The sequence below is a fragment of the Eleutherodactylus coqui genome, chromosome 4, assembly GCF_035609145.1.
Source record: "Eleutherodactylus coqui strain aEleCoq1 chromosome 4, aEleCoq1.hap1, whole genome shotgun sequence".
Lineage (NCBI taxonomy): Eukaryota > Metazoa > Chordata > Amphibia > Anura > Eleutherodactylidae > Eleutherodactylus > Eleutherodactylus coqui.
This window is the reverse complement of record NC_089840.1, coordinates 275,306,053-275,374,600: the sequence shown is the minus strand read 5'-3', so window position 1 is coordinate 275,374,600 and position 68,548 is coordinate 275,306,053. Positions and strand designations below refer to the sequence as shown.

The 68,548-nt window shown below is 45.3% G+C and overlaps 2 protein-coding genes across 2 annotated transcripts; one reads left to right on the top strand and one right to left on the bottom strand.

Moving 5' to 3' along the window:
* Nucleotides 1-27,299: 27,299 nt before the first annotated feature.
* Nucleotides 27,300-32,732, bottom strand: LOC136626709 (oocyte zinc finger protein XlCOF22-like). Its single transcript, XM_066601720.1, has 3 exons — nt 32,728-32,732; nt 31,544-31,668; nt 27,300-28,928 (listed from the first exon to the last, which is right to left on the bottom strand). The coding sequence occupies exons 1-3, from the start codon at nt 32,730-32,732 to the stop codon at nt 27,676-27,678; spliced, it is 1,383 nt and encodes a 460-aa protein (XP_066457817.1). The 3' UTR covers nt 27,300-27,675.
* Nucleotides 32,733-57,052: 24,320 nt separating this feature from the next.
* LOC136624431 (uncharacterized) lies at nt 57,053-61,402 on the top strand. Its single transcript, XM_066598410.1, has 2 exons — nt 57,053-57,125; nt 60,250-61,402. Coding segments are annotated over exons 1-2 (1,119 nt in total). The 5' UTR covers nt 57,053-57,123; the 3' UTR covers nt 61,367-61,402.
* The last annotated feature ends 7,146 nt before the right edge of the window (nt 61,403-68,548 follow it).

Sequence of the window (68,548 nt, the reverse complement as noted above, 5' to 3'; positions counted from 1 at the left end):
AACAAGTGGGGAGGAACTAGAGTTGAGCCTGCACAGGTGGGGAGGAGAACAGAGGGAGGAAGTTTAGCAGCCACGCTGCTAAACTCCCTCCCACCTACGGCTGCTGCCATCAGCTGCCAAAGGAGCCCATGCAGCGGCCAACATATTCCACCCCAAAAGATAGTTCCAGGACTATCTTTTGGGCCCGACGTAAAAACGCCAGCGCTATATTGGCTTGGCCGGGTGTTTTTACTTCTCAGAAACACTCCCATGTGATCTAATGCACTGGAATCCAACGCATCAGATCACAGCGCATATCGGTTGGCCATGAAAACAGCCAGCCAATATGCGCTCATGTGAAAGACGCCTAAAACTGAACCTCTCAAAAAACTGACCTACTGGTGTTTCCGCCTTCTGCTAACCGACCTCATCCTCATGTCTCATTCTCAGTGTGTGGCACCATAACTCCCCACACGCCTGCTGTCTTGGGGTTATATTCGACTTGATTTCTGCTTTACACCCCGTATCTAATCTGGGGTCCGAACATGTCAGCTGCACCTCAAGAACATCACAAGAATCCGCTCTCTTCTCACCATGCACATGCTAAACACGCTCACTGTTGCCCTCAACCACTCTCAGCTCAATTATTGCAACTCATTGCTGATCGGCCTCCCCTGCACCAGACTCTCCCCTATCCGATCCATCCTGAATACGGCAGTCAGTCTCATCTTCCTGTCCAACCGCCAATCTGACGCCTCTGCCCTGTGACAGTCACTGCACTGGCTGCCTGTTAAATACAGAATTCTATTCAAACTCACTACCTTCATCCACAAAGCCCTCCACAGCACCACGCCACCCTATATGGCATTGCTCACCTCAATCCACCATCCAGTCCATGGCATCCGCTCCGCTAATGAAACCAGACTGAGTGCACCTCTAACCCAAACCTCTCTCTCCTGCCTCCAAGACTTCTCTAGAGCAGCACCGGTCCTCTGGAACGCACTACCAAAAGCTATCCGGGCAATCCCAGACACACAAAACGTCAGGCGTGCTCTAAAAATGCACCTCTTCAGGGAGGCATACCAAATACCCTAAACCAAACCCCTCTGTACTCGCCTGATAACATGCTTCCTGACCTACTGACTGCAATCCCTGCAAGCTGCAGTCAACCGCCCCCTGCAGTCACTATACGGCTTATGTCTGACCATTGTCTATGTGTATAGTATCCCACACTCTCCACCTCGCCACACCGTGCAGATCTCCAGCCCCTCTACCTTCTGTATCGTCCCATTGTCTGTAGTATGTAAGCTCCTTGGAGCCCCTCACCCCCACTGTCTCCATCAGCTGATTACTATGTAACCGTGGTTTTAGTATCCTTGTCTTTGGTATCTGTACTGCTCTGTTTTCGGACTAAGTTGGAGTTATATAAAGATTATTATTATTACCTGCAGCCGGACAGGAGCCGTGGGGTTGGTCTGTGCTTACAGGACCTGTGATGATGTCATCGTCATGTGATCAGTGTGTGGGAGGAGACAAGGGGTCACATGACCAGGTCTCTGCGCTCAGTGGATGCAGGACTCTGCTGTGTGACCTGCAGTTTATGTGTCCCATCAGGATGTATTCAGAGAGTGGATGGAGCAGAGCCGAGCGTGTGCGAGACGGAGGAGCAGAGCCGAGCGTGTGCGAGACGGAGGAGCAGAGCCGAGCGTGTGTGTGAGATGCAAGAGCAGAGCCGAGCGTGTGTGAGACGGAGGAGCAGAGCTGAGTGTGTGCGAGATGGAGGAGCGGAGCCGAGCGTGTGTGAGATGGAGGAGCAGAGCCGAGCGTGTCTGAGACGGAGGAGCAGAGCCGAGCGTGTGTGAGACGGAGGAGCAGAGCCGAGTGTGTGCGAGATGGAGGAGCGGAGCCGAGCGTGTGTGAGACGGAGGAGCAAAGCCGAGTATGTGCAAGATGGAGGAGCAGAGCCGAGCGTGTGTGAGACGCAGGAGCAGAGCCGAGTGTGTGCGAGACGGAGGAGCAGAGCCGAGTGTGTGTGAGACAGAGGAGCGGAGCCAAGCGTGTACAAGATGGAGGAGCGGAGCCGAGCGTGTGTGAGACGGAGGAGCAGAGCTGAGTGTGTGTGAGACGGAGGAGCAGAGCCGAATGTGTGTGAGACGGAGGAGCAGAGCCGAATGTGTGTGAGACGGAGGAGCAGAGCCGTGTGTGTGTGAGACGGAGGAGCAGAGCCGTGTGTGTGCGAGACGGAGGAGCAGAGCCGTGTGTGTGTGAGACGGAGGAGCAGAGCCGTGTGTGTGTGAGACGGAGGAGCAGAGCCGTGTGTGTGTGAGACGGAGGAGCAGAGCTGAGCATGTGCGAGACGGAGGAGCAGAGTCGTGTGTGAGGGATACTATACACATGGACAATGCTCAGACATAAGCCGTATAGTGGCCGAATCGATATGACTGCAGGGGGCGGTTAATTACAGCTAGGGATTGCAGTCAGTAGGTCAGGAAGCATGTTATCAGGCGAGTACAAAGGGGTTTGGTTTAGGGGATATGGTATGCCCCCCTGTAGAGGTGCGTTTTTAGAGCACGCCTGAAATTATGTATCAGAGTTGGCACAGATAGTTTTCGGTAGCGCCTTCCAGAGGACTGGTGCTGCTCTGCAGAAGTCTTGGAGGCAAGAATTAAAGGTTCAAATTAAAGGGGAGCTTAATCTGATCTTGTTAGCGGAGTGCAGCGCTGTGGCTGGGTGGTGGATTGAGATGAGGGAGGCAAGGTAGGGCAGCGCGGTGCTGTGGAGAGCTTTGTGGATGAGGGTATAGGTGTCAGATTAGCGGCTGGACAGGAAGATGAGCCTGGCTGCCGTATTTAGGATGGATCGGAGAGGGGAGAGTCTGGCGGAGGGGAGGCCAATCACAAGCGATAATGGAGCCGAGACTGGATGAGGGCAACAGTGAGCGGTTTTAGTGTGTGCACGGTGAGAAAGCGACGGATATATGTGTGTAATGTCCATGTGTGGCGCTATATATGTGTGATCTACTATATATAGGTGTATGCCTCATTGCTGTGAATATTAATAGTTCTTTTTTAAAGTGCCATTGACTCCATAAACAGGAACCCCAGAGTCATCTTTAGAAAGAACAAAACCATAGAAACTATCGTAGCCCCTTCTCATCCGGAGACTAAAAGAACTAAAAATGAAAAGACCAATCTATTAAAGACCTACAGCCTAGGAGCATACAGATGTGGCAAGAAGTGGGGATGCTGTCAACATATAATGCACGGAAGAAAGGAGATTAATAGGGGAGAGAAAGGAGAATCAATTAAAGTAAAATGTAAAATAAATTGTGAAGCTAAATTAGTTATCTATCTGTTAGAATTTACTTGTGGCATAAAATATGTAGGGAGAACAAAAAATGCTTTGAGAACACACATTGCGAAACACAGGTTTAATATAAAAATACATTTCTGAAACATAGTGAATCCCGACACTTTGCAGAAACCCATGGCTGTCACCCACTACAACATATCCCATCCAAATCATTAAACAGTTACGAAGGAAGGAAATGTTCTGGAGTCACCAGTTAAAGACATTGGCCGCACACAGTCTAAATGAAACTCTGGAAAAAGTATTAGAAGAAGAAGAATAAAGACACAACTCCGTATATGAAGTATAACTAAAAGTTGTACATTAGAGAAGCATTGTTAGCTACTTGTCTGTATAATAAAAGTAATCTATTGCATTTTTTTAATTCATGTTCTTAAGAAATGATTTTAATAGAAGAAAATTGTAGAATTTATGTATTCTAATGTTTTAGTATGATGTTTCTTCAGATGAAATTATTTTATTTGAATTCCTATGTAAAATTATCCTTTCAGATTTATATATATAGTAACAATGTTCTCCAAGGGGTGGGGGCAGTAATGACACACTGGACTCAAAAGTGCATAAAAACTTACTTCAGTCTTTATTTTTATAGTATGCTCCAGGCAACAAGACAGCAACACAAAAGTCCATGCAGTAGAACAGATGAAAATGCTGCCCCACGCAGGGTGCTCAGAGGGTTTCCTCCTCAGGCTGTCAGACACTGACTCCTTGGGAGCTGCAGCCTGTTATGCCCCAGTAACGGGGTCAGTGCCTACAGCTGAGTTTCCTAAGGACTAAGAGCCTGGGAGGGAGATATACTCCATCCACAATATCACCCTTTAACTGCCTAATATATATATATATATGAAGCCAGATCATTAGACATTGTATAAGGTGTTTTTATACAGATTTTAATTACTTGTTTGGGAATGAGAAGTCCACAGGTACCTTTATTCATAGTAATTTCCTTGCAGAACCGATGTGGTTAGTACGATGACGCCAATGTGTTTAATAACAGAGACGTACGTTACGTTTCAATAATTTTATGAATGAGAGAGGAGGGTGGAATACACGTTGTGCTTTACAGCATTGATCACATGATCGACGCTGGCCCAAAGCAAAAGACCTTCCCACAAAGTGACATCATGGTCACCACACTAGCATCTGAGATGGACATCATGAGTTATCTTTGTTTCTGTGTATGTGCGTATATATATATATAGACAGAGCTACTACTTATATTGGAGTAGTTGATTTCTGGGTATCCAGGTGGCTCTGGTGATTTGGTCATCAACTGAGGTGGGATGGTAGCCCTGATTTAAAAATGTCTTTTTGAGATTGTGTAAATGTTCCTCTCTGTCTGTTGGGTTGGAAGAGATCCGGTTGTATCTGATGGCCTGGTTGTAGATGATGGACTTTTTGATGTGCTTAGGAAGGGAACTGTCCCATCTGAGGTATTTGGGCCCATCAATCGGTTTCTGGTATAGGGATGTATGTATAGAGTTGTTCTAGATTTTTATGGTGGTGTCCAAAAAGTTGATTTTCGTATACGAGTAGCTTAATGTCAGGTTTATGGTGGGGTGAAATGCATTGAATCTCTCATGAAATTTTATTAGTTCTTGTTCGGTGTTGGTCCAGATGATTATGATGTCATCAATGTACCGGAAGTAGGCCAATGGTTTGTTGGGGCAAGATGCCAAAATGTCATTCTTCAGTTTTGCCATGAAAAGGTTGGCATATTGTGGTGCCATTTTACTGCCCATGGCGGTCCCAGTTAGTTGCAGGAATATCTCTTTCTCAAAGGAGAAATAATTGTGTGTGAATATGAATCTTGTGAGTTGTAACAATGACTCAGAGGTCACCCCATTGGCCTCAACGTGTGCTTGGCAGGCAGGTAGTCAGTCCATCTTTGTCTGTGATATTGGAGTATAAGGACACAAAATCTATAGTGGCCAGGATGGCACCATCTTTGAGTGGACTTATGGTTGAGACTTTGTTCAGTAGGTCCATGGTGTCCTGAAAGTAAATGAGAGTGGAGGGAGAGACGGGGAATATAATAATATCTCTTTATAGAAAACCCAATTCAGGTAATACCATATTACGTGCCAATAGTTGCCATCCCATGCAAACAATCAAAGCAATACTAGTGGGGAAGCTAGCGAGAGCCAAACTTTTCTGCACTAAGAGAAAAGATTATACAGTCTCAGAAAGTGAAATATGTGAAAGATTGGAGGAAAAAGGGTACAAAAATGGATGCTGGAAAGGTCAAGGAAAAGGGTTCAATCGGTGGATAGAACCGATCTGTTAAGGGACAAGCAGGTTAATAAACAATTGCAGATTCATAGACTAGTTCAGTTAAATTAAAAAATATATTTTTTGCATACCTTCCCATCTTAAAACAGGATATGACATTAAAATCTATTTTGGAAGGGGGTGTACAACGTGTGCCAGGGCGTAACAAAAATGTAGCAAATAAACTATCACAGTCATTTAGAAAAGACCAGTCACTCACGATGCTTGCTGTCGCAAAACGGCTTCTTCTGATGTTGGGAAGTCAGGTGCGGAGCATGTAAGTTTGCCATCAAAACAAAATGCAATTTTGGAACAGATAGAAAAACGGAATATAAAATTAATTCTTTAATTAACTCTGATACTATTTATGTTGCGCCAAAGTTTATGCAGGCTGTACCACGAAGAAATAAAAAACCAGGATCATGGAACATTGTAGAGATATCAATAATAAAGTTCTGTGCAGTCAAACACCTTTTGGTTTGCCATAATGGTAATCTTGATTCAATCATGTTCTAAAGCATAGAAGCAGTGACAGGTATAAACAGAGGAGGCAATATGAAGAAGAAAGTTCTAAAAAGAGAGGCATTCTGAATCCTCAAATTAGACAAAAGGTATCCTACAGGAATGAACTATAGAACTGATCTATTGTATATGTATATTAAAGAAGTAAAGGGAAGTAGAAGGAAAGGGGAAAGAAAAGGAAGGAGAAAGAAATGAAGGAGAAGGAAGAAAAAGGGAGAGGGGAAGAAAGGAAAGGAATATATATATTGTTTTTGCTGTCTTTTTGTTGTGTTTTTGCAGTGATATTATGATCTCATTTTCTGCTTATGGAGGTAGGATGCTGTGGACTAGCCTATTACACCGATGATGTCTTATATTGTTCCAAATAGGTTGAATAATAGAGATGAGCGAGCACCAAAATGCTTTCTGCGATGCTCGAGGGTTCATTTCGAGTAACAAACCCCAATGAAGTCAATGGGCGACTTGAGCATTTTTGTATATCTCTGATGCTCGCTAAGGTTTTCATTTATGCAACGCACACCTTAGCTAAGCACCACACTACCTCCAACCAAGTGCAAGCACAGCCTGCGGGACACACCGCTGCCTCTTCTCCTGGGTTACATGCTGCCCAACCCCCCCCCCCCCCCCCCCCGCACGACCCTGCGTCCGCAGCGCACGCAAAAGTGTCCCTGCGCAGCCTTTAGCTGCCCTCATGCCACACGCTGGCTGCATAGCCACACCACCCTCATGTCTATTTATAAGTGCGTCTGCCATGAGGAGGAACCGGAGGCACACACTGCAGAGGGTTGGCAGGGCCAGGCAGCAACCCTCTTTAAAAGGGGCGGGGCGATAGCCCACAATGCTGTAGAGAATCAATGAGAAATTGACGTTTGATCTTCATTCCAATCTTGTGCCACCTCCATCAGGAGCTGCAAACGTGGGTATGAGTTACATAGCTATGGGGAATCCATATGCCCACACAGTATTCATTCTGTCTAGGTGTCGCATAGCTCAATCGACACCGCAAGGGGAAAGCCATCTGCACTCTGCCCCCTACCCAAGTCAGTCAGTGACTTTGTGCAAGACAGGTCAAACACTGCGATAGGAACTAAGTGTGCACTAACAGCAAAGGTGGGTCCTAGGCAACCCAAGACATGAACAATAAATCAGAGCGGCCAAACATGGCAGACTTGCACCGCACCGACAACATAGGCCTCGGCCCACAGCTTCAGCCATCTTAGGCATGAAGCGGACTTCGATGCTAGTTCATCTGCGACGGGCTCAGTAAATCAGTTAGCTTTCCTTTCACCGCTCCAATGACTGGATTAGCCAAGAAAAAGTTGCATAGCCCCAACCTGGCACAGTTGCAGTTCCCCCTGGACATAGGCTTCGGCCAACCGCTTCAGCAATTGTAGGGAGAAAGTGGACTTTCACAGCTCCCGGGACATAGGCCTCTGCACAAACCCTCAGCAATCGCGGGCCTAGAATGGACTCCAATGCTAGCATAGCTGTGAACGTCTCATTAGCGCTGTATCGCTCCTCTTGTTTGTCCCAATGCAATGCCCCAGATAGCTGAGCTAACGTGAGATAAAGTACAGGTTGGCTTCGGCCCACACTGCATGCCCTAGTCAGTCTGGCCTTTTTTCATAGTCACAGGTAGGTACAACTCCGCTATGGGAAGTCTGTGTGCACCCACAGCAGGGATGGCTCCCTGAAACCCACCGATGGTACATAAATAAATCCCATTGCAGTGTCCCGGATAGCTGAGCCAACGTGAGATAAAGTACAGGTTGGCTTAGGCCCACACTGCATGCCCTAGTCAGGCTGGCCTTTTTTCATAGTCACAGGCAGGTACAACTCCGCTATGGGAAGTCTGTGTGCACCCACAGCATGGGTGGGTCCCAGGAAGCCACCGACAGTACATAAATAAATCCCATTGCAGTGCCCCGGATAGCTAAGCTAACGTGAGATCAAATGCAGGTTGGCATTGGCCCACACTGCATGCCCTAGTCAGGCTGGCCTTTTTTCAAAGTCACAGGCAGGTACAACTCCAATATGGGAAGTCTGTGTGCACCCACAGCATGGGTGGCACCCTGGAACCCACCAACGGTACATAAATAAATCCCATTGCAGTGCCCCTGATAGCTGAGCTAACGTGAGATCAAATACAGGTTGGCTTCGGCCTACACTGCATGCCCGAGTCAGAATGGATTTTTGTAATAGTCACAGGCAGGTACAACTCCGCTCTGGGAAGTCTGTGTGGACCCCCAGCATGGGTGGGTCCCAGGAAGCCACCGACGGTACATTAATAAATCCCAATGCAGTGCCCCCGATAGCTGAGCTAACGTGAGATCAAATACAGGTTGGCTTTGGCCCACACTGCATGCCCTAGTAAGGCTAGCCTTTTTTCATAGTCACAGGCAGGTACAACTCCGCTATGGGAAGTCTGTGTGCACCCACAGCATGGGTCACCATATGCCATGGCAACCCACTCACCCTCCACGTTTACATGGCTCTCCCATGGGGGGGCTTTCAAATGCCGCAATCAACATTGATTGTGTCATGTAAGGGGTTAACTGCTGGCATTGATGTTTTCACCGATCCTGCCTGCTGCAGCGGGAGGCCAGCTGGATGAGAACATCACCCAGCGTGTACATATAAGCCCCGGAGCAAGAAGGGGCTAACCAGGGGGATTTATGATGCTATAGAGGCCTTGTACCATCTCCTATGTACATCCCAGACTCCCCAGAGGAGCGTTACATGGCCGCTAATCTCCTGCACCTACCCAGGGTCTCCACAAGGGGAAGCTGTGACCCCCACATGCCTCTACCTGCAGCCGGACAGGAGCCCTGGGGTTGTTCTGTGCTTACAGGACCTGTGATGATGTCACCGTCATGTGATCAGTGTGTGGGAGGAGACAAGGGGTCACATGACCAGGTCTCTCCGCTCAGTGGATGCAGGACTCTGCTGTGTGAGGATGTATTCAGAGAGTGGATGGAGCAGAGCCGAGTGTGTGTGAGACGAATGAGTTGCGCCAAGTGAGTGTAAGTCACGGGTGTAGAGCCGAGAGTGTGCAAGACAGAGGAGCGGAGCCGAGTGTGTGGGAGACGGAAGAGCGGAGCCGAGCGTGTGTAAGATGAAGGAACAAAGCCAAGTGAGTGTGTGACAGGGGAGCGCAGCCGAGCGAGTGCGAGACGGAGGAGCGGAGCCGAGCTTGTGCGAGACGGAGGAGCGGAGCCGAGCGAGTGCGAGACGGAGGAGCGGAGCCGCGCGCGTGCGAGACGGAGGAGCGGAGCCGCGCGCGTGCGAGACGGAGGAGCGGAGGCGCGCGCGTGGGCGACGGAGGAGCGGAGGCGCGCGCGTGGGTGACGGAGGAGCGGAGCCGAGCGTGTGCGAGACGGAGGAGCGGAGCCGAGCGTGTGTGTGAGACGGAGGAGCGGAGCCGAGCGTGTGTGTGAGACGGAGGAGCGGGAGCCGAGCGTGTGGGAGACAGAGGAGCGGAGCCGAGCGAGTGCGAGACGGAGGGGCGGAGGCGCGCGCGTGGGTGACGGAGGAGCGGAGCCGAACGTGTGCGAGACGGAGGAGCGGAGCCGAGCGTGTGCGGGACGGAGGAGCGGAGCCGAGCGTGTGCGAGACGGGGGAGCGGAGCCGAGCGTGTGCGAGACGGGGGAGCGGAGCCGAGCGTGTGCGAGACGGAGGAGTGGAGCCGAGCGTGTGCGAGACGGGGGTGCGGAGCCGAGCGTGTGTGAGACGGGGGAGCGGAGCCGAGCGTGTGTGAGACGGGGGAGCGGAGCCGAGCGTGTGTGAGACGGGGGAGCGGAGCCGAGCGTGTGCGAGACGGAGGAGCGGAGCCGAGCGTGTGCGAGACAGGGGAGCGGAGCTGAGAGCGTGTGTGAGACGGAGGAGCGGAGCCGAGCGTGTGTGAGACGGGGGAGCGGAGCCGAGCGTGTGTGAGACGGGGGAGCGGAGCCGAGCGTGTGCGAGATGGAGGAGCGGAGCCGAGCGTGTGTGAGACGGAGGAGCGGAGCCGAGCGTGTGTGAGACGGGGGAGCGGAGCCGAGCGTGTGTGAGACGGGGGAGCGGAGCCGAGCGTGTGTGAGACGGGGGAGCGGAGCCGAGCGTGTGCGAGATGGAGGAAGCAGGGTCAGGCAGCAAGTTAGGTGTTTAAAGATTTTAATGCATAAGCATCAGTTATAAACACCTCATAGCCATAAAAATAGCGACGTTTCGACCCTATACAAAACGGGTCTTTGTCAAGCCTACAACAACTTAAAACAGAGCGCCATATATATATACACACCCACCAATCACTGTGAACAGACATTAACATAAGTGATAACATAAATATGCAGCAGGTGTGGGACCCATCATGAGCACTGAATTTCAATCAATGAAAGACCTTGAGAGTAAATCATCCGCATCAGCACATGTCAGTAAATAACGGGTAGTAAACAAAAGGGGGCTTATTCACATATCATATAGGTCTGAACTTACTATATAGTGAATCTGCAATCGGCAGATCACCCAGCAACCATTGAAACAAACGGCCGTGTATTCCCATATTCTACGCATGAGCGAGAACAGCTAGTCTCGCAAGACTCCCACATCAATGACGTAAGTCAGCCAGCGAAAAAATTTTTTTGAACGGAGTTCACAATGCTGTGCAAGCACATAGGCTCCGCAACGGGAATTCCGAGATCTTTGCATAGTATCATCAATGAGCTTATTGCATGCGCGCAATAGGCACATACAAAAAAACAAGATACCAATGTAGCTGTAATAACCAAAGAAGGGGCTTTTATTCATAGCCATCATACGGATTACAAGTGTATCTATAATGTCTGTGATTCAACAGTGTTGTCTTAAAGGTGCAGTAACATTGCATCAGAAAATGAAATGTTCCCATAACGGAATCTGAAGTATTAGTACACTCTATCCTGATAGAGTAAAAAGCACTGTCCGCATGTGTTTTTAAACTAAATGGTCACATCATGTGTGTCAATAAAGACTAAAAAATGTCTGGGGTTTCGATATAAATATTACCCCGGTAATTGAATGACTCCATAGACTTTTAGAGTAAGTATAAGACACAGCCTCTCAAGGGAAGAAAATATTGGGATACCACAACCACAGCCACTCCAAGCTGAATGCTCAGAAAAACCATTTATTATTTTATTATTTTACAATTTGGCCCAATAGAGGGAATATTTACGTATATAGTAGCGCAAAATTTATGAATATATGAGAAAGTCAAAGAAAGGGGGACATCCCCCAATCAAAATTATATAGGGTCAAACATTGGTAGAAAAATCAGGCTTCAAGGTCCACTTTACATTCAGAAATCCACCTGCAACACAAAACACAGCAATTAGGGTGCTGATCAGGTACAAGCAACATTACAGTGTTATTGGAAAGAGAATGTATTATACTCAAGATTCAAACCACGGGGAGCCAAAGTATCGAGAGTATGTATCCAAAAGGCTTCTTTTTTCTTGAGAGATTTGATGCGGTCTCCACCGCGAATATTGACAGGGACATGATCTATAACCTTAAATTTAAGCTGGCTGATGTTGTGGCCAGCATGTAGGAAGTGTTTCGGAATGGGTAACTGTAAGCTTTCCGTGCGTATGGTACTTTTGTGTTTGGTGATTCTCGAACGAATCTCCTGGATTGTTTCACCGACATAATAAAGCCCACAGGGGCATGATATTAAGTATACCACAAAGTTGGATTTGCACGAATGCCGATGTCTGATCTGATAGGTTTTTCCAGTCCTGGGGTGGTTGAAAGTGCTGCCCCTGCTTATATTGCCACAACACGTGCAATTAAGACAGGGGAAGTTGCCCATGTTAGTGGGAAAGAAAACATGTTGTGTTAAAGAAGTCATGTCAGGTAAGTATGACTGGACCAACTGGTCCTTCAAATTCCGATCACGGCGATAGGCCATAAGGCGAAAGTTCTTGAACTCAGGAATATCAGGACTGCCTCTCGATAACAATGGCCAGTGTCTACGAATTATTTTTGCTATATAATTGCTACAAGGACTATAAGTAGACACAAACTGGATCCTGGATGTAGTAATAGCAGCCCTATCCTTCTCCTGTAATAAATCATTACGTGAAACCTGTCTGGCTTTATCTACCAGTGGTACAACTAGTTTAGCAGGATAACCTCTGGATAAAAATTTAGAGCACATCTGGTCTAGGCGAACGTCAATTTTATCATCATTTACAATGCGTCTAACTCGTAACATTTGACTCCATGGTAAAGATTCCAATGTCCTTTTAGGGTGAAAACTGCTGAATAACAATAAATTGTTTCTATCGGTAGTTTTTCAAAGATGTCTGTGTCAAGTAGATTATCCTTTTTAGAAATCAATACGTCCAAAAATTGCAGTTCGGTATAAGACCACGCCATTGTGAATTTGAGTTCTGGGAGGATCTCATTCAATTCACTATGAAAGTTTGTTAATTCCATCTCTGAGCCCTCCCAAATCATAAAAATGTCGTCTATATACCTCCACCATCCGCGTACATGTCGCCAGAATGGGGAGGTATATATCCGAGACTTCTCAATAAAGTTCATAAATATAACGGCGTAAGTCGGGGCCACGTTAGAGCCCATTGCCGTTCCGCGGCATTGGCGGTAAAAAACGTTATCGAACAGAAAAAAATTATTAGTTAGAATAAATTCCAATAGGGACAAAACGAACTGGATCGTCTTGTTGGCCCAATCAGAATTACAAAGATGGTCTCGTACAGCCTCCAACCCTTTATTATGTGCAATAATGGTGTATAATGAAACCACGTCCAAGGTCACTAGAATTGTTTTCTCATTAGTCGTAATTGTCTTGATCTTATTCAAAAAATTGCTAGTGTCACGAATATATGATTGTGCGTTTACAGCAAAATCCCTTAAGATTTGATCCAGAAAACGGGCTATGTTGCTAAAAAGCGAATCCCTCCCGGAGATAATAGGTCTACCGGGGGGATTTTCCAAATCCTTATGGATTTTAGGCAGAGTGTATATCGTAGGTGTAATAGGATAAAGGACTAGCAAAAAATCCGCAAGTTGTTGGTCAATGATGCAATCATTAATCGCATCATTGATCATGATCCGTAGTTGTATCTGGAACCGGAGGGTGGGGTCATGACTCAAAGGTTCGTATGTATCAGTATCGTCCAATTGACGACGAATTTCCTCAATGTATTTATTTCTATCCATGACAACCACGGCTCCTCCCTTGTCCGCCGGCTTAATTATCAGGGATTTATTTGAACGCAAATTCTTTATAGCAATTAGCTCATTTCTATTTACATTGGCCCTACGGATCTTATGTAGTTGGCTAGATCTTAACCGGCTAATATCCTGCTTTACAAATTTAGCAAAAGTTTCCACCGTATGGTCAGAGGGAGGTTGAAAGCGACTGGGGGGGCGCAAACCCAGCTCCCTGGAGGAAAAAGCCACACAGGGGCCCGTCCGCGTACCCCCCTGTCCTTCACCGCCCGAAGTACCTGAAAAATACATTTTCAATCTCAATCTCCTAATGAAGGCATCTATATCAACATCAAGGTTAAACCAATTCACTGTAGGTTTTGGACACAAAGATAAACCTTTTGAAAGAACTAAAATTTCAGTATCAGATAATACAGTAGATGAGATATTTACCACTAATGCGGCGTCGGTGGTTGAGGGGCTCGCTTGGACACTGCTCGAGTTTGTATACCGTCTTTTCCTTGACCGACAGTGTGCGGCCGCCTCTGCGGGTTTTTGTCGGTTGCGGGAATGGCCTCGCGCTTTGAGCGGGGGACGATGATCTAAAAAACGTGCTGTATTAGGCATATCTTCATTCCCGTATCTGGATGATTCATCTGTTGAGTCAGATCCAACCGATGTGAAACCAAAGTCACCCTTGCGTTTGTAGCCACCCATACGTCCTCGTCGTTGTCTCCTCACATTTTGACCTCTGTTAATATTACTGCGGACAGGATGCCAATTATAAACCTTATTGTTCTTGTAATCTTCTGCATCTCTATACCATTTGCTCCGTTTGGTTGCTTCTATATCACTTTGGAATTTTTTCAGGAACAAATCCATTTTTGTAATATATGTATTCCATTCTGCTTCTCCCATCTGTTGAGATACACTGTTGAATCACAGACATTATAGATACACTTGTAATCCGTATGATGGCTATGAATAAAAGCCCCTTCTTTGGTTATTACAGCTACATTGGTATCTTGTTTTTTTTGTATGTGCCTATTGCGCGCATGCAATAAGCTCATTGATGATACTATGCAAAGATCTCGGAATTCCCGTTGCGGAGCCTATGTGCTTGCACAGCATTGTGAACTCCGTTCAAAAAAATTTTTTCGCTGGCTGACTTACGTCATTGATGTGGGAGTCTTGCGAGACTAGCTGTTCTCGCTCATGCGTAGAATATGGGAATACACGGCCGTTTGTTTCAATGGTTGCTGGGTGATCTGCCGATTGCAGATTCACTATATAGTAAGTTTAGATTTATGATATGTGAATAAGCCCCTTTTGTTTACCACCCGTTATTTACTGACATGTGCGGATGGGGATGATTTACTCTCAAGGTCTTTCATTGATTGAAATTCAGTGCTCATGATGGGTCCCACACCTGCTGCATATTTATGTTATCACTTATGTTAATGTCTGTTCACAGTGATTGGTGGGTGTGTATATATATATATGGCACTCTGTTTTAAGTTGTTGTAGGCTTGACAAAGACCCGTTTTGTATAGGGTCGAAACGTCGCTATTTTTATGGCTATGAGGTGTTTATAACTAATGCTTATGCATTAAAATCTTTAAGCACCTAACCTGCTGCCTGACCCTGCTTCTTTTTGGACTTGACACATTGGGATTTTTGTGGATTCAATCCCTTTTTCAGGCGAGCAGCTATTTCCTTTGGAAGGGTCCCCCTATATGGTTGGTGAGTGCTGCTGTACCCCTCAGTCTTCATTTGTGAGACAGAGGAGTGGAGCCGAGCGTGTGCGAGACGGAGGAGCGGAGCCGAGCGTGTGTGAGACGGAGGAGCGGAGCCGAGCGTGTGCGAGACGGGGGAGCGGAGCCGAGCGTGTGCGAGACGGGGGAGTGGAGCCGCGCGCGTGGGTGACGGAGGAGCGGAGCCGAGAGTGTAATGTACACGTGGGGGACTATATATGTGTGTATAATGTATATACTGTGGCTTGTTGGCCACAACGGTGTTTCGGTACGTTAGCCACGATGTGCTCGGCTCCTATGCAGGTTGCTGCTGACACACTGTAAGGCGTTTCCTGCTGCTGTCGGCACCCATATAGATGCATGTTGGTATTTCCCTCAGTCCCCCTCCTCCTCTGAGAGGTTTATTAGATGGTTTCTCCTCTGGTCCATCAGCAGGTACGGACGGCTGTATATCCTCTGTACTGCACCTTTCTTTCTCTGTTATTTCTACCCTCTGCTATTCCTATAGTAAAAACACCTATGGCAATGTCAGAGGCACTAACAATAATTACATCACCTGTGCAATACTGAGGATATCTAGAAAACTTGACCTGTTTGGGATCCTAAGGACTGGAGTTGAGAAACACTGCCCTGTTAAGGGCCAGCCCCTCATGCCCAGCTCCTCATCTGCCTTCTGGCTTAACGCTCACCTCCTCCCTTGGCCTAACATGACTCTCAGACTCCACCACTCACAGAGATGACAACACTCTCGATTTAATCTTCCTTCGCCTCTGCTTTGCCTCCCACTTTACTCCCAACCTCCTATCTTTCTCCATCAGGCACCCTTGCATTACCAATGACCCTCCCATCTATTGCACCTCTACGAACCTTCAGACCATCCACGCCCATCATTTCTCCGAGACCATCCAGTCCTCCCTGTCCGCTCTCTCTCTTCTCCTGCCCTAACCTGGCAGCTGAACGCTACAACACCACCCTCAGATGTGCTGTCAACCACAGACCATGGCAACCTTGGATCACGTGCCAAATGCGCTTCATCTGGCGGTGCTCTAGGGGCGCCGAACGGCTGTGAAGAAAATCAAAGCTGCCCACAGACTTCCTCCATTTCAAAGTCATGTTTAAAACTTATAACACAGTCCTTCACCACGCCAAACAAGTTTATTTTACCTCCCTTGTCACCTCACTATCCCACAACTCTAAACGACTCTTCGGCACCTTCCTCTCCATCTTCAGCCCCAAAGAACAGGCCCCCATGACGTATCTTAGTGCTAGCCACCTATTTCAAAGAAAAAATCAACAAGAGCCGAAAAGAAATCTCAAACGGTACTGCTAGCCCCAATCCCAGTCCCCTCTGCATTGCATCCATCAGCCATCCACTCTCAATGTTAGAACGGACGACACAGGAAGAAGTTTCCAGGCTGTTCTCTGCCAGTTGCCCCAACACCTGTGCTAGTGACCCTTTCACCTCCTCCGGTTCCTTTCCCCAGCTGTCATTACCCACTTCACCACCATTTATAACCTCTCCCTAACCTCTGGCACTTTTCCCTCCTCATTCAAACACTCTATCATATCCCCTCTGCTAAAAAAACAAGCCCTTGACTTGACTGACGCTACCAACTACCGACCTGTCTTAAACCTCCCCTTCATCTCCAGATTACTAGAATACCTTGCTTACTCCCGCCTCACATGCTTTCTCCCTGATAGCTCTCTCCTAGACCTCCTCCAGTCCAATTTCCACCCTCTACACTCAACTAAAATCGCCCTCACAAAAGTATCAAATGACCTGATGACAGCAAAGTTTAGAGGCGACTACTCCCAGTCCCTACTAATCCTCCTTGACCTCTCTGCTGCATTTGACACTGTCGACCATGACCACCTTCTCACTATTCTCGGCTCTATTGGTCTAAAAGACACTGCGCTCTCCTGGTTCTCCTCCTACTTCTCTGACAGCTCTTTCAGTATCTCCTTTGCTGGCTCCATTTCCTCTCCGCTTCCTCTCACTGTCGGGGTACTCAGGGCTCAGTCCTTGGTCCCCTTCTCTTCTCTATCTACACAGCCCCAATTGGACAAACCATCTGAAAATTTGGCCGCCAATACCATCTAAACTCTGACGACACCCAACTATACACCTTCTCCCGTGAGATCTCTGAACCATTCCAAAATATCACCAACTGTGTGTCTGCTTTCTCTTACACTATGTCCTCCCTTTTTCTCAAACTTAACCTCTCTAAAACTAACCTTCTCATCTTTCTGCCTTCCAACTGACCTCCCCTCAACATCTCCATTCCAGTGTCTGGCACCATCATAACCCCCAGACAGTATGCCCACTGCTTTGCGATCACACTGGGCTCAGACTTCTCCTTTACCCCCCACATCCAATCTCTGGCCCAAACATGCCACATGCACTTCAGAAATATTGCTAAAATTCGATCGTTCCTGACTACAGACACTCTAAAGTTGTCGCCCAAATCCACTCCCAACTTGACTACTGCAACTCGCTATTCATTGGCCTTCTCTGTACCAAACTCTTCCCCCTCCAATTCATACTAAACACGGCAGCTAGACTGATTTTACTGTCCAGACGTTTTTCAGACACCCCTGCACTATGCCAGTCACTGATTGGCTGACTATCACTGCAGAACTAAATTTAAACTCCTCTCCATCACCCACAAAGCTCTCCATGGTGCCACACTGTACATTGCTTCCCTCTTGTCCATGCACCACCCAGCCCGCACACCCTGACCGCAAACACACTCAAACTAAACACCCCTCTAATACAAACCTCACATGCTCACCTAAAGGACTTTACCAGAACAGCACCCATCCCCTTAATTGCTCTATCTCAAGGCATCCGGATAATTCCCGATACATCAAATTTCAGATGCGCCTTAAAAACACACCGCTACAGGGAGGCAAACCAAACCTGACCTAGTCCCCCTGCCCCTCCCCACAGCTCCGCACACCTTCCACCCTGCTTATTGCATATGATCTCTACCCCTATACCCCCTTATTGCCCTACCCCGTTTACCTCCTAATAAGCGATTTACACATGTAATTCCCATACCTCCTGTGTTCCCCATGCCTTACATCCTCCTGTATCACCCCCACCTCGTTGACTTCAAACTGATTGTATATCACATGTAATTGTTGTATTGTCTATGTTCTTCCTTGCTTGAAAGTGCTACGGAACAAGTTGGTGCTATACACATGAAGATTGTTATTTTTATTAGTGCAATTAGTGCTGTTCAATATACTGTGGGTGCCATATTAAGTGTAGTTGGTATGACCTCTAAGAAAACAACAAAAGCTACACACATGACAAGGTGTTCCAAATGCTGACTCTGCTTTATTGTAATTTCACACAATTTTCTATACAACAAATAAGTCTCCAGATAAAACAGAAAAGGGGGGCTAACAAGTTACTGTAAGGACTATGGACGTGGAACCACTGTGTTAACCTACCGGGTAAGTGATGATCCAGTCCAGCACTGTTCACAGCCGACACCAGCGTGGAAGCTAAGATACCTGTTTTACGAACCCCTCATGCAGATGGAAACTAGGGAAGGTATCTTGCCCTGAACTAATAACCAGGAGGGGAGACCCCTGCCTATAAGCGGAGCACTCGTCCCGATAAGAACGACCCCACGATCTTCTTTTAGTTGCTGACTGACCCTTGCAGGACAGAGAACCTTATAAAAATAAACGACAGAACAATACCAGGATACAGGAACAAAGGAGGTACAAACTGCCAGGGATGAACAGAGAGGCAGACTCACGAGAGTGACAGACAGATGGATACACAAACGGAAAACACGAGCAGGTAGCAAGGAAACAAGGTAACTGCAAAAGCAGCAGCTGAACATGAAGTGAAGGAAACTAAAGTCACATATAATAATAATACATATTCTGCAGCGCTTACATAGACAGGGGGAATACCACAGTTACATAATCAGTTGATGGAAACAGTAGGAGTGAGGGTTCTGCTCCAACGAGCTTACATACTACAAGTAATGGGGTGATACAGAGGGTGAAGGGCTGGAGATGTGCACTGTATGGCGAGGTGGAGAGTGAGGGATGCTATACACATAGAGAATGGTCAGACATTTGGCCGTGTGATTGCAGAATCGGTATGACTACAGGAGCGGTTTATGACGGCTGCATGTTATCAGGCAGAGTATAGAGGGGTTTGTTTAGGGTATGCGGTATGCCTCCCTGAAGAGGTGCGTTTTTAGAGCACGCCTGAAGTTCTGCGAGTCCTGGATTGCTTGGGTAGCCCTTGGTAGTGCGTTCCAGGGGACTGGTGCTGCTCTGGAGAAGTCTTAGAGGCGGGAATGAGAAGTTCGAATTAAAGGGGTGCTCCATCTGGTTTTGTTAGCAGAGCGGAGAGCCCGGACTGGGTGATGGATTCAGATGAGGGAGGCAATATGGGGGGGGGGTGCTGCACTGTGGAGGGCTTTGTGGATGAAGGTAGTGAGTTTAAATTGAATTCTGTATTTAATGGGTAGCCAGTGCAGTGACTGGCACAGGCCAGAGGCGTCCATATAGCGTCTGGACAGGAAGATGAGCCTGGCTGCCGCATTCAGGATGGATTGGAGAGGATAGAATCTGGTGCAGGGGAGGCCGATCAGCAATGAGTTGCAATAATCGAGCTGAAAGTGGATGAGGGCAACAATAAGCGTTTTTAGCATGTCTACAGTGAGAAAAGAGAGGATTCTTGTGATGTTCTTGAGGTGCAACTGACATGTTCGGGCGAGAGATTGGATGTAGGGGGTAAATGATAGATCAGAATCGAATATGACCCCAAGGCAGCATGTTGTCTAGGAGTTATGGTGGCGCCACACACTGAGATGGAGATGTCAGGATGAGGTCAGTGGAGAGTGGAAATTCCAGTAAGTCAGTGTTAGAGAGGTTTCGTTTTAGGTAGAGGGATGACATAGTGTTAGAGACAGCGGACAGACAGTCAGTGATGTTTTGGAGGAAAGGTGTAGAGATGTCACGAAAAGAGGCATTTTACATGATTAAATGTTTGTTATATAATTTTGCATACATGCATTTTTTGAGCATATATTTAATTTTATGAAGTTGCTTCCGCCTGTCTGCTGCACATTATAGACTCATCTCTGTCGTATTGTAAAATCTTTTAAATTGTAATGAATAAAATATAGAAAAGTTTTTTTGTGGAAGCTTTGCGTGCTGACCTATTATTTTTGGATTGATTGTGCGGCAGAGTGTGTGCTGCTGGTTGTGAGATGCAACCGTGATTTATTATATTACATTGTATTATCAATTGTAGACAAAGTTTGTTGAATATGACCAGGCCTGATGTTTACAAGGGTTTTGTAAAATGGTATTAAAGCTTATTGAATTTCCAGGTTACATGACCGAGCATGGGAGCGCGATGACATCATTTCTGACATCCCGCACCACCTAAGCATGCGCAGTACATTACTATTAGTTGGTGGAATGCTTTTTTTGCGTTCCAAATGGCGGCCTACATGTCACACACATCACAATCATCATCAGAAGACGCGCTGGCACTGCTCTACACCACACTACTGGGGAACTCATTTGAAAAACAGCTAATTCCTTTAATATGTGTATATTTTGTAACATCATTCTGCTTGTGAAAGGCACACTTTATATGCCAAAATGCATTGCAAAAGTTGTTCTAAACTTTATTGTGCAGATGTATTCATCAGACTCGCCTGTCAAGTTACTTTTCATGCATTTACTTTTTACATCAACTTTATTAATATTAAAACGGAAGATCCCTCACTGGGAACACATTTGGTAAACCATCTTTTTATTCCAATTCTGGATAAAGAAATCTTTACAAGCGTGGAGAAAGAGATTTTTTCTCTTTTTTTACTTTTTACTACTTTTTGACATGGTGCAAGGAAATGAGAATATCCTGCTCTGCAGAACATTCTACTTACTGACATAGCCAAAATTAGACTGAAATACAAACTAAATCATACAAGATATAATTTCCCTCACATTTTCCCCCCTTTTGTGACCAATTCTGTACTGTCCTTTATTATACTAAGGGCCTGCCCCTATTCACTGGGACCTAACTATCCCTCTGCCATGGAACTAACCCTAGTGGTAGATATTTCCATGCCTCGATTACCTGCCCTTATCTGCTACCATTTCCTTTCCTACCTGAAGAATTTTATAAGACAGTCAGGGATGGAACACAACATTTTACTCAGATACATAATCTTGTTGGAGGTTACTGTACCCCGGCCCCGGGGACGGTTGAATATAGCGAAGATATACTGATCTAGTGAGTTTCCAAACATTCTTTTTTTTACTTACATTGCACAGATAAGGTACACATCATATAATCAATCTAATAATACCATATACAGCAAAACATAGCAGCAGTATTTGAAAAATAGCCTGTTTTATACCCATGAACCACCCTTAAATAGATTTTAACCAGTTAGCTGTATTAAAAATTCCACCAGAATGGCAACATGTAACGCCTATTATTTGACACAGTCCACCCTGGGCAGCAGTGAGATAATCTAGTACTATTGTGTGTTGGTGGGTGACCACAATTATCTGGGATTGTATTTGATTTGTCTGATTAACCAACCCTAGAACAGCAAATATCTGGTTGCTGAGATAATCTGTGGCCTCCACCAAATTATTCCACATCTGCATGATCATTGGGTAGATAAATATTGTACTGAAAATGTTATTTTCTGCACTCATAGATACCACATGAGGGTTACTATTTGGTCTAGGCATGCTGTCTGCTGCTCTTCTAAAAAGAGCATGTTTAGGAATATCCATATATGAGAGGCCATCAAGTAAAATTATAAATATGGCAGGTGTAAGCTGAGCAAGGGTGCACAGGCCTGTTTTACCTTGTGGGAGCCTTTTATAAGCTTCATGTCCACAATTAATCTGGACGCTTGGTGGGAGTTCAAGGACAGATTTATTGTAAACTGCTGCCAACCATACTGTCAAGACAACTTCCAGTGCTTTTCTTTGATTCACAGGAGTACGGCCTGCAACCAAGTCCTGCACTGGCTGAAACTCCTATACACCAAAATCTTTTGTTTGTTCTACCATTACAGTCATTTTAAGGGGAAATCTGATTTGGAGACAGGAACAGTTGGTTGCCGAGGGATAACAGGCCACCGGGTTTCGTTTGTGGAACAGGGTTTGGCTTTTTCCTAGTGTTCCATTAGCAATAGACAGATTTAATACCAAACACGGATCCTGATACCAAGCAGCAACTGGAAGTGGTACTTCCTATACCTTGTGTTTTGTTACTACATTTTCCATTAAATACCACAAAAACCCTTACGTTTGAAATGTCTACGCATAGCATTGTTTTTGCTGAAATGGGACTGTATGTGCAAATCCAGCAATTTTTGACTATCAGAGAGAACTACTCACTAGTACTCCTTAACCCTTTCCAATCCACTGTCTGATGTCGGAAGACATTCTGATTGAAGGCTGTGCAGCTCCGATGTCGGACGACGTCCGTCAGGGTATTCTTACTGTATATTACTGGCGGCTCCGTTGTCAGGGGCCTCTCCAGTATGTCCCATACCGCAGTACTGGCTCTGGCCAGCAGACAGCGCCATTGTATAATGGCAGAAAGGGAAAGCCCCTTAGGAAACCCTGAATCCAAAATTGGATTGCAAAGGGTTAATGTTTTACGAACTTGTTATCACAGTCCTTTTTGAGGACCCCATTCAATACTTTTACATTTTGGTCAAAAAACAATATCAAGACAACACCAAACTGGCTGGCGTGGAACGAATTCTGTTTCTGTTTGAGCTTTACAGAAATGGAAGTCTATTGCAACACTTGGTATGGTCAATATTTTGAGGACAATTCAGTCATCTGAAAGCAAACTTATACGACTCCTTAAAGGGGTTGTCCCACGAAAGCAAGTGGGGTTAAGCACTTCTGTATGGCCATATTAATGCACTTTGTAATATACATTGTGCATTAAATATTGGCCATACAGAAGTTATACACTTACCCCCTCCGGTGTTGGCGTCCCCGTCTCTATGGCGCTGACCGAAACCTTCTTCTCCTTCCATTAGACATGCTTGCGCAGTCTGCTCTTCTGTTCTGTTGAATGGGGCCGCTCCAGCGTGCTCGCGCCGCACAGGTCTTCTGCGCATGTCCCTACTCTAGCAAGACACAAAACAGGCAGCACAGGACACCATTGACACAACAACACATTAGGGTTCACATGCCAAACACACTACCATATAGAACAGGACTGTTCACTCCTCATGTCTAGCCCCCTGTTCAGACATACAGAACTTGACACTGTTCACACCATATAAACAGAACAAGGCTATGCACACCTAATGTCCGGCCACATGCCAAACACTGGACTAGCCCTGTTAGTCCACTGTTCAAATGCGTAACACAAGTACAGGCATGCAAAACCAACAAACCCTAGAGTGAAGGGATACCAGCTTCCTCTTGCAGAGGGAGGATATTTATCTGCAACCAGACTGGTGGTGATTGGCTAGCAGGAGAACACCACACCCAGCCAGCTCAATCATTCCACACTTGTGAGGCTGTGCTGCTAGAAACCAATGTAGCACAACAGATCTGAGCCAGCACAACCTAACAGTACCTTTTACCATAAAGAAAACTCCTCCAAACCATGCACGTGTACAGGATTTATCTAAAGAGGCCCTGACACCAAGGCAAAGATGGCAAAATGGGAGAGAGTAATGAATAGTACGCCTAAAAACAGGACCACTGCGCCTTACACAACCGGTCTCAGTCCCAGTAGCCTGCAAGTAAAACAAGTCTAAATGAATAAAATTAATTTTCAAACTTTAAGGAATGCCCTTTGTGTGATATATATATATATATATATATATATATATATATATATTACACACATTTACTGAAATAGAAATACACTCTCTTCTAGGCTGGTCTGTGTCAGGGAGGGACAGAGTTGCTTCATACTTTTCTTCCCTGCCCTCTCCTTACATTACCTAGCTCCACCCCTGGTGTGCTTGTCCTCTGTTAGAGCATTTCTTTCACACTTCATATTCAGCAATCGAACAGTATACATACCATATAACACAATATAATTTGCACAAGGGTCCTTCACACCCCCACACACAAATTCACAAAAATAACAGATCCACATTATTTATGATCAGAATAGACAAATATTACATCCCCATTCTCTTGTGCAGCAAAATATAACACATTTTCACTTCACAAATCTTTTCACAGACAAGCAAGCACATTATAGGACAGAGCCCCACACTTTAGAACTTACTTCATCTCCCATAGAACAAAGAAAACTTATCTAGACAATTAATAGAACTGTATAACAAATTTCACTGTCAATTTTCAATAAAAACCTTCATCTGCTTTAATGAGCAAGTAGTCGGGGCACGTTGGATCTATTGCATGTGGGGGTGCATGTTGTCTGTATCCACTCCTGCAGCCTGTTAATCATATGTTGCAATGGTACTATGTGAAGACTTAAGGCTGGTTTACATGGGCAGATGATCGCTCAAAGATCGCTGAAACAACAATTTGAGTGACAGCTTTGAGCGATCATTTTGCATAAATCATTGGTATGTGATCATTGGTATTTATGTAGCTACTCAGCTACCTAAATACTAATTAGGTGTGCAAATGAAGCCTTCCCTGAACACAGTTAATAGCCTGGGGCTATTATCTGAGTTCAGATCCTTTGTTCTCCAAGGGGAAACAATGCTATCAGCACTCTCCCATGGAGAACTACTGATAAAAGTGAACAACGATTTTTAGGTTGGACTGAATTAATGATCAGCCAGCTTTGCCCGAAAAGCAGACATTTACATGCACCGATGATCGCTAAAACGATTGCCGATTAGCGACTTTTTTTTTAAGCAATCATTGTCTGGTGTAAATGGGCCTTTAGGCCTTAGTCACACGGGCGTTTTTTTGCGCGATTTGCGGATCGCATGACGGATGCGCATCCGCAAATCGCGTGACCGGGGCCCAAAAATCGCCCGAAAATCTGCTCCTAGCCGCGTTTCATTAGAAACGGGCCGGAGCTGTCCAGCGCATTGCATTCGATGGAGCCGGCAATACAGCCGGCTCCATTGAAAGCAATGCGCTACGGGCGAGCGCGGGATGAATTGTTGAGAAGGGCTTAAATATATAAGCCCTTTCCTGCAATTCATCCAGAAATGTGTAAAAAAAAAAAAATATATATATATATATATATATATATATATATACTCACCTTGTTCCGGCAGACGGAGTTCATGAATTCATGAATGGGTGTGAGTGAGACCTGCCTCTGATTGGCTCAGCGCTGAGCCAATCAGGGGCAGGTCTGACTCACACCCCCTTCACACCCACTGCAGGCTGGCCGCGCTGAACTCCGTCTGCCGGGACAAGGTGAGTATATATATTTTTTTTATTTTAACACATTTCTGGATGAATTGCAGGGAAGGGCTTATATATTTAAGAGATCCAACACCATCACATTGGTTTTCTGGGCCATTAGATTTTCCATCTGGCAAGCTTAGCCCACGAATCCAAGGCTCGCGTAGCCTCATTTTACGTCACAAATCAATCAAGCATCAAAAAAATTGGGGCTTTGTCTATAGCATCTCCTAGACAAAGTATCCTCTTGTAGGATTGTTTGTGGCGGCTTTGTTGGCAGCACTCTTCACTAAGCTCCTAAAGAACTGTGCCAGTGGCAAACGCTGTATGCATGTTTTGAGCATGCATCAGCATAAAATCTAAATCTAGGACATACATCTATGATATGAGACATCACCAACTGGGCTACACCAGACCGGCTACCGTGCATACCTTGCGGGACCTGGTCTTATGTAACCTATTCCATGAACCAATGTGGTGAATACTTTATACTCTCAACGAACCAACATTTGAGTTCACCGTAAAGTCCACACTCCTGATGAACTGCCAATATCTCGCGGAGAAACGCGTTGAGTCAAGAATTTCAAATCTATACATTAAAACAACATTTCCTAACTAAGTTTATTAGAGTGCAATACAATTGAGTATCATCTCGATCAAAGGTTTTACTCCAATGAGGAAATCTTTTTATCTTTATCGGTTGTGAAGTACACCATACTAACAGATAGCCTACGTAGCTCTCATATTGAATTCGTGACAGAGAAACATTCTATAGAGCTATCAGAAAATTTTACGGAGTACTGTCCAACCCCGAAACATAGTTCTTTGTTTCGAGTGAAAACACACATTCTCAACCCACATTCTTGCTATCGTACACGTGTCGTTTTGTGTGTATACACTCACTGTACCCCTCCTCGAGGGATTTTAGAAACTATTTGTCGCCCACGAATATCTTCTTATTTTAAAATACCCAATAAAGCTTACATGTTTTAATTTATCCTAACTGTGAAGGGTATGTTTACTATGGCAAGTGATTTTTGTCACAAGTCAGACACTTGTCCTACAGTATAATTGTTCCCTCTGCGTGACCCTAAAAACTCAGTCTTCACAGGGCAGGACCCACCTAAACCACATACACAGGTGTTTCTTCTGCGTGCCCCTAAAAACTCAGGCTTCACAGGGCAGGACCCACCTAAACAATCGGTCCCTCGTCAGGGATAGGGAACATATTACCAGTAGATTAGGGAACTTAGATCATAGAATATCCACACTAGGACAATTATTCAACCTATTGACACTATTATGGCCTTCAAACACATTGGGTTACACATTCATTCAAACCCAGACAACGAGACAGCTTGTTTGACAGGGTTCTTTGTCATATAAAATGAACCAAATTTAGACCTTAAATGAACCACTCAATATAAATGAACACACTTACCTAACTTTGACCAGACAGAATCACAGAGACACAATGAGGGATAAGAATAACAGTTTCTTACCAGCCAGCATGGTCCTGATTATGGGTCTGTGCATTCTGTCCGTTCGAGAGTAAGTCGGATCAGAGGTTCTGGTCACTTAGTCCCTGTTCAGGCGCCAGCTGTTACACCATAGGCCGAGCCCTTTCTGATTATCTTAAGCAGGGCTTCAGGTATATTCATACTTGAGAGGTATATACAGAGAGGTGGCAAATGTCACCAACAAAATTACTCCTAAGTTTACATGAAAATATGAGTCAATTGTTATTAGGCAAAAAACAATAGGACAAGTTAAACTATTTATTTCATCACAACTTATATGTTAAATCTTTGATATCTTATTGTATTCGTGTTTTGTCTATTACCCTTAAAGTTTCAATAAAAATCTTTTGAATACAAAACATTTCTCACATTCTCAACATGAAAATGGCTTCTCCCCTGTGTGAATTCTCAGATGAGTAACGACAGTTGATTTATGCATAAAACATTCACCACAATCTAAACATGTAAATGATGCATAAAACATTCACCACAATCTAAACATGTAAATGGATTTTTTGCCACATTCTGAACATAAAAATGGCTTCTTCCCTTGTGTGGGAATTCCCATATTCCTAACATGAATGTGGCTTCTCCTCTGTGTGTTTTTTCTAATGTTTAATAAGAACATATTTATGTGTGAAAAGATTTCCCATATTCAGAACATAAAAATATCTTCTCTACCTTGTGTGAATTCTCTGATGTAACACAAGACTTGATTTTCGGTTAAAACATATCCCACATTCAGAACATGAAAATGTCTTCTCCCCTGTGTGAGTTCTCTCATGTACAGCAAGATGTGATTTTCGTCTAAAACATTTCCCACATTCAGAACATGAAAATGGCTTCTCCCCTGTGTGAATTATCTGATGTAAAACAAGACTTGATTTTTGGTTAAAACATTTTCCACATTCAGAACAAGAATGGGGCTTTTCCCTCGTGTGAATTCTCTGATGTAACACAAGATTTGACTTTTTGTTAAAACATTTCCCACATTCAGAACATGAATATGGCTTCTCTCCTGTGTGAATTCTCTGATGTAAAACAAGACTTGACTTTTTGTTAAAACATTTCCCACATTCAGAACATGAATATGGCTTCTCTCCTGTGTGAATTCTCTGATGTAAAACAAGACTTGATTTATTGTTAAAACATTTCCCACATTCAGAACAAGAATGGGGCTTTTCCCTCGTGTGAATTCTCTGATGTAACACAAGATTTGATTTTAGCTTAAAACATTTCCCACATTCAGAACATGAATATGGCTTCTCTCCTGTGTGAATTATCTGATGTAAAACAAGACTTGATTTTTTGTTAAAACATTTCCCACATTCAGAACAAGAATGTGGATTCTCCCCTGTGTGATTTCTCTGATGTAACACAAGATTTGATTTATTGTTAAAACATTTCCCACATTCAGAACATGAAAATGGCTTCTCCCCTGTGTGAATTCTCTGATGTAACAAAAGATTTGATTTTCGGTTAAAACATTTACCACACTCAGAACATGAATATGGCTTCTCCCCTGTGTGATTTCTCTGATGTAACACAAGATTTGATTTTTGGTTAAAACATTTCCCACATTCTGAACATGAATATGGCTTTTCCCCTGTATGAATTCTCTGATGTTTAACAAGATCTGATTTATTGTTAAAACATTTACCACACTCAGAACATGAATATGGCCTCTCCTCTGTGTGAACTCTTTGTTGTTCAACATCTGTTCCGTAAATTTTATTTTGTTTAACATTCTTCAATGAATCAGAAGATGAAACATGTTTAGAAGGATCAGAAGATAGATTTTTGCTGTGAAGGGCTGAGGGCATATTTGGGATAATAGCCGGCTTTTCATTTGTATCTTGTATGATACCAGGATCTTCCACTTCATAATCTGTTGATATCAGATGTCCTTTGGAGTTTCTAGTTTTGTAATCTGGCAAGAATAAAATGAATTTTTAATATTTTTGAATATAACATTACAATTATACTAATAGTTTATGACATTTGCATATAAATTGTTAAAGGTTTTTCCCATTTACATGAGCCACAATAATTTGTGGAGCGCCTAATCTACTGACAGCCATCCTAATGGACAAATTATTTTAGCCAATAAGCTTATTTGTTGTGTTTTCCCATGCGTTGACGTTTAATTAGTACATACAGCTGGAGCTCTCAGCTGCTGATCTTATCCACGGCTCATACAGCTAGTAAGGTTACAGAGCACAGAAGCTTTAAGAAGAAAGTATCACACATTATTCAGGTTGTCCTGCACTGGACAAACAGTACAGGAATCACAGAGAAGTGCAACGTGTTTTGGAGTGTTTATAGACAGATTCACCTCCTTTTTCAAGCGTGGAACTAATAGATATAAAGCCTCTTACATTAAAAGCGAACCTAGAGGATCACTGGTGCCTGCAAACTCCTCATCCAAGTAAGTGCATCCTCTATTACTTTGTAAACTTTTCACTAATCACTAGGTGAATTGCTTACAGGGGTTGTCCCGCGCAGAAACGGTTTTTTGTTTTTTTTTAACCCCCCCCCCCCCCCCCCCGTTCGGCGCGAGACAACCCCGATGCAGGGGTTAAAAAAACAAACCGGAGAGTGCTTACCTGAATCCCGGCGGTCCGGCGTCTTCATACTCACCTGCTGAAGATGGCCGCCGGGGTCTGCTCCCTCCGTGGACCCCAGCTCTTCTGTGCGGTCCATTGCCGATTCCAGCCTCCTGATTGGCTGGAATCGGCACGTGACGGGGCGGAGCTACACGGAGCCGGCATTCTGCACGAGCGGCTGCATTGAAGAGAGCAGAAGACCCGGACTGCGCAAGCGCGGCTAATTTGGCCATCGGAGGCCGAAAATAAGTCGGCACCATGGAGACGAGGACGCTAGCAACGGAGCAGGTAAGTATAAAACTTTTGATAACTTCTGTATGGCTCATAATTAATGCACAATGTACATTACAAAGTGCATTAATATGGCCATACAGAAGTGTATAGACCCACTTGCTGCCGCGGGACAACCCCTTTAATATCAATGGATGACAGAAACTCCCATGGGCGCAATGACAGATCTCAACAACTCCACGCTGAACTGTTGAACCTTGACATATTGATTTAATCTCTTCAGATGCAGAACAGGTCGGACAGTGCCGTCCTCCTTGTGAAGAGATTGGAATATAACCCCCTGCACTGTTTATGGCGAAACAGGGACAATTACAACCTTAGAGGAGAAAGTGTGTATCACATAAGCCAAAGCATTGCACTATGAAGGAGAGATCGGAATTTTGGAACTGAAGAAGCAATCTTTGGGTTTGTAGAAAACTATATGGCATAGCTCGAAGAGATAACCTTCTGAACATAGATGTCCGAGCCATGAGTGAGTTAGGTCTCCTTGAATAAAAAAAGTCATCACCCCACTCTGATTGCCTTGGTTGGGGACAGCCATACACACAGAAGATTTAGTATAGGCGGGCTTGGAGTATAGTGGCCAGGGACACCAGGACGGGCGCAGTTTGTAGGAGAGTGTTTTGTTTTGGAGCGGCAAAAGAAACAAATCTGGAGCCTCTTCTTCTGTGCAGAACCACACGTGGCTGGCTTTGTTTTCTGGTAGATGAGAACTCTTACCACAAATAGCTTTAGAAACAGTATTGGCTAGTCAACTGTCTCTCATAGGGAAATCTTCATACTCCCCAGGAACATGCCACCCCAAGGAGCATCTGCTAGGAAGCTTGGTATAGGTTGACTGGTTTTGTTGGGTGGGTGGGTGGGTTGGAAGTGGAGTAAAGAAAGTTGGCTGCAGTGGTGGTGGTAAAAAGAAAGAGGAAGGAAAAGAGGGAGGAGAGAATACTTACCTCAGTGGAGAAAATACTCACCTAACTACCATAGACAGTAGAGCTCCGAGACTCTGAGCTAAAACTGATTAGCTGGCTTCTGCAGGAGGTGTATAGCTGGGAGGAGAAACTAACACTTTTTTTTTTGCTTAGTGTACACCCTATAGTGGTAGTAGCTATACCCATGGTTTTCAACTGTGTCTCCCAATGCAAAAGTCGAGAAATAAACAGTGTTTTTTTATTAGGATTGTAAAAATCTAAAGTAAAATTAAAAAAATCTACAAATTGGTATTACCACATCCATAAAGGTCTACTTAGGTCTCCATCAGAAAAAAATAAAATAATGAAAAGCTATCAAAAAGTTTTATATGTTCCCCAAAATGGTACCAATGCAAACTACAGGTCACCCCACAAAAATCGAGCCCTCACACAGTCCTATCAATGGGAAAATGAGAGACAAAATGTAATAAAAAGCAATCAAAAAGTCGTATGTATTCTAAAATAGTACTAACAAAAACTACAAGAGGTTAATATGGATTTTTTTAAAACTGCTATTGTGTGCGGGACTGATAGTTTTAATCCTAATGTGACTTAAAAGGTCCTCTAATTTTTGTTTGAGCAGCATATTATGAAAAAAATTCTTAACATTGTTTTTGGCTAAATAAGGCAACATTCAGCAGAAAACCCTGACAATACAGAGTCTTCTCTACATGTAGTCTCACCTGGGGGGTCATCTGTAGGAATCCCCTCCTTACACGGCTGATCCCCCCTCACATGTGTCTCTGTAGCATCAATAGGGATCGGATCTTCATCCGGATTCACCAGCTGTGAAATAAATATTGTAAAAGTCATCACACAGTTGGAGAAGTCATGTGGGAGGTTTTATATGGCCAGAAAAGGTCATTAATTAGTATGAGGAGCCGGAATGACATGACAGCAGTAGTGATCTGGGCCAAATAGCTGCAGGTCTCCTGTATAACTCCAACCTGTTGCTTCTTTATTCCAACCAGAAGTCTCCAGAACTAGAAAAGATGCAGAGATCTAATGTCTGTGGTTGGCTGTAATCCCGCCATCTCCAGCTTTCTCATTACACAATTATATATATATATATATATATATATATATATATATATGTGTGTGTGTGTGTGTGTGTGTGTGTGTGTGTGTGTGTGAAAGCCCTCACTCACTCACTGACCAGTTCTCTAACTTCCTGATGTCATACAACCATGAAATTTGGGATGATCATTCTTTAGGTCCTAAATAGGAAAATCAAAGGGGTCATGGTAAGTGCACCCCTATGTAATGTAACTTCTCGGTGTCGTACAAGCGTGAAATTTGGCTCAAGCATTCTTTAGGTCCTATATGGGGAGAGTGGAAGTGGTGGCACATTCTGCAGAGGGACATTGGTACTTGCAGCCTGAGGAGAATCTAACGCTCCTCTATATGTATACATATTTTATTCCTCGGTTACTCTAAACTAACCTTGACTTCATTAAATTTTCCGTGCAAACAACATGTAAACACCTATATCAAATTAAATTGGGCATGGCCGAGCCTATCAGTTAGTATACATATAAAGGGAAAGCCCTCACTGACTAAGTAATTCTCTTACTTCCCGATGTCGCATAAACATGAAATTCGGCATGACCATTCTTTAGGTCCTAAATAGGAAACGTAAAGGAATCACAACTCAAAAATTCAATGCTAAGTGCAAATGTATTTGCACACCTGTGCAATGTACCAAATCTAATTCTCTAACTTTCCGATGTCGTACAAACATGAAATTTGGCAGGAGCATTCTTTAGGTCCTATATAGTAAAAGTATAGGGGTCAAAATTTAAAACTACAATGCTTATTGCAAAAATACTGGCACCCCTGTGTAATGTACCAAATCTAATTCTCTAACTTCATGATGTCGAACAAACAAGAAATTAGGCATGACCATTCTTTAGGTCCTAAATAGAAAAAGTAAAGGGGGTCACAACTTGAAAATGCAATGCTAAGTGCAAAAGTATTGGCACCCCTGTGTAATGTAGCAAATCTAATTCTCTAACTTCCTGCTGTCATACAAACATGAACTTTGACAGGAGCATTCTTTAGTTCCTAAATAGGGAAAGTAAAGGGGTCACAAGTCAATTATTCAATGCTAATTGCAAAGGTAAGTGCATCCCTATGTAATGTAGTTTCCTGTTGTCGTACAATCGTAAAATTTGGCGCAAGTATTCTTTAGGTCCTAAATGAGGAGAGTGTGAGGGGTGGCATATTCTGCAGAGGGACATCGGTACACGCAGCCTGAGAAAAATCTAATGCTCCTCTGTGTGTATACACATTTTATTCCTCAGTTACTCTAAAGTAACCTTGACTTCATAAAATTTTCCGTGCAATATATAATTAGACTGAACACAAGACCTTGTCAGCCATCCTACTGACCAGAGAGATTTCATGAGACCTTCTCTCCATCTACCTGATCATCCTGTGAAAGAGAAGGATAGGGACACCTCTCCGCTGCTGTTCTCTTACTGGTTCTACCTGCAGAAAACACAGACAGCCACTGACTTCATTCTCTACATACCAATAATAAAGGCCGTGTGGATTTAGTCCTGTCTATTACCTGGTAATGGGGGGGACTGGTGGTCCTCCATCATGACGTCCTTGTACAGATCCTGGTGTTCTTCTAAATACTCCCACTCCTCCATGGAGAAATAGACAGTGACGTCCTGACACCTTATAGGAACCTGACAACACAATGATACTGTCATCACCCAGACACCTTAAACCCCATAGCGTTACTGAATAATGTCCCAGCATTCCCAGCAGCGTCACCTCTCCAGTCAGCAGCTCAATCATCTTGTTGGTGAGTTCTAGGATCTTCTGTTCATCGATCTCCTCCAGTATCAGGGAGTGAGGTGGAGGCCCTGTGATTGGACTAAGGGGTCTTCCCAATCTATCAGATACTGGGGCCTGACAGTCGTCACTAGAAGTCTTCTTCACTACCGTGTAATCCTGTTTATGGGGAGATACATCCATAAATATCCCTGCAGACATTCCCGGAGTCCTTCATGTCTCCAGTTATGTCCAACAATTAGTAAGATTCTCCTCACATCTGTGTTCATCATCTCCGTTGTTCTACTCAGTCACAGGAGCAGAAGAACAAAATGATCAGAGTTTTGGTTCTGTCAGATGACAGACAATAATGACCCCCAACAACCTTCAATTGCCTTATAGTAGATCTGTTGGGTTTCTGTCATTCTGCCAGAACAACCGGCTCTATTATTTTCCCGGAATTTATGATGAATCAGCAGTAAATCCTCTGCCGTAGATGTGACCAGAGACTGACATAGATAAGAATGATGGAACGTGACGTCATCCCCAGAATCTCTCACCTCTCCTGTAAGCCGGAAGAGTATCTCTAGGGTGAGGGTGAATATACCCTCCGCCATCTTGTCCCGGTTCCTCTCCATTCTTGTCGGGTCAATCAGGAAAATGATCTGCTATAGAAGATATCAGCTGAGTATCCTGAAAGGGAAGAAGACAAGACAATGTAACCCCCCACCCACCTGCAAATCTCTGTATTATAGTTGATTCAAAGACAGCAATGAATATGCGTGTTTTTAGACGGGCGATTTTTAGTATGATTTCTCTGCGTTGCGGGATGCACACAAATTGCACATGAAAAGAGCCCATTATTTTACATGGGTTAATTTACATGAGCCATTTTTCTCTTGAACTGATCGCAGAATGTCCTATTTTTGGGTGATACTGCTTATTATTTTCTTTGGAACAAAAAAAATTTGCACCACAATCGCATGCTGTACGGTGTTTATGCGAGTGCACCGTAAATGTTCTGTTTTTCTATTTTACTATTTGAACAACATGCTATTTTAACACATGTGAAAATCTCATGTGCAGCGATGCCTTTTTTCACAAAACACACATCGCACTCACAGGTAAGAATGCATATTAAAAGTTCAGTATTGGATCAGTCTTGCACGCGCCAATATAAGTATGGTCTAAAGATACATAAGCACAGACATTTAAAAAGTTGTGCCCGAGATTCTCGGGCGCAACAGTGATCAGTTAACACTTGGCCATCCCACCCATGTGCATCCGATGTGCGGGACACTACACAGTGATGTACTATTATCAGCTGAGATTCGGACAAGAACGGGACATGCTGCTATTTTTTTTTTTGGAGTATTCATCCGAATAAACAAAAAAGTCTATGTGAATTTACCCCCATCAAATGAATGGATCTGAAAATGAATGAAAAAACGTCGTTGTGCGTGTACCCTAAAGATGATAAACACAATAATGGGATTTTTACCGCAAGGTTTATTGAGCCGAACTCAGAGGATTATTGGGACCTATGATGCTTTGAATTCTGGTCAGTAAAACCCGTGGTTGGACTGGAACACACGTCCGTATCACAGACGAGGAAATGTGTCCGTAATATCCTCAGCTGAAACTTGCCTTTAAGGGGGGTTGTCACAAAAAAATTTTTTTACCAACTTCTGCACCCCACGTAAAATACAAAATAGATTATACTCACCAATCGTCAGCCCCCTGGAATGCAGGTAAATGGCTACCATTGCCCCAGCACTGGCCTGATCCACCCAGAATATTAGCACTGATGCAAGGAGTACAACCTCTGATTGGAAGCAGCAGTAAACTAACTTCCATTCAGGGCTGAGGAGAGGTGAGAATGCTTTATTAATTTAAGGGGGGGTCCAGCAACTAGAATTTTTGTTTTTGTGACAAAATCCCATTAAATATCTAATATGCTACTGTGTTATATCTCTCCATGATGCGCTCCACTGTACATCGCTTCCCTCCTGTCCATGCATAACTCACCCACGCGCTCCGTTCTGCTAACACACTCAGACTAAACACCTCTCTATTTCTAACTTCACATGCTCGCCTCCAAGATTCCTCTACAGCAGCACCGATCCTCTGGAATGCTCTACCCCACAACATCCGGACAATCGCTGACACACAGAGCTTCTGATGTACCGTAAAGACACACCTCTTCATAGAAGCATACCAATGATCTAGCCCCCCATCCCCACAATATGCCCTCTGTCTATTCCTATGGCTATCCACTTTTGCCCATCATGTACACTTCCTGTCCCAGACCTCCTATATTACCCCTACCCCGTTTGTGTCCGAAAAATACTGTATATCACATATTATCGTCACATTGCTGTGTTCCCCCTTGCTCCACCTCCTGTCCCTGTACCTTTTGTATCAACCCCACCTCCTTTCCTTCCAAATAATGGAATACCACATGTAACTTTTGTAATTTCTGTAATTTTTGTAATTTCTTCATCCCCTAATGGAGTCCCCTCACTACTGAACACTGCGTATAAAGCATTAAATCTAAACCTTACACAGTTGACTTCCCAAGTTCTCTCACATGGGATCACGAGAATTAATAATAAATACAGATCATCTTGGAGCGTCAATGATGAAGGGAAATCAAGATGTGAAAAACAACAGTCTGTATAGAGCCAATAAGATACAGTAGGGATCAACTATTTTTTTTTTTTGGGGGGGTGGGGGGTTATTTCCACTTTTCAAAAGCTATAACATTATGTTATCATCAACATGGCTATATTTAACAAAAAATATAGTTTAGAACCCAATGTAACTCCCAACATTCCCTATTGAAGAATATTTTGAGCAAAAAGTGGGAAACTCTATGGGGGTATCCTCTCTTAGTTACTAAAATTCCAGAACATCCATCGGTGGTCTTCCGTAGAAACCATAGGCTGCTATTTTGGAACCTTCTCTTCACCATTGCAAACAGAGCGCTCTCCACAGTATTCGATCAGCCATGGGCCCATCATTAAAAGACTCCTTTAAGTGTGGGATACGGGGGTTGTAAGTGTTGCTCTAACATTTATCATAACTGGAAGGAAATTGATACAGGACAATTAAATCAATACCCCTTAGGGACTTTATGAATTGTGGTTTGACCTACATCTACTTTGTGGATTGCCTACTTGCTGAAAACTAGATCAAACCACTATCGCTGGAATATCCAGATGGGGTTCACGAAGCATGGGGCCTCTAAACATTTTCTCGGCCACCATGATAGTGACCCCACCTACATGCATTTGACACCACTGGAAAAGATTCCTCAAGGGGAATTTTTGACATTAAGGAGAAATTAAATGTTTTCTATTTTCCGGATGAGAACACTTACACCTCAGGCTGCGTCAGATGAGCATTTTGTTTTTTGCGCACCTATGTGCGCAAAAAAAATCACATCTGTTAGAACCATTGGTTTCCTATGAAGTGCTCACATTTCCATTTTTTTAGAGGCTCAAAATACTCGTACCTACAAAAGATAGGACAGGCGTGCTTTAAATGCGTGCCGGTAAGGTCCGTGCTGCGCGTAAAGACAGCAGTGACAGGGGATTAGGGGACTTTGTTTGGAGGGCGGATAGAAAAAAAAAGCATTAAGTTCCTGGGCTATGTTTACATAGTGGAACAAAGAACATAAACCACCACAGGTAACATGTGAAATAATAGATGGAGAGGGGAACTTTCTGTATATGGGCCCTAATGCAAAATCTGTTAAGCCCCGCGAGGAGTCCTCTCATCACTGAACACTGTAACAGCACTGTCACAGTGTTCAGTGATGAGGGGTCTGCAGCGAGGACACCCCATTGACAGCCACCCCATTGACAGCAGTGGGATGACAGTAACGCCTGCTGCGATTATTCTTTTGGGGGGCTTGAAATATAAGCCCTATCCCGAAAATCATCCCTAGCTGTGAATTCAATGAATCATTGAGCACTGCCTCTGATTGACTGAGCGCTCAGACCAAACAGAGGCACTGCTCAGCTGTCATTCAATGAATGGCTGAGTGCTGCCTCTGATTGGAGGCAGCACTTTATGGAGGCGGAGATTTTTCAATACCTGGCCACCAGAAGGCAGATGAAGATTTCTAGGGATGGGGAGAAGAGCCAGACATTGCTTCTAGGTGGGTTCATTTATTTATTTTTTTCACAGCTAGGGATTATTTTTAGGGTAGGGCTTATATTTCAAGAACCCCCATCCTGAAAATGAATTGCAGCAGGGGTTGCCTTCATCTCATTGCCTTCTATGGGGCAGCAGCAGCGCCGGTCCCATTGAAAGCAATTGGATGGTATCGCGCTCCTCTGCCAAAGCTGTCACAGCTGTTGCAGGGGATTCTTTCATCCCTGCAAGGAGTCCCATCATCACTGAACACTTTGACAGTGCTGTCACAGTGTTCAGTGATGGGGGGACCTTCATGAAGCAGCTGCGCTTCTACAAGCACAGCTGCTCCACACACTTTTTTGCTCACATGTCTAAAAATGCACGGGGCTTCGGTCACGCGCATTTTGTACATCCGTGGAGTGTATTTTTTTGCGCACATAGGCGCACAAAATTTTGAGGTTTTAAATTTCGGGTTACCTTTTTACGATAAATAACTTCATATTTACTTTATGTTTTGGTTTAATCTATATAATTTTTATTTCAATGTTTTAATAGAAATGTCTTCCTGTTCAAGAGCTTTTCTACCATGTGGTGTAATAACCAACATCTTGCATTTTGAGCTAATGTCAAAATGATTTATATTCAAACTTTAAGCAGACCACCCATTTTAATTTATTTCTTACTATTATTCATTATTTTAAATTTCAACAACCCATTTTTAAACAACCCAAACGGCGCTAATCTCGTTACCTCCCTGGGCGGTCTGTGTGAATCTCTGGTTCAACCCCTCCTGTTTCCATCACATATGTCGGCCATATATTCTTCACCACACTCATTTATCTATTTAGTTACTCAGTTTATACATTACAGTTTATTCTCACCATAATCCCACCTACAATCCAGTAACATGCTATTGAAAAAAAACAAAAAACTTAACTGTTTATATATTTTTATGTCCCTCTATGTATTTATGGTGAATTAAGTCCTACTTCTTTACTCATATTATGATTTTTTAATTTAGTCTTATAATTTTCATATGGGCAATGTAACACTGTTGATCCACCAACCATTTCCAGATGCTGGACAACAAGAACGTGCGCTCCAGCGATGCAGATAGCGGCACTCTTTTGGCATTTGCACGCCGAAATGGTGGAAAACCATGTGCCAAAATGGTCATTTTGGCGGGACAATTTGACTGCTCTTCTGATCTTCTGGCCAATTGAGTGCCATTTTTGTGCTCCAGGCAATGTGATTGAGCATCACTACCTTCTGAGTTTAGCCACACCCAAATTGTCAGGAATTACACACCCAGTTGAGCATTTTGGAGGTAGATTGCAAACACACTAATCAGTAGACGAGAGACCATGTACTTTATAAATTGAGTGTCCTTTCCTTTACGCTTGATAAAAAGAGAACCTCCTTCGAAATGTGTTGCAGGACTTTGATTTCTGTATGTATATTCTAGCAATAAAATAGTATCCAATTTGGGATCATGGGCCTTATCCTCTCCAGTGATTATTTTAAAGCACAAGTGGGGGTATATTCTAGCAATAAAATAGTATCCAATTTGGGATCATGGGCCTTATCCTCTCCAGTGATTATTTTAAAGCACAAGTGGGGGTGTTTTCAATCTTGGACCCCTCCCCCACAAATAACATAAGTGTAGAGATGAGCGAACCTACTCGTTTCGAGTAATTACTCGATCGAGCACCGCGATTTTCGAGTACTTCCGTACTCAGGTGAAAAGATTCGGGGGCGGGGGAGGCGTGGCAGAGCGGGGTGTAGCAGCGGGGAACAGGGGGGAGCCCTCTCTCTCTCCCTCTCCCCCCCCCCCCACTCCCCGCTGCAACCCCCCACTCACCCACGGTGCCCCCCGAATCTTTTCGCCCGAGTACGGAAGTACTCGAAAAATGCGGTGCTCGGGCGAAAAAGGGGCGTGGCCGAGTAGGTTCGCTCATCTCTACATAAGTGCCATTGCTTTTCTAGCAGGTTCGCTCATCTCTACATAAGTGCCATTGCTTTTCTCTGCATGCTACCTTCTTTTGGACATAAGTCATCTACGCAACCTCTAGAGTGCTTGAACTTTTTCTTTTTTAATTTTGTTTGTTTCCAAACTTCCCAAAGTAGCGTTACATGGTCAATAATCTCCTGCCGCCTCCCTGGTGTCTACACTATAAGAAGCTGGGAGCCGCAAAACTCCAACTGCAGAGCCAGACAGGGGACATGGAAGTAATCTGTGCCTACATGACCTGCGATGATGACACTATCATCTGATCAGTCACCCGTGTGGGAGGAGAAAAGGGATCACATGACCCGGTCTCTACGCTCAGTGTATGCAGGTCTCTGCGTAGACACCTGGTCATGTGATCAAGCTTGAAAAAGACGGTGGAGGTCAAAACGAAGCTGCTTGTCTTTTCGTTATGGGAGAATATGCTGCTGAGTATTTGTTTTTCTCTTGGATTAATTACCCTCACTTAAGAAATTTTTTTTTTGTATCTAATCTGTGTCTCCTCCTTTTCAGTTTCGTCCCATTGCTTCTACTCTTTCCTTGTGCAGATGAGAATAGGGCTGATCCCTCTGCAGTGTGACAGCCCTTCAGATATTTGTAGACAGCTATTAAGTCTCCACTCAACCTTCTTTTTTGCAAGCTAAATACTCCCGAGTCCTTTAACTATTCCTCGTAGGACATGATTTGCAGACCGCTCACCATCTTGGTGACTTCTTTGAATTTGCTCCAGTTTGCTGATGTCTTTTTAAAATTGTGGTGCAAAAAACTGGACAGAGTATTCCAGATGAGGTCTAAATAAGTAGAGGGGATAATGACCTCACGTGATCTAGACTTTATGCTTCTCTTAATTCATCCCAGAAATGTGTTTGCCTTTTTGGCTGCTGCATCACATTATTGACTCATGTTCAGCCTATGATCTATTAGTATACCTTAGTCCTTTTCACAAGTGCTGGTGCTTAGCCCAACTCCTACCATGCTGTATGTTTTTTTTTTCATGTTTCTTGCTCAGATGTAGGACTTTGCATTTCTCCCTGTTAAATACCATTCTGTAAGTCGCCACCCACTGTTAACGTTTGTCCAGATTTTTTTGAATCCTCTCTCCTCCAATGTTAAGCCATTGTTCCTGCCTTTGTGTCGTTTGAAAACTCAATAGGTTTCTCCCTCAATTCCCTTATCTAAATCATTAATAAAAATCTTGAACGCTAGGCCTAGGACACAGTCTTGTGATACCCGACTCAAAATATTCTTCCACTTGAATGCGTAGGCATTTATGACCTCTCTTTGAGTGGAATCATGTAGCCTGTTCTGAATCCACCTAACTGTTGCCTTGTCAATCCCATGTTTGGTCATTTTTTCAATGAGTATGGTATGAGATACTTTGTCAAATGCTTTACTAAAGTCAAGATATACTATATCCACCGCATTTCCCTGATCAACCCAGTCGGTGATTCTGTCATAGAAAGATATTAGATTTGACTGACATGACTTGCTTGTTACAAACCCATGCTGGCTCTGGTAATTACTCCATTCTTATCCAAGTACTTGCAGACATGCTGTTTAACAATTTGTACAATGATCTTTCCCATACGAGATGGAGGGGCGGAACCGTATGTGTAGGAGTTAATCATGCAGCATAAATGACATGATAACTTTTTTCTGCAGACTTGTACAATTATGATGATACCAAAATTAATATATATATACATATATATTTATGTCCCTGGAGGGAAACTGAACCGGTGAGGCTATGATCGCTCTGATAATACACTGCTGTACTGCAATGCATCATAGCTTATCCTAGTGATCACAGACCCCAACGCTATTGACGCATTTATTTGCCATGGCAACCCATTGTCCCTCCACATTTACATGGTTCTCCCTCTGTGAACCTTTTAGATGCTGCTGTTGCAGTGGTAGGCCAGCAGTCAGATGATGGACGCTCAACTTCTCTGTCCGCACCATCTATAGGATGTAACTGTTCGTCCATTTACAGGAATGCCTTCTCTCCTAGCGCGTACATATAACCCCCGGAGCAGGAAGGGGTTAACCAGGGGGATTTATTATGTTGTAATAAATTTGTAAGTGATTTGTATGAGTCCGGCTGCTGAAGAAGGATCAGGTGTCCAAAACGTGTCCAGCTCTTCCTGCTAAATGCTATAAACACTACATGAAGCAGGAAAGAGAAGTTTTGGAAGATTTACTGATTTCAGAAGACATCCAGAAGATCTTGAAGCGACGAGACGGTGGCTGCACCTCACAAACCTGAGGCTGGCGGCTGCGAGGCATGGGATAAGACTCCTCCGGAACGCCGGCAGAAGCTGCTGTCCGTCAACACAAGCCATCCTCTCCATGGCAAAAAATGAGAGGGTCCTGCAGCCAGTCGCTGCAACTGACTATTGTATTTTTCCAAAATAATTGCCAGTGATAGCAATAGCTACTTCATCACTTGTTGACGCATTAAAATATCCTTTATGTTGACCAGAAGGTATTTTGTCCGCCCGAATAGCTACCTTAAATGTATCACAGGTAGAGATGAGCGAACGTACTCGTCCGAGCTTGATACTCGTTCGAGTATTAGCGTGTTCGAGATGCTCGTTACTCGTAACGAGCACCACGCGATGTTCGGGTTACTTTCACTTTCATCTCTGAGACGTTAGCGCGCTTTTCTGGCCAATAGAAAAACAGAGAAGGCATTACAACTTCGCCCTGCGACGTTCAAGCCCTATACCACCCCCCTGCAGTGAGTGTCTGGCGAGATCAGGTGTCACCCGAGTATAAAAATTGGCCCCTCCCGTGGCTCGCCACAGATGCGTTCTGACATACTTTAGGGAAAGTGCTATCTTGGTGGAGCTGCTATAGGGAGAGTGTTAGGAGTATTTTAGGCTTCAAGAACCCCAACGGTCCTTCTTAGGGCCACATCTAACCGTGTGCAGTACTGTGGAGACTGCTTTTTTTTGGTATATCGGCCGTGCAGAGCATTGCGCCCTGCAGTAATACTCCAGGGCCAGAAGCGCTTAGGCAGGGACAGAAGACATATTGATTGAATATAGGCAGTGGGCCTTTGCAAATACATTTGGGGAAAAAAATCTATTTGGGCTGCCTGTGAGTGTCCTCAGTGTTCTGGGTCTCTGCTGGGTGTAGTAGTTCTCCAAATTCATACGCAGCCAGCTAAGTGTTACAGCAGGCTTGCGCAAAATTATTTCCTGGCTCTGTCTGGGCTGTGAAATCACCGCTATATTGCAGTCCACAGTGCAACACTCTGCAGTTCTTTGACATACTCCAGGGCCAGAAGCGCTTAGGCAGGGACAGAAGACATATTGATTGAATATAGGCAGTGGGCCTTTGCAAATACATTTGGGGAAAAAAATCTATTTGGGCTGCCTGTGAGTGTCCTCAGTGTTCTGGGTCTCTGCTGGGTGTAGTAGTTCTCCAAATTCATACGCAGCCAGCTAAGTGTTACAGCAGGCTTGCGCAAAATTATTTCCTGGCGTGACGTAAGCGAAGTCAGCCTCCAACCACAGGCCAATAAGCGGCACATTTAATGACAGCGTTCTGTTTCTGCACTACTGGTAATACAGCATGCTGAGGGGTAGGGGTAGGCCTAGAGTACGTGGACGCGGCCGAGGACACGGAGGCCCAAGTCAGGGTGTGGGCACAGGCCAAGCCAGTGCGGTGGCCAGGGGTAGAGGCAGGGCCAGACCGAATAATCCAAGAACTGTTTCCCAAACCGCCCCCTCGCGCCATGCCACCCTGCAGAGGTCAAGGTGCTCTACGGTGTGGCAGTTTTTCACAGAGACGCCTGACGACCGACGAACAGTGGTGTGCAACCTTTGTCGCGCCAAGATCAGCTGGGGAGCCACCACCACCAGCATGCGCAGGCATATGATGGCCAAGCACCCCACAAGGTGGGACGAAGACCGTTCACCGCCTCCGGTTTGCACCACTGCCTCTCCCCCTGTGCCCCAACCTGCCACTGAGATCCAACCCCCCTCTGAGGAGACAGGCACTACCGTCTCCTGGCCTGCACCCACACCCTCACCTCCGCTGTCCTAGGCCCCATCCAGCAATGTCTCTCAGCGCAGCGTCCAGACGTCGCTAGCGCCACTGTTTAAGCGCAAGTATGCCGCCACGCACCCGCACGCTCAAGCGTTAAGCGTGCACATTGCCAAATTGATCAGCCGGGAGATGCTGCCATATAGGCTTGTGGAAACGGAGGCTTTCAAAAGCATGATGGCGGCGGCGGCCCCGCGCTACTCGGTTCCCAGTCGCCACTACTTTTCCCGATGTGCCGTCCCAGGCCTGCACGACCACGTCTCCCGCAACATTGTGCGCGCCCTCACCAACGCGGTTACTGCCAAGGTCCACTTAACAACAGACACGTGGACAAGCACAGGCGGGCAGGGCCACTATATCTCCCTGACGGCACATTGGGTGAATTTAGTGCAGGCTGGGACAGAGTCAGAGCCTGGGACCGCTCACGTCCTACCCACCCCCCGAATTGCGTACCCCAGCTCAGTGGTGGTATCTGCGGCGGTGTATGCTTCCTCCACTAAACCACCCTCCTCCTCCTCCTCCTACGCAACCTCTGTCTCGCAATCAATATGTGTTAGCAGCAGCACGTCGCCAGCAGTCGGTGTCGCGCGGCATGGCAGCACAGCGGTGGGCAAGCGTCAGCAGGCCGTGCTGAAACTACTCAGCTTAGGAGATAAGAGGCACACGGCCCACGAACTGCTGCAGGGTCTGACAGAGCAGACCGACCGCTGGCTTGCGCCGCTGAGCCTCCAACCGGGCATGGTCGTGTGTGACAACGGCCGTAACCTGGTGGCGGCTCTGCAGCTCGGCAGCCTCACGCACGTGCCATGCCTGGCCCATGTCTTTAATTTGGTGGTTCAGCGCTTTCTGAAAAGCTACCCACACTTGTCATACCTGCTCGGAAGGGTGCGCCGGGTCAGCGCACATTTCCGCAAGTCCAAGACGGACGCTGCCACCCTGCGCACCCTGCAACATTGGTTTCATGTGCCAGTGCACTGATTGCTGTGCGACGTGCCCACACAGTGGAACTCTACGCTCCACATGTTGGCCAGACTCTATGAGCAGCGTAGAGCTATTGCGGAATACCAACTCCAACATGGGCGGCATAGTGGGAGTCAGCCTCCTCAATTCTTTACAGAAGAGTGGGCCTGGTTGGCAGCCATCTGCCAGGTCCTTGGAAACTTTGAGGAGTCTACCCAGATGCTGAGCGGGGATGCTGCAATCATTAGCGTCACCATTCCTCTGCTATGCCTCTTGAGAAGTTCCCTGCAAAGCATAAAGGCAGACGCTTTGCACTCGGAAACGGAGGCGGGGGAAGACAGTATGTCGCTGGATAGTCAGAGCACCCTCATGTCTATATCTCAACGCGCTGAGGAGGAGGAGGAGGGGGAGGAGCATGAGGAGGAGGGGGAAGAGACAGCTTGGCCCACTGCTGAGGGTACAGATGCTGCTTGCCTGTCATCCTTTCAGCGTGTATGGCCAGAGGAGGAGAAGGAGGAGGAGGAGGAGGATCCTGAAAGTGATCTTCCGAGTGAGGACAGCCATGTGTTGCGTACAGGTACCCTGGCACACATAGTAACATAGTATGTAAGGCTGAATGAAAACAATGTCCATCTAGTCCAGCCTGTCTATCCTACTGTGTTGATCCAGAGGAAGGCGAAAAACCCCAAGGCCAGAAGTCAATTAGCCCTTTTGGGGGAAAAATTCCTTCCCGACTCCCTAATGGCAATCAGACTGTTCCCTGGATCAACCCCTAATAGTTCCTACCTGCCTATATACCAGGATTGACACTTAACCTAATATTTATATCCTGTAATATCCTTCTTCTCCAGAAAGACATCAAGTCCCCTTTTAAACTCCTCTATGGATTTTGCCATCACCACTTCCTCCGGTAGAGAGTTCCACATTCTAACTGCTCTTACAGTAAAGAATCCCCTTCTATGTTGGTGATGAAACCTACTTTCCTCTAATCGTAGCTGATGTCCTCTTGTTACCGTCATGGTCCTGGGTGTAAACAGATCGCGGGAGAGATCCATGTGTTGTCCCCTCATGTACTTATACATGGTTATTTGGTCGCCTCTTAACCTTCTTTTTTCTAGAGTAAGCTTCATGTTAGGATGCCTTTCTCGTGACCCTCACGTTACATGCATTCTGGCCACTACGGATTACTGGGTGTACACACTGCTCGACCCACGGTATAAGGAGAGCCTTTCCACTCTCATTCCCGAAGAGGAAAGGGGTTCGAGAATGATGGTATACCACAGGGCGCTGGTGGACAAACTGATGGGAAGTTTACCTAAGTTGGAGTTATATAAAGATTATAATTATTACCTGCAGCCGGACAGGAGCCGTGGGGTTGTGCTGTGCTTACAGGACCTGTGATGATGTCACTGTCATGTGATCAGTGTGTGGGAGGAGACAAGGGGTCACATGACCAGGTCTCTCCGCTCAGTGGATGCAGGACTCTGCTGTGTGACCTGCAGTTTATGTGTCCCATCAGGATGTATTCAGAGAGTGGATGGAGCAGAGCCGAGTGTGTGTGAGATGGAGGAGCAGAGCTGAGTGTGTGCGAGATAGAGGAGCAGAGGCAAGCATGTGCGAGATAGAGGAGCAGAGGCAAAGATGTGTGAGACGGAGGAGCAGAGCTGAGCATGTGCGAGACGGAGAAGCAGAGCTGAGCGTGTGGGAGACGGAGGAACGGTGCCCAGCGTGTGTGAGACGGAGAAGCGGAGCCGAGTGTGTGCGAGATAGAGGAGCAGAGCTGAGTGTGTGCGAGACGGAGGAGCGGAGCCGAATGCGTGTGTGAGACGGGGGAGCAGAGCTGAGCGTGTGTGAGAGACGGAGGAGCAGAGCTGAGCATGTGTGTGAGGGATACTATACACATGGACAATGGTCAGACATAAGCCGTATAGTGGCCGAATCGATATGACTGCAGGGGGCGGTTAATTACAGCTAGGGATTGCAGTCAGTAGGACAGGAAGCATGTTATTAGGCGAGTACAAAGGGGTTTGGTTTAGGGTATTTGGTATGCCTCCCTGAAGAGGTGCGTTTTTAGAGCATGCCTGAAATTATGTATCAGAGTTGGCACAGATAGTTTTGGGTAGCGCCTTCTAGAGGACTGGTGCTGCTCTGCAGAAATCTTGGAGGCAAGAATTAAAGGTTCGAATTAAAGGGGAGCTTAATCTGATCTTGTTAGCGGAGTGCAGCGCTGTGGCTGGGTGGTGGATTGAGATGACGGAGGCAAGGTAGGGCAGCGCGGTGCTGTGGAGAGCTTTGTGGATGAGGGTATAGGTGTCAGATTAGCGGCTGGACAGGAAGATGAGCCTGGCTGCCGTATTTAGGATGGATTGGAGAGGGGAGAGTCTGGCGCAGGGGAGGCCAATCACAAGCGATAATGGAGCCGAGAGTGGATGAGGGCAACAGTGAGCGGTTTTAGCGCGTGCACGGTGAGAAAAGGATGGATATATGTGTGTAATGTCCATGTGTGGCGCTATATATGTGTGATGTACTATATATAGGTGTATGCCTCATTGCTGTGAATATTAAAGGGGTTGTCCCGCGCCGAACGAAACGTTTTTTTTTTTTTTTCAACCCCCCCCCCGTTCGGCGCGAGACAACCCCGATGCAGGGACCTAAACAAAAATCCGCACAGCACTTACCTGAATCCCCGCGCTCCGGTGACTTCTTACTTACCGGCTGAAGATGGCCGCCGGCATCTTCTACCTCCGTGGACCGCAGGTCTTCTGTGCGGTCCATTGCCGATTCCAGCCTCCTGATTGGCTGGAATCGGCACGTGACGGGGCGGAGCTACACGGAGCCCCATTGAGAAGATAAGAAGACCCGGACTGCGCAAGCACGTCTAATTTGGCCATTAGACGGCGAAAATTAGACGGCAACCATGGAGACGAGGACGCCAGCAGCGGAGCAGGTAAGTGAAAAACTTTTGATAACTTCTGTATGGCTCATAATTAATGCACAATGTACATTACAAAGTGCATTAATATGGCCATACAGAAGTGTATAGACCCACTTGCTGTCGCGGGACAACCCCTTTAATAGTTCTTTTTTAAAGTGCCATTGACTCCATAAACAGGAATCCCAGAGTCATCTTTAGAAAGAACAAAACCATAGAAACTATCGTAGCCCCTTCCCGTCCGGAGACTAAAATAACTAAATGAAAAGACCAATCTATTAAAGACCTACAGCCTAGGAGCATACAGATGTGGCAAGAAGTGGGGATGCTGTCAACATATAATGCACAGAAGAAAGGAGATTAATAGGGGAGAGAAAGGAGAATCAATTAAAGTAAAATGTAAATTAAATTGTGAAACTAAATTAGTTATCTATCTGTTAGAATTTACTTGTGGCATAAAATATGTGGGGAGAACAAAAAATGCTTTGAGAACACGCATTGCGAAACACAGGTTTGATATAAAAAATACATTTCTGAAACATAGTGAATCCCGACACTTTGCAGAAACCCATGGCTGTCACCCACTACAACATATCCCATCTAAATCATTAACCAGCTACGAAGGAAGGAAATGTTCTGGAGTCACCAGTTAAAGACATTGGCCGCACACAGGCTAAATGAAACTCTGGAAAAAGTATTAGAAGAAGAAGACTAAAGACTAGAGATGAGCGAGCGTACTCGTCCGAGCTTGATACTCCTTCCAGTATTAACGTGTTCGAGATGCTCGTTACTCGAGACGAGCACCACGCGATGTTCGAGTTACTTTCACTTTCATCTCTGAGACGTTAGTGCGCTTTTTTGGCCAATAGAAAGACAGGGAAGGCATTACAACTTCCCCCTGTGACGTTCAAGCCCTATACCACCCCCCTGCAGTGAGTGGCTGGCGAGATCAGGTGTCACCCGAGTATATAAATCGGCCCCTCCCGCGGCTCGCCACAGATGCTTTCTGACATAGTTCAGGGAAAGTGCTGCTGGTGCCGGAGCTGCTATAGGGAGAGCGTTAGGAGTTATTTTAGGCTTCAAGAACCCCAACGGTCCTTCTTAGGGCCACATCTAACCGTGTGCAGTAGTGTGGAGGCTGCTTATTGCAGTGTTGCACTTTTTTTTTTTTTTGTATATCGACCGTGCAGAGCATTGCGTCCTGCAGTAATTTTACATTGTCCAGGGCCAGTAGTGGTGAGGCAGGGACAGAAGACATATTTAGTGTATATAGGCAGTGGGCCTTTCCAAAAAAAAATTGGGAAAAAATATCTATTTGGGCTGCCTGTGACCGTCCTCAGTGTACAGGGTCTCTGCTGAGGGTAGTTGTCCTAATTCATACGCAGCCAGCTAAGTGTTACAGCAGGCTTGCTCAAAATTCTTTCCTGCCTCTGTGTTGCCTGTTACATCACCGCTGTATTCCTGTCCACAGTGAAACAGTCTGCAGTAATTTTACATTGTCCAGGGCCAGTAGTGGTGAGGCAGGGACAGAAGACGTATACAGTGTATATAGGCAGTGGGCCTTTCCAAAAACATTTGGGAAAAAAAATCTATTTGGGCTACCTGTGAGCGTCCTCAGTGTACAGGGTCTCTGCTGGGGGTAGTTGTCCTAATTCATACGCAGCCAGCTAAGTGTTACAGCAGGCTTGCGCAAAATTCTTTCCTGGCTCTGCTGTGCATTCCGTAAGCGAAGTCAGCCTCCAACCACAGGCCAATAAGTGGCACATTTAATTACAGCATTCTGTTTCTGCACTACTGGTAATATAGCATGCTGAGGGGTAGGGGTAGGCCTAGAGGACGTGGACGCGGGCGAGGACACGGAGGCCCAAGTCAGGGTGTGGGCACAGCCCGAGCCAGTGCGGTGGCCAGGGGTAGAGGCAGGGCCAGACCAAATAATCCACCAACTGTTTCCCAAAGCGCCCCCTCGCGCCATGCCACCCTGCAGAGGCTAAGGTGCTCTACGGTGTGGCAGTTTTTCACAGAGACGCCTGACGACCGACGAACAGTGGTGTGCAACCTTTGTCACGCCAAGATCAGCTGGGGAGCCACCACCAGCAGCCTCACCACCACCAGCAGGCATATGATAACCAAGCACCCCACAAGGTGGGACGAAGGCCGTTCACCGCCTCCGGTTTGCACCACTGCCTCTCCCCCTGTGCCCCAACCTGCCACTGAGATCCAACCCCCCTCTCAGGACAGAGGCACGAGTACCTACCGGCCTGCACCCACACCCTCACCTCCGCTCTCCTCGGCCCCATCCAGCAATGTCTCTCAGCGCAGCGTCTAGACGTCGCTAGCGCAACTGTTTGAGCGCAAGTACGCCGCCACGCACCCGCATGCTCAAGCGTTAAACGTACACATAGCCAAATTGATCAGCCTGGAGATGCTGCCGTATAGGCTTGTGGAAACGGAGGCTTTCAAAAGCATGATGGCGGTGGCGGCCCCGCGCTACTCGGTTCCCAGTCGCCACTACTTTTCCCGATGTGCCGTCCCAGCCCTGCACGATGTCTCCTGAAACATTGTACGCGCCCTCACCAACGCGGTTACTGCCAAGGTCCACTTAACAACGGACACGTGGACAAGCACAGGCGGGCAGGGCCACTATATCTCCCTGACGGCACATTGGGTGAATTTAGTGGAGGCTGGGACAGAGTCAGAGCCTGGGACCACTCACGTCCTACTCACCCCCAGAATTGCAGGCCCCAGCTCGGTGCTGGTATCTGCGGCGGTGTATGCTTCCTCCACTAAACCACCCTCCTCCTCCTCCAACGCAACCTCTGTCTCGCAATCAAGATGTGTCAGCAGCAGCACGTCGCCAGCAGTCGGTGTCGCGCGGCGTGGCAGCACAGCGGTGGGCAAGCGTCAGCAGGCCGTGCTGAAACTACTCAGCTTAGGAGAGAAGAGGCACACGGCCCACGAACTGCTGCAGGGTCTGACAGAGCAGACCGACCGCTGGCTTGCGTGGCTGAGCCTCCAACCGGGCATGGTCGTGTGTGACAACGGCCGTAACCTGGTGGCGGCTCTGCAGCTCGGCAGCCTCACGCACGTGCCATGCCTGGCCCATTTCTTTAATTTGGTGGTGCAGCGTTTTCTGAAAAGCTACCCACACTTGTCATACCTGCTCGGAAAGGTGCGCCGGGTCAGCGCACATTTCCGCAAGTCCAAGACGGACGCTGCCACCCTGCGGACCCTGCAACATCGGTCTAATCTGCCAGTGCACCGACTGCTGTGCGACGTGCCCACACGGTGGAACTCTACCCTCAACATGTTGGCCAGACTCTATGAGCAGCGTAGAGCTATAGTGGAATACCAACTCCAACATAGGCGGCGTAGTGGGAGTCAGCCTCCTCAATTCTTTACAGAAGAGTGGGCCTGGTTGGCAGCCATCTGCCAGGTCCTTGGAAACTTTGAGGAGTCTACCCAGATGGTGAGCGGGGATACTGCAATCATTAGCGTCACCATTCCTCTGCTATGCCTCTTGAGAAGTTCCCTGCAAAGCATAAAGGCAGACGCTTTGCGCTTGGAAACGGAGGCGGGGGAAGACAGTATGTCGCTGGATAGTCAGAGCACACTCATGTCTATATCTCAGCGCGTTGAGGAGGAGGGGGAGGAGCATGAGGAGGAGGGGGAAGAGTCAGCTTTGCCCACTGCTGAGGGTACCCATGCTGCTTGCCTGTCATCCTTTCAGCGTGTATGGCTGGAGGAGGAGGAGGAGGATCCTGAAAGTGATCTTCCTAGTAAGGAAAGCCATGTGTTGCGTACAGGTACCCTGGCACACATGGCTGACTTCATGTTAGGATGCCTTTCTCGAGACCCTCGCGTTACACGCATTCTGGCCACTACGGATTACTGGGTGTACACACTGCTCGATCCACGGTATAAGGAGAACCTTTCCACTCTCATACCCGAAGAGGAAAGGGGTTCGAGAGTGATGCTATACAACAGGACCCTGGCGGACAAACTGATGGTAACATTCCCATCCGACAACGCTAGTGGCAGGAGGTGCAGTTCCGAGGGCCAGGTAGCAGGGGAGGCGCAGAGATCAGACAGCATGTACAGCACAGGCAGGGGAACATTCTCCAAGGCCTTTGCCAGCTTTATGGCTCCCCAGCAAGACTGTGTCACCGGTCCCCAGTCAAGGCTGAGTTGGCGGGAGCACTGTAAAAGGATGGTGAGGGAGTACGTAGCCGATCGCATGACCGTTCTCGGTGACGCCTCTGCCCCCTACAACTACTGGGTGTCGAAGCTGGACACGTGGCCTGAACTCGCGCTGTATGCCCTGGAGGTGCTTGCTTGTCCTGCGGCTAGCGTCTTGTCAGAGAGGGTGTTTAGTGCGGCTGGGGGAATCATCACGGATAAGCGTACCCGCCTATCAACCGACAGTGCCGATAGTCTTACACTCATCAAGATGAACAAAGCCTGGATTTCCCCAGACTTCTCTTCTCCACCAGCGGACAGCAGCAATACCTAAGCAATACGTAGGCTGCACCCGCGGATGGAAGCTACGTTCTCTATCACCATCAAAAACGGGGACCTTTTTGCTTCATTAATCTGTGCATTCTATTCATCCTCCTCCTCCTGCTCCTCCTCCTGAAACCTCACGTAATCACGCCGAATGGGCAATTTTTCTTAGGCCCACAAGGCTCAGTCATATAATTTTTGTAAACAATTTTTATACGTTTCAATGCTCATTAAAGCGTTGAAACTTTCACCTGAATCAAATTTTATTTCAACTGGGCTGCCTCCAGGCCTAGTTACCAATTAAGCCACATTAACCAAAGCAATTAATGGGTTTCACCTGCCCTCTTGGTTGGGCATAGGCAATTTTTCTGACGTACATTAGTACTGTTGGTACACAATTTTTTGGGGCCCTCGCCTACAGTGTAATCCAATAAATTTTTTGCCCACCTGCATTAAAGCTGACGTTACATCAGCTGTGCTGGGCACTGCAATGGGATATATTTATGTACCGCCGGTGGGTTCCAGAGAGCCACCTATGCTGTGGGTCGACAGGGAGTTGTAACTGCATGTGTCTACTTCTAAAGAACCCCAGTCTGACTGGGGCATGCAGTGTGGGCCGAAGCCCACCGGCATTTAACATGACATTACCTCAGCTGTGATGGGCAATGCAATGGGATATATTTATGTACCGCCACTGGCTTCCTGGCACCCACCCATGCTGTGGGTCTACAGGGAGTTGTAACTGTATGTGTCTACTTCTAAAGAACCCCAGTCTGACTGGGGCATGCAGTGTGGGCCGAAGCCCACCTGCATTTAATCGGACGTTACCTCAGCTGTGATGGACACTGCAATGGGATACATTTATGTACAGCCAGTGGGTTCCAGGGAGCCACCCATGCTGTGGGTGCACACGGAATTCCCATTGCGGAGTTGTACCTGCCTGTGACTATTTATAAAAAACCGCGGTCTGACTGGGGCATGCAGACACCTTGACAGAATGAATAGTGTGTGGCACATAGGTTCCCCATTGCTATGCCCACGTGTGCAGCTCCTGATGGCGGTGGCACAGGATTATATTTCTCATTGCTTCTGTACAGCATTGTGGGCTATCGCCCTGCCCCTTTTAAAGAGGGTCGCTGCCTAGCCGTGCCAACCCTCTGCTGTGGTTGCCTGCGGTTCCTCCTCATGGCAGACGCACTTATAAATAGACATGAGGGTGGTGTGGCATGAGTGTAACTGAAGGCTGCGCAGGGACACTTTGGTGTGCGCTGTGGACACTGGGTCGTGCGGGGGGGGGGGGGGTTGGGCAGCATGTAACCCAGGAGAAGTGGCAGCGGAGTGTCATGCAGGCAGTGATTGTGCTTTGTTGGAGGTAGTGTGGTGCTTAGCTAAGGTATGCATTGCTAATGAGGGCTTTTCAGAAGTAAAAGTTGTTGGGAGGGGGGGGGCACTCTTGCCGCTATTGTGGCTTAATAGTGGGACCTGGGAACTTGAGATGCAGCCCAACATGTAGCCCCTCGCCTGCCCTATCCGTTGCTGTGTCGTTCCCATCACTTTCTCGAATTGCCCAGATTTTCACAAATGAAAACCTTAGCGAGCATCGGCGATATACAAAAATGCTCGGGTCGCCCATTGACTTCAATGGGGTTCGTTACTCGAAACGAACCCTCGAGCATCGCGATAATTTCGTCCCGAGTAACGAGCACCCAAGCATTTTGGTGCTCGCTCATCTCTAATAAAGACACAACTCCGTATATGAAGTAAAACTAAAAGTTGTACATTAGAGAAGAAGCATTGTTAGCTACTTGTCTGTATAATAAAAGTAATCTATTGCATTTTTTAAATTCATGTTCTTAAGAAATGATTTTAATAGAAGAAAATTGTAGAATGTATGTATTATAATGGTTTAGTATGATGTTTCTTCAGATGAAATTATTTTATTTGAATTCCTATGTAAAATTATCCTTTCAGATTTATATATATATAGTAACAATGTTCTCCAGGTGGTGGGGGCGGCAACGAAACACTGGACTCAAAAGTGCATAAAAACTTACTTCAGTCTTTATTTTTATAGTATGCTCCAGGCAACAAGACAGCAACACAAAAGTCCATGCAGTATAACAGATGAAAATGCTGCCCCACGCAGGGTGCTCAGAGGGTTTCCTCCTCAGGCTGTCAGCACTGACTCCTTGGGAGCTGCAGCCTATTATGCCCCAGTAATGGGGTCAGTGCCTACAGCTGAGCTTCCTAAGGACTAAGAGCCTGGGAGGGAGATATACTCCATCCACAATATCACCCTTTAACTGCCTAATATATATATATATATATATGAAGCCAGATCATTAGACATTGTATAAGGTGTTTTTATACAGATTGTAATTACTTGTTTGGAGAATTCACAGAGGCAGAGGGAACTAATTTACGTAAAAGCCCAATTCACAGAAGATCCCTTAAAAACTAATATTTTATTTGTACATTCTAAAAAACATACACACGTTGGGCTTAATCATCAACCGATGAAAAGACAAAAGACAAGACAACGGATAGAAACACACATGTACGTGCTCGTGTGGGACAGAATGCAGCCGTCCACGGGAGATTTCAAATCGCAGCTAGATTAATATACAATATTGCTGCATGAATCTCCAGGTGTAAAGAGTGGATATTTTTGCTTATTCCACATATATAGCTGGGGTGACTTAGATGTAGTGATTTATGGTTATGTCCTATCACCCTATCTCATACCAATCTATTTACTTTTCCGAGCACTGTAGATTTTCTTTTCATTGCTTTATTGGTTCAACTTATGGAATTATTTAATCGATCAATGACTAGATCAGTTCAAAATATAAGGTATAGGGTTCGATGCATTTCTGTCGGACCTGTGACTTTTCAAGAACCTTATGGTCAATAGTCTGATAAACATAAATATGTCTGTCTGTATATATACCCAACAGACATATAACTGATACCATCAAAAAAGATTGAAATAACCAGTTGATCTTTGAGTGAACCGCAAACACTAGCTAGTATCGCCTGGTTTTATATTAATGAGAGATTAAAGAATGCGATACTAGATAGTGATAGTAACTCCCTCACTTAGTGAAAGTGATATCGATTGTATGGCTCGTCTCCTGGTATATGGTAACCAGCCAGACAAGTTATTAAAGTAGCCCTTTGCAAGCAAGGGTTAACTTAGCTGCCCAAGTTGCCTTGATAATAAAGTATATCACTTGCAAAGTTCAGCATAAGAAGAGGATAATACCCCTTAATCTAAATCTCAGTTGATACAGGCACTCTTATCTAGGTGCCCATATTCAGAGTATAGAAGCTGAATGAACAGCGTTTCTGTTTAGGCTAAAGGTTGAACAGAGAGAGAGCGTTATATAGCCTCCTGCCCTGATGGTGGGTAGGTGGCCATCTGAATGCATCCACTGATGTCTCATCTTATATAGCTTGTAACCCCACCCACCTCGTTTGGCAGCCACCAATCACGGGTTTATGCATAATTAGCCATGCGCTTTAGTGGTATACTCCCCTTGTTTACTATTTTCCCAAGACAAATGAATGCTACCTCATAGCTCCCCATCGGATCTCCTATTGGGTCCATGCTTTATATGGTCACGCTAGGTAATACACGCCTCCACTCTGTTTACTGTCAGATTGCGTGTACTAAATCTCCGATGCATAACAAGCAGCCGCCTGCATCATCAGAGCCCGTCTGGTGCCTTGATAGTGTTTATCGGCGCCTGATGACGTCAGTGCAGCGTCAAGGGATCTAGTGTATCATGTGACTAAGTCACATGACCGCACTGCGTGTGCGGCAGAGCGAGATGCCGGGACGTAATTACATCAAACATGCGATGTCAAACGGACCTTCCTGACTACATCGAAAACCCGTCACAGAAGGAGGGGAATCGATGGTATAGGTTCCTGAAGCCAGTGTCGTCAAAGAAGGAAAGTGACAGTTTGCTGAATTTAGTACTGCATATCTCAGAAAGAGACTATTACTCAGTTCAGAGTTATGGATTTATGCCAAAATAACATTTTTTTTTTTTTTTTTCGGAATGTGAGTACCTATTTGAATATCAATCAATAGGAATATTCAATAGACTCCATTGTAGTTAGTCTAGGGGGAAATGAATATGATGCCAATAAAGATACTGGAGTGTATCATTTCCTGTGATATTTATTATGTGTGTAGAGCTGTCTTTTAATGTGCATGAATCCCCAATGGTGATGGAATCACCTAAATGATCGATATTCCTAGAGGGGACTGCATTTATCATTAGTAATACAGCCAAAATCACTTTATGATGAGAAATCAAATCCCTTTACGTTAACGGGATCTCGTAGGGATAATTCCAACTACGGTCTAGACGAAGGCATGGTTACGTATCTTAGAATTGAACAACAAGATAAGTATTACGCATGATTACATGACTACCAATTGTAGTTTGAACAAAGAGGTAAGTATTATCTATCAGCATCCCATAAATAATGAATAGACAAAGTAACTTTTTTAGAGCGAAGAGTTGAGGAGGCAAGGGGGAGCCACCGACGGGGGAGGGGGGGGGGATTTTTACAGAAGTAGACTTGATGGAATACAGATGATTAAGCCCTGATGGTTATTACTATAGGCCATCAATAACAGTGTCCGATATTCATATACATTAATTACACTCCATTAATTTGGGGATGCACCTGAGGGGATTTGTCACTTAATAAAACAATTAAACGAGAGGATTTCATTGAGGCCTCGTGGGTGGACGGATTTGAGCCTGAAAATCCACTCTGTTTCCTTTTGCAAAAGCCTCTTGTCCGTGTCTCCTCGTCTGCCGTAGGATCTAATTTTTTCGAGGCCTTGAAACTTGAGTTGTGAAATGTCGCCCTGATGGACTGATCGCATATGGTTGGACAACGGGGTTGCTTCCTTTCTATTGATATTCCCAAGATGTCCCTGGATCCTTCTCCGTAGCTGCTGTGTTGTCTTTCCGATGTAATTTTTTGGACAAGTACATGTAGCCATATATATCACATTATTGCTTTTGCAATTGATGTAATCTCGGATCTCAAATGTCTTGTTTGTAACCGGACTTCTAAATGAGGAACTTCTTAGGATGGATTCGCACACTGAGCAATCTCCACAAGGAAATGTTCCTTTGATCTCCTTCCTACCAAGCCACATCGTTTCTGGTTGGCGAGGGGATAGGTGGCTATGAACTAACCTGTCCCTCAAGTTTCTTCCTCGACGGAATGTTATAGACGGCGTATTTGTAATGAAGTCTCGGATGTCCTCGTCATCCCTCAGGATGCCCCAATATCGTTGTAATACATCCCTAATTGACTTTGCACCTGTGTCATAGGTCCCTATGATCCGGATGGTTTGGGAGGTGTCCTTTTCCTTTGGGACAAGTAGTTCTGTTCTATTCATGTCTCGGGCATGGTAGAAGGCCTCATCTATCAGATCCTTGGGGTAGTCTCTCTGGAGGAACCTGTTTCCCAGACTTCGACTTTCAGATATAAAGTCTTCTGTATTGGAACAGTTCCTCCTAATCCTAAGGAATTGGCCTTTTGGGCCGCGTCGGAGAGGTACTGGATGAAAACTTTTCCAGGATAACAGATTGTTGGTAGCTGTCTTTTTCCTGAATAAGGTAGTATTTAAACTCCCGTCAGTAGTTTTTCTAATTTTGATATCCAAAAATGATATTTCCTCTGTTTGTATATCAGAGTCAGCCTAAGGCCCAAGTTGTTGATGTTTAACTGGTCTACAAATCTATTAAAGGAGATTTCATCATCTGTCCATAAAATCAGGATGTCATCTATATACCTGAGCCACAACAAAATCTTCTCTGTCTATTGATGATTGGCCTCAGAGAATACCAGTTTTTCCTCCCACCAGCCCAGGTACAGGTTTGCATAGGTGGGGGCACACGGGGTCCCCATAGCTGTACCCCTGAGCTGGTGGAAGTACTGGCCGTTGAACAGGAAGAAATTGTGTGTCAGTATAAATTTTAGTAGATTCGCCGTGAAGATATTATGTTCCTCGAATTGTGTTCCACGTTGATGTAAATAAAATTCCACTGCTTTAACGCCCTCTTTGTGGGGGATTGAGCTATATAGAGCCTCAACGTCGAGGCTTGCCAGTCCGTACGTGAGACTCTACCTGTATTCCGTCAAGATGTCTGAGAACATCCATGGTGTCTCTCACATATGACGGGAGAGATGTTACAAATTCTCTAAGGACTTTGTCTAGGTATACACTTGCGTTCTGTGTCACTGACTCAATACCAGATACAATTGGGCGACCCTTGACTGGGTTTAACCCCTTGTGGATCTTAGGTAGGGAATAAAACGTGGCAATTCGAGGGTGGCGAGGCAGCATAAATTTGTGCTCCTTGTCATTTATGACCTTTGTTTGTAGACCGTCAGTTAGTATTTTTTCCAGAGACTTTTGATAGGATATTGATGGATCATACCCAAGGATCTGATAGGTGTTTTTATCTCCCAGCAAGTTCTTGCACATTTTTATATAATCTGTCCGATTCATAATGACAATATTACCCCCCTTATCGGAGGGTTTTATAATGATTTCAGGATCAGATTCAAGTGAGTTTAAAGCGCGTAATTGCGAGGCAGACATATTAGAATGTTTTGAGACTTTGAGGGGGTGTTTTGTCAAGTCAGCCAATACCATTTTCTCAAAAACATCAATCAGAGGTGCATATACTGGGGGGGGATTTGAGTTGCTTATTGGTCTAAGATCTGTGAGTGGGCCTATATCAGGTTTTGCTAGACTCTCAGATTCAAGACTCTCTAAAAGTTCCAAGCTAGGGAGGTCACTGACTTCTAAGCCCAATTCCTTGACCTTTTTCTTATTCTGTGTTGCGAAGAATTTTTTCCAGCGCAATTTGCGCAGGAAGAGGGAGATGTCCTTCGTCCACACGAACTCATTGTAGTGGGTCGTGGGGACGAAGAACAGCCCCCTCTCCAAAACGCGTGTTTCCTCAGATGTGAGGTGGCGTTGTGACAAATTTACAATTTGCATCTTGTCACTCTCAGGATGGCTGTATATTGATTCTGGATTAGTGGTCTGGGTAACTATATATTCAATTTCCCCTGCCATTTGGGGGAGCACAGGGGACCGGTGGGGTACAGAGTTAGTCCGTATGATCTCAGGTGGACTAGGCTCTATTGGTTCTGTTCTTTCCGACCTCGGAGGAGGTATTGACCAAAAGGTTGGCCTAAAAAACCTTTTTCAGGGGATTTTCTACTCCTTCCTCCTTGTCTTGGTCTCCCTGGTCCTCTCCTATTTCCAGGACCTACACGATTTCTCCTGACAGTGTCAAAGTCACTCTGTTCACAATCAGATGAACTAATGTCAGTGTCTGACTTATGTTTCTCCCCATAGGCTCTCCCTTCTTTAAAGTCGCTCAAATCCCTCGCAAATTGATAGTGTTTCCTTTCCTTAATGAATGCAGTATAGTTTTCAATATTTGTTATAGGAGTTTTTCTTTCTGCTGATATTCGGTGTCAGAGGAGAAGGTTTTAGTTTTTACAATGGCTTCCGTTAGGAGGCGTGTATTTTTTTCAAACGTGGATTTCTCCTCTTCCAAAAGGAGTCTGATCAACTTTAAAGATCCGTCAGTCATCTCTTTCTCCCATTTTTTTAAAAACTCCGGGTTGCGGCATCTCAAAGGAGGTAATATAGGTGATCGTAGACCTCTTGGGACGATCTGATGTTCGAGGTATTTTGTTAACCCTTGTATCTCCCACCAGGACCTAGTGTATTCTCGGTAGACTGAGGTAAGATGTTTAAATGAATTTCTAATAGATGTGTAATGTGACTGAGGGTTGAATTCTTTATCGGAAAACACTGTACTGGCTTCTGTAAGCCAACTTGCGGTGTCTAAACTGTTCGCAAACCTGTACCTGGGCTGGTGGGAGGAAAAACTGGTATTCTCTGAGGCCAATCATCAATGGACAGAGAAGATTTTGTTGTGGCTCAGGTATATAGATGACATCCTGATTTTATGGACAGATGATGAAATCTCCTTTAATAGATTTGTAGACCAGTTAAACATCAACAACTTGGGCCTTAGGCTGACGTCTGATATACAAACAGAGGAAATATCATTTTTGGATATCAAAATTAGAAAAACTACTGACGGGAGTTTAAATACTACCTTATTCAGGAAAAAGACAGCTACCAACAATCTGTTATCCTGGAAAAGTTTTCATCCAGTACCTCTCCGACGCGGCATTCCAAAAGGCCAATTCCTTAGGATTAGGAGGAACTGTTCCAATACAGAAGACTTTATATCTGAAAGTCGAAGTCTGGGAAACAGGTTCCTCCAGAGAGACTACCCCAAGGATCTGATAGATGAGGCCTTCTACCATGCCCGAGACATGAATAGAACAGAACTACTTGTCCCAAAGGAAAAGGACACCTCCCAAACCATCCGGATCATAGGGACCTATGACACAGGTGCAAAGTCAATCAGGGATGTATTACAACGATATTGGGGCATCCTGAGGGATGACGAGGACATCCGAGACTTCATTACAAATACGCCGTCTATAACATTCCGTCGAGGAAGAAACTTGAGGGACAGGTTAGTTCATAGCCACCTATCCCCTCGCCAACCAGAAACGATGTGGCTTGGTAGGAAGGAGATCAAAGGAACATTTCCTTGTGGAGATTGCTCAGTGTGCGAATCCATCCTAAGAAGTTCCTCATTTAGAAGTGCGGTTAGAAACAAGACATTTGAGATCCGAGATTACATCAATTGCAAAAGCAATAATGTGATATATATGGCTACATGTACTTGTCCAAAAAATTACATCGGAAAGACAACACAGCAGCTACGGAGAAGGATCCAGGGACATCTTGGGAATATCAATAGAAAGGAAGCAACCCCGTTGTCCAACCATATGCGATCAGTCCATCAGGGCGACATTTCACAACTCAAGTTTCAAGGCCTCGAAAAAATTAGATCCTACGGCAGACGAGGAGACACGGACAAGAGGCTTTTGCAAAAGGAAACAGAGTGGATTTTCAGGCTCAAATCCGTCCACCCACAAGGCCTCAATGAAATCCTCTCGTTTAATTGTTTTATTAAGTGACAAATCCCCTCAGGTGCATCCCCAAATTAATGGAGTGTAATTAATGTATATGAATATCGGACACTGTTATTGATGGCCTATAGTAATAACCATCAGGGCTTAATCATCTGTATTCCATCAAGTCTACTTCTGTAAAAATCCCCCCCCCCCCTCCCCCGTCGGTGGCTCCCCCTTGCCTCCTCAACTCTTCGCTCTAAAAAAGTTACTTTGTCTATTCATTATTTATGGGATGCTGATAGATAATACTTACCTCTTTGTTCAAACTACAATTGGTAGTCATGTAATCATGCGTAATACTTATCTTGTTGTTCAATTCTAAGATACGTAACCATGCCTTCGTCTAGACCGTAGTTGGAATTATCCCTATGAGATCCCGTTAACGTAAAGGGATTTGATTTCTCATCATAAAGTGATTTTGGCTGTATTACTAATGATAAATGCAGTCCCCTCTAGGAATATCGATCATTTAGGTGATTCCATCACCATTGGGGATTCATGCACATTAAAAGACAGCTCTACACACATAATAAATATCACAGGAAATGATACACTCCAGTATCTTTATTGGCATCATATTCATTTTCCCCTAGACTAACTACAATGGAGTCTATTGAATATTCCTATTGATTGATATTCAAATAGGTACTCACATTCCGAAAAAAAAAAAAAAAAATGTTATTTTGGCATAAATCCATAACTCTGAACTGAGTAATAGTCTCTTTCTGAGATATGCAGTACTAAATTCAGCAAACTGTCACTTTCCTTCTTTGACGACACTGGCTTCAGGAACCTATACCATCGATTCCCCTCCTTCTGTGACGGGTTTTCGATGTAGTCAGGAAGGTCCGTTTGACATCGCATGTTTGATGTAATTACGTCCCGGCATCTCGCTCTGCCGCACACGCAGTGCGGTCATGTGACTTAGTCACATGATACACTAGATCCCTTGACGCTGCACTGACGTCATCAGGCGCCGATAAACACTATCAAGGCACCAGACGCGCTCTGATGATGCAGGCGGCTGCTTGTTATGCATCGGAGATTTAGTACACGCAATCTGACAGTAAACAAAGTGGAGGCGTGTATTACCTAGCGTGACCATATAAAGCATGGACCCAATTGGAGATCTGATGGGGAGCTATGAGGTAGCATTCATTTGTCTTGGGGAAGCAGCAAACAAGGGGAGTATACCACTAATGCGCATGGAGGTCCGTCTGACATCGCATGTTTGATGTCAGTACGTTCCGGCATCTCGCTCTGCCGCACACGCAGTGCGGTCATGTGACTTTGTCACATGATATATTAGACCCCTTGACGCTGCGCTGACGTCATCAGGCGCCAATAAACATTATCAAGGCACCAGACGCGCTCTGATGATGCAGGCGGCTGCTTGTTATGCATCGGAGATTTAGTACACGCAATCTGACAGTAAACAGAGTAAAGGTGTGTATTACCTCACGTGACCATATAAAGCATAAACCCAATTGGAAATCTGATAAGGAGCTGTGAGGTAGCATTCATTTGTCTTGGGGAAACAGCAAACAGGGGGAGTATACCACTAAAGCGCATGGAGGTCCGTCTGACATCGCATGTTTGATGTTATTGCGTTCCGGCATCTCGCTCTGCCGCGCACACAGTGCAGTCATGTGGCTTGGTCGCGTGATGCACTGGATCCCTTGGCGCTGCGCTGACGTCATCAGGCGCCGATGAACACTATCAAGGCACCAGACGCGCTCTGATGATGCAGGCGGCTGCTTGTTGTGCATCGGAGATTTAGTGCACGCAATCTGACAGTAAACAGAGTAAAGGTGTGCATTACCTCACGTGACCATATAAAGCATGGACCCAATTGGAAATCTGATAAGGAGCTATGAGGTAGCACTCATTTGTCTTGGGAAAATAGTAAACAAGGGGAGTATACCACTAAAGCACATGGCTAATTATGCATAAACCCGTGATTGGTGGCTGCCAAACGAGGTGGGTGGGGTTACAAGCTATATAAGATGAGACATCAGTGGATGCATTCAGATGGCCACCTACCCACCATCAGGGCAGGAGGCTATATAACGCTCTCTCTCTGTTCAACCTTTAGCCTAAACAGAAACGCTGTTCATTCAGCTTCTATACTCTGAATATGGGCACCTAGATAAGAGTGCCTGTATCAACTGAGATTTAGATTAAGGGGTATTATCCTCTTCTTATGCTGAACTTTGCAAGTGATATACTTTATTATCAAGGCAACTTGGGCAGCTAAGTTAACCCTTGCTTGCAAAGGGCTACTTTAATAACTTGTCTGGCTGGTTACCATATACCAGAAGACAAGCCATACAATCGATATCACTTTCACTAAGTGAGGGAGTTACTATCACTATCTAGTATCGCATTCTTTAATCTCTCATTAATATAAAACCAGGCGATACTAGCTAGTGTTTGCGGTTCACTCAAAGATCAACTGGTTATTTCAATCTTTTTTGATGGTATCAGTTATATGTCTGTTGGGTATATATACAGACAGACATATTTATGTTTATCAGACTATTGACCATAAGGTTCTTGAAAAGTCGCAGCTCCGACAGAAATGCATCGAACCCTATACCTTATATTTTGAACTGATCTAGTCGTTGATCGATTAAATAATTCCATAAGTTGAACCAATAAAGCAATGAAAAGAAAATCTACAGTGCTCTGAAAAGTAAATAGATTGGTATGAGATAGGGTGATAGGACATAACCATAAATCACTACATCTAAGTCACCCCAGCTATATATGTGGAATAAGCAAAAATATCCACTCTTTACACCTGGAGATTCATGCAGCAATATTCTATATTAATCTAGCTGCGATTTGAAATCTCCCGTGGACGGCTGCATTCTGTCCCACACGAGCACGTACATGTGTGTTTCTATCCGTTGTCTTGTCTTTTGTCTTTTCATCGGTTGATGATTAAGCCCAACGTGTGTATGTTTTTTAGAATGTACAAATAAAATATTAGTTTTTAAGGGATCTTCTGTGAATTGTAATTACTTGTTTGGGAATGAGAAGTCCACAGGTACCTTTATTCATAGTAATTTCCTTGCAGAACCGATGTGGTTAGTACGATGACGCCAATGTGTTTAATAACAGAGACGTACGTTACGTTTCAATAATTTTATGAATGAGAGAGGAGGGTGGAATGCACGTTGTGCTTTACAGCATTGATCACATGATCGACGCTGGCCCAAAGCAAAAGACCTTCTCACAAAGCGACATCATGGTCACCACACCAGCATCTGAGATGGACATCATGAGTTATCTTTGTTTCTGTGTATGTGCGCATATATATATATATGACAGAGCTACTACTTATATTGGAGTAGTTGATTTCTGGGTATCCAGGTGGCTCTGGTGATTTGGTCATCAACTGAGATGGGATGGTAGCCCTGATTTAAAAATGTCTTTTTGAGATTGTGTAAATGTTCCTCTCTGTCTGTTGGGTTAGAAGAGATCCGGTTGTATCTGATGGCCTGGTTGTAGATGATGGACATTTTGATGTGCTTAGGACGGGAACTGTCCCATCTGAGGTATTTGGGCCCATCAATCGGTTTCCGGTATAGGGATGTATGTATAGAGTTGTTCTAAATTTTTATGGTGGTGTCCAAAAAGTTGATTTCTGTATACGAGTAGCTTAATGTCAGGTTTATGGTGGGGTGAAATGCATTGAATCTCTCATGAAATTTTATTAGTTCTTGTTCGGTGTTGGTCCAGATGATTATGATGCCATCAATGTAGCAGAAGTAGGCCAATGGTTTGTTGGGGCAAGATGCCAAAATGTCATTCTTCAGTTTTGCCATGAAAAGGTTGGCATATTGTGGTGCCATTTTACTGCCCATGGCGGTCCCAGTTAGTTGCAGGAATATTTCTTTGTCAAAGGAGAAATAATTGTGTGTGAATATGAATCTTGTGAGTTGTAACAATGACTCAGAGGTAACCCCATTGGCCTCAACGTGTGCTTGGCAGGCAGGCAGGCAGTCCATTTTTGTCTGGGATATTGGAATATAAGGACACCAAATCTATACTGGCCAGGATGGCACCATCTGGGAGCGGACTTATAGTTGACACTTTGTTCAGTAGGTCCATGGTGTCCTGAAAGTAAATGAGAGTGGAGGGAGAGACGGGGAATATAATAATATCTCTTTATAGAAAACCCAATTCAGGTAATACCATATTACGTGCCAATAGTTGCCATCCCATGCAAACAATCAAAGCAATACCAGTGGGGAAGCTAGCGAGAGCCAAACTTTTCTGCACTAAGAGAAAAGATTATACAGTCTCAGAAAGTGAAATATGTGAAAGATTGGAGGAAAGAGGGTACAAAAATGGATGCTGGAAAGGTCAAGGAAAAGGGTCCAATCGGTGGATAGAACCGATCTGTTAAGGGATAAGCAGGTTAATAAACAATTGCAGATTCATAGACTAGTTCAGTTAAATTAAAAAATATATTTTTTGCATACCTTCCCATCTTAAAACAGGATATGACATTAAAATCTATTTTGGAAGGGGGTGTACAACGTGTGCCAGGGCATAACAAAAATCTAGTAAATAAACTATCACATAGTCATTTAGAAAAGACCAGTCGCTCACGATGCTTGCTGTCGCAAAACGGCTTCTTCTGATGTTAGGGAGTCAGGTGCGGAGCATGTAAGTTTGCCATCAAAACAAAATGCAATTTTGGAGCAGATAGAAAAGCGGAATATAAAACTAATTCTTTAATTAACTGTGATACTATTTATGTTGCGCCAAAGTTTATGCAGGCTGTACCACGAAGAAATAAAAAAACAGGATCATGGAACATTGTAGAGATATCAATCATAAAAATAACAGCTCTGTGTAGTCAAACACCTTTTGGTTTGCCATAATGGTGATCTTGATTCAATCATGTTCTAAAGCATAGAAGCAGTGACAGGGATAAACAGAGGAGGCAATATGAAGAAGAAAGTTCTAAAAAGAAAGGCATTCTGAATCCTCAAATTAGACAAAAGGTATCCTACAGGAATGGACTATAGAACTGATCTATTGTATATGTATATTAAAGAAGTAAAGGGAAGTAGAAGGAAAGGGGAAAGAAAAGGAAGGAGAAAGAAATGAAGGAGAAGGAAGAAAAAGGGAGAGGGGAAGAAAGGAAAGGGAAGGAAAAAGAAAGGAAGAAAAAAAAAAATATTGTTTTTGCTGTCTTTTTGTTGTGTTTTTGCAGTGATATTATGATCTCATTTTCTGCTTATGGAGGTAGAATGCTGTGGACTAGCCTATTACACCGATGATGTCTTATATTGTTCCAAATAGGTTGAATAATAGAGATGAGCGAGCACCAAAATGCTTTCTGCGATGCTCGAGGGTTCGTTTCGAGTAACAAACCCCAATGAAGTCAATGGGCGACTCGAGCATTTTTGTATATCGCCGATGCTCGCTAAGGTTTTCATTTATGTAAGGCACACCTTAGCTAAGCACCACACTACCTCCAACCAAGCGCAAGCACAGCCTGCAGGACACACCGCTGCCTCTTCTCTTGGGTTACATGCTGCCCAACCCCCCCGCACGACCCTGCGTCCGCAGCGCACACAAAAGTGTCTCTGCGCAGCCTTCAGCTGCCCTCATGCCACACGCTGGCTGCATAGCCACACCACCCTCATGTCTATTTATAAGTGCGTCTGCCATGAGGAGGAACCGGAGGCACACACTGCAGAGGGTTGGCAGGGCCAGGCAGCGACCCTCTTTAAAAGGGGCGGGGCGATAGCCCACAATGATGTAGAGAATCAATGAGAAATTGACGTTTGATCTTCATTCCAATCTTATGCCACCTCCGTCAGGAGCTGCAAACGTGGGTATGAGTTACATAGCTATGGGGAATCCATATGCCCACACAGTATTCATTCTGTCTAGGTGTCGCATAGCTCAATCGACACCGCAAGGGGAAAGCCATCTGCACTCTGCCCCCTACCCAAGTCAGTCAGTGTCTTTGTGCAAGACAGGTCAAACACTGCGATAGGAACTAAGTGTGCACTAACAGCATAGGTGGGTCCTAGGCAACCCAAGACATGAACAGTAAATAAATCAGAGCGGCCAAACATGGCAGACTTGCACCGCGCCGACAACATAGGCCTCAGCCCACAGCTTCAGCAATCTTAGGCATGAAGCGGACTTCGATGCTAGTTCATCTGCGACGGGCTCATTAAATCAGTTAGCTTTCCTTTCACCGCTCCAATGACTGGATTAGCAGGAAAAAGCTCCACAGCCCCAACCTGGTGTACTTGCACTTCCCCCGGGACATATACCTCAGCCTATATCCTCAGCAAACTCGGGCATGAAGCAGACTTCGATGCTAGTTCATCTGCGACGGGCTCAGTAAATCAGTTACCTTTCCTTTCACCACTCCAATGACTGGATTAGCCAGGAAAAAGTTGCACAGCCCCAACCTGGTGCAGTAGCAGTCCCCCCCGGACATAGGCTTTGGCCAACCGCTTCAGCAATTGTAGGGAGAAAGTGGACTTTCACAGCACCCAGGACATAGGCCTCTGCACAAACCCTCAGCAATCGCGGGCCTAGAACGGACTCCAATGCCAGCATAGCTGTGAACGTCTCATTAGCACTGTATCGCTCCTCTTGTTTGTCCCAATGCAGTGCCCCAGATAGCTGAGCTAACGTGAGATAAAGTACAGGTTGGCTTTGGCCCACACTGCATGCCCTAGTTAGTCTGGCCTTTTTTCATAGTCACAGGTGGGTACAACTCCGCTATGGGAAGTCTGTGTGCACACACAGCATGGGTGGCTCCCTGAAACCCACCGATGGTACATAATTAAATCCCATTGCAGTGCCCCGGATAGCTGAGCTATCGTGAGATAAAGTACAGGTTGGCTTAGGCCCACACTGCATGCCCTAGTCAGGCTGGCCTTTTTTCATAGTCACAGGCAGGTACAACTCCGCTATGGGAAGTCTGTGTGCACCCACAGCATGGGTGGCTACCTGGAACCCACCGACGGTACATAAATAAATCCCATTGCAGTGCCCCCGATAGCTGATCTAATGTGAGATCAAATACAGGTTGGCTTCGGCCCACACTGCATGCCCGAGTCAAACTGGGTTTTTTTAATAGTCACAGGCAGGTACAACTCCGCTATGGGAAGTCTGTGTGCACCCACAGCATGGGTG

Bases quoted from the DNA above. Each gene is read 5' to 3' on its own strand.
- LOC136626709 (XM_066601720.1), bottom strand. The intron at 28,929-31,543 runs GTGAGACTACAT...TATTCTTGCCAG, and splicing joins TCCTACAGATGACCCCCCAG to ATTACAAAACTAGAAACTCC.